The sequence below is a fragment of the Odocoileus virginianus genome, chromosome 12 (assembly GCF_023699985.2).
Source record: "Odocoileus virginianus isolate 20LAN1187 ecotype Illinois chromosome 12, Ovbor_1.2, whole genome shotgun sequence".
NCBI lineage: Eukaryota > Metazoa > Chordata > Mammalia > Artiodactyla > Cervidae > Odocoileus > Odocoileus virginianus.
Window position 1 is genome coordinate 30,797,547 of NC_069685.1, and position 72,089 is coordinate 30,869,635.

At 37.8% G+C, this 72,089-nt stretch overlaps 2 protein-coding genes across 2 annotated transcripts; both read left to right on the forward strand.

The window, feature by feature from the left end:
• Positions 1–15,894: 15,894 nt before the first annotated feature.
• LOC139037670 (uncharacterized) lies at positions 15,895–18,304 on the forward strand. The gene is made up of 3 exons (XM_070474654.1): positions 15,895–16,076; positions 16,161–16,728; positions 18,193–18,304. The coding sequence occupies exons 1-3, from the start codon at positions 15,895–15,897 to the stop codon at positions 18,202–18,204; spliced, it is 762 nt and encodes a 253-aa protein (XP_070330755.1). The 3' UTR covers positions 18,205–18,304.
• Positions 18,305–18,311: 7 nt separating this feature from the next.
• On the forward strand, positions 18,312–50,872 carry ANKRD50 (ankyrin repeat domain containing 50). The gene is made up of 4 exons (XM_020870225.2): positions 18,312–19,142; positions 42,017–42,246; positions 45,252–48,802; positions 50,371–50,872. The coding sequence occupies exons 1-3, from the start codon at positions 18,598–18,600 to the stop codon at positions 48,797–48,799; spliced, it is 4,323 nt and encodes a 1,440-aa protein (XP_020725884.1). The 5' UTR covers positions 18,312–18,597; the 3' UTR covers positions 48,800–48,802; positions 50,371–50,872.
• Positions 50,873–72,089: the final 21,217 nt, after the last annotated feature.

Genomic DNA, 72,089 nt, shown 5'->3' on the forward strand with positions numbered 1-72,089 from the left:
TCAATCGTGTCCAACTCTTTGTGACTCCATGGACTGCATCACGCTAGGCTTCCCTGTCCATCACCAACTCCAGGAGCTTACTCAAACTCATGTCCATAGAGTCAGCAATGCCATCCAACCATCTCAGCCTCTGTCATCCCCTTCTCCTCCCACCTTCAATCTTTCCCAGCATCAGGGTCTTTTCAAATGAGTCAGTTCTTCACATCAGGTGGCCAAAGTATTGGAGTTTCAGCTTCAACATCAGTCCTTCCAAGGAATATTCAGGACTGATTTCCTTTTAGGATTGACTGGTTGGATCTCCTTGCAGTCCAAGGGACTCTCAAGAGTCCTCTCCAACACCACAGTTCAAAAGCATCAATACTTTAGCACTCAGCTTTCTTTATAGTCCAACTCTCACATCCATACATGACTGCTGGAAAAACCATAGCTTTGACTAGACTGACCTTTTTTGGCAAAGTAATGTCTCTGCTTTTTAATATGCTGTCTAGGTTGGTCATAGTTTTTCTTCCAAGGAGCAAGTGTTTTTTAATTTCATAGCTGCAGTGACCACCTGCAGTGATTTTGGAGCCCAAGAAAATAAAGTCTCTCACTGTTTCCATTGTTTCCCCATTTATTTGCCATGAAGTGATGGGACTGGATACTGTGATCTTAGTTTTCTGAATGTTGAGTTTTAAGCCGACTTTTTCACTCTTCTCTTTCACTTTCATCAAGAGACTGTTTAGTTCTTCACTTTCTGCCATAAGAGTGGTGTCATCTGCATATCTGAGGTTATTGACATTTCTCCCGGCAATCTTGATTCCAGCTTGTGCTTCATCTAGTCCAGCATTTCTCATGATGCACTCTGCGTATAAGTTAAATAAGTAGGGTGACAATGTACAGCCTTGACATAATCCTTTACCGATTTGAAACCAGTCTGTTGTCCCATGTCCAGTGGTCTGGCATTTCCATCTCTTTAAGAATTTTCCACAGTTTGTTGTGATCCACACAGTCAAAGGCTTTGGTATAGTCAATAAAGCAGAAATAGATGTTTTTCTGGAACTGTCTTGCTTTTTTAATGATCCATCAGATGTTGGTAATTTGATCTCTGGTTCCTCCGCCTTTTCTAAATGCAGTTTGAACATCCGGAAGTTCACAGTTTATGCACTATTGAAGTCTGGCTTGGAGAATTTTGAGCATTACTTTGTTAGCATGTGAGATGAGTATTGTGGGGTAGTTCTAGCTCCTCGAAGTCACTCTCTAGTCCTAGCACACAACCCTGTCCTTCTCCACAGGCAACAATGGTGCATTAAATCCTTTTGACTCCAAGCTCTCTGTATCAAAAAAAAAAAAAGAAGACAAACTTTATCTGAAAATTGCCATCTATTGTTGGCAATATTGTTTAGTTATATTGTGAGGCTTCAACTGTGGTGTTTCATTTCTAGTTAGCGGATAATTTGTGGACATTGGTTCTGATGTAACCTCTCCCCATGGGCTTTTCAATAATCATTTCTGCTTCATCTGAGAGCAAACCTTGATTAAATATTTTCTTCTCTCCTAGCTCTTGCTCTTGTTATCAAATAACAGCACCTTGTTCCACTTGAATTTCAAGAACTGAGTGAGAATTTCCTTTATGTAACCTGTGTACCTACCTGAAAGTCTTGCTTTCATCTAATCAATTACAGATTATAGACTGAAATGCCAGGTTCTTACTTACGTAACATTTCTAAATTATTCTGAAAGCAAATAATGAATGTATACAAGCAAATACAAGGAAAAAAATTTTTATATTCATTTTAATTGGAAGTTAGCCAAATTAAACTACCATGTATTATAATACCTGTTAACATTATAAAGGTTATATTAAATAAGAAATATATCTTAAGAAGATATTGCTGATGTCAGTTCACAACCATGCATGCTCAGTCATGTCTGACTCTTTGTGACCCCAATGGGCTGTAGCCTGCCATGCTCCTCATCCATGGGATTTTCTAGGCAAGAGCACTGGAGTGGGTTACTATTTCTTCCTCTAGGGGATCTTCCCAACCCAGGGATTAAACCTGCATCTCTATATCTCTTGTACTGGCAGGCAAATTCTTTACCATTGAATAATTACATACTCAGTAACTATTCAGTAATTATTTTTGAAAAATGTTCACATTGATGTATCTTTCAACATACACCAGTTAATTTTTTGATAATTAACTAAAGCTAAACAAAGACTAAAATTAAGCAAAAATTCTACTTCACTGTCCTGTTAGAGGGAATTTCCTTCAACCACCATAACTAAAGAAGATATAAATAATTCCTTTTAACCTTCATAGTTTAAAAGAATTTAATTAGAGATAGAATAAGTTGATTAAAATAAGCAGGATATTTATAGAATTAGAATATTGTCTTTTGTTATATAATAATTTATATAAGTAATATTCCATTCAAGGTCAAACAATCATCCATCTCTATTCAACTCTGATATTCACATTTTCTGAGGATTAGCTCCTCAAATTCCTGTTACGTGGAATAAAAATATAATTTTTTATAACTACAAAAACTAACATTGAAAAATGTCAGTGCAGATGGACATATGCTTTTTATCTTTTGACTGTATTCCTGTTTATTCCTTTTAAGTGGCACATTGAATTTAGGGGAAGATGTTTAAAGCAGAGTTTCTTAGTTTCTTAATCTTGAGTCCTTGGACATAGAACGGCATTATTGCTTTAAAATTAATGCAGACTTTGTGTATATGTACATTTTTTTTTTCTTCTGGTGAAGAGCTTATGTTATTTGTCAAATTCTTAAAGATTTTTGTTCGCCGTACTTAAAAGAACATGACCATCCCATCAAAAGAGTCTTTCCCCACCCCCCTGAATCTGTCCTTGTGAATTTCTTTGACCTATAAAATATGGCAGAAGGGACACTGGGTGTTTTCCAGAGCATGGCCTCAGAGGTATTCCAGATCCTGCCTCAGCTCTCACAGAACTCCACGGACATTTTGCTGTGAAGAAGCAACGGAGAAATCACTTCATTCTTTGCAGCCAACCTAGCTGGTGACTCAAACATCAGAGTGAAATCAGCTGGATGCACCTAAATGAGGGAGTGATGACAATTTACTCCAGCTCTCTTGCCTGGAGAACCCCACGGACAGAGGAGCCTGGTGGGCTAGTCCATGGGCTCGCAGATTTGGCAGGCCTGAAGTAACACAGCACACACAGCACAGAGGAGATCAGCAGAGGATCCACCCGTTAGATCCAAGGAATTGTGAGAAACAATAAATCAGTGTGATTTTAAGCCACCATTTAGGTTAGGGTATGTGATGTAGCAAGAGATGACTGATACACTGAAAATCTAACACTCCACAAAAAACTGATTTAGAGGCAAAAAGCAAGTTCACCTACAAATCTTTTCACTTTACTACAGAGACTTTTTGACAAATGATAAAAAGGGGACTTCTAATCAGCATTTGATGATAATATTTCTCTTCTACTCTCTAAGTCAAAAGGACTTAGTATTGACTTTCAGAAAAATGTATTACCTTACAAAACTTTTGTAATAAAATATATTAAAATTAAATTTTATTAAATAAAAGTTAGATGTAGATTTAATTTCCTTTGAAGAAATCAAAGTTTCCAGGATTATTTTACCAATACAAGAATCCACAGACCTGGACTTCCCTGGTGGTCCAGTGATTAAGAATCTGCCTGCCAATGCAGGGGACATGGGTTTGATCTTTTATATGGGAAGATTCTAGGTGCCTCAGAGCAGCTAAAACCCATGCACCACAACTACTGATCCCATCCTCTAGAGACCTGAGCCACAACTATGGAGCCCGAGAGCTACAACTACTGAAACCCGAGCTCTGCAATAAGAGAAGCCACTGCAATGAGAAGCACATTCACCTCAATGAAGAGTAGCCCCTACTACTTGAAACTAGAGAAAGTCATCACGTAGCAATGAAGAACCAGTGCACCCAATTAAAAATAAATCAGTAGATTAATAAATTTTTTTTAAAAAGTTCACAGACCTAAATCCATATTCAGCTTCTCTGAATATTTGCTCTGCCCCAATTATTGCCTGATTTCTTTTTTTTTTCCTTGATTTTTCTTCCTTGGCATAGAGAAGTAAAAAATCCTTTGGGGTCCAACTGATCTACACCCATCTAGGAAAACTTGTTTTCTAGATGGAAAAGCAATCCACCTGCCCTCAGTTCAGTTCAGTTCAGTTGCTCATTCATGTCCGACTCTTTGTAACCCCATGGATAGCAGTATGCCAGGCCTTCCTGTCTTGGAGTTTACCAAATCACCAAATCCTGGAGTTTACTCACACTCATGTCCAATGTGTTGGTGATGCCATCAAACCATCTCATCCTCTGTTGTCCCCTTCTCCTCCTGCAGATTGAAAACCAAGATATACCTATGACATTGCTTTCTTCAGATACCTAGGAAAGAAAGTGAAAGTGAAGTCGCTCAGTCATGTCTGGCTCTTTGCGACCCCTTGTACAGCAGGCTCCTCTGTCCATGGGATTTTCTAGGCAAGAGTACTGGAGTGGGTTGCCATCTCCTTCTCCAGGGGTCTTCCTGACCCAGGGATCAAACCCAGGTCTCCCACATTGTAGACAGATGCTTTACCCTCTGAGCCACCAGGGAATGCAAGGTAACTAGGAAGCGGGTCTTATTAATTTTCATCTCAAATACTTGCAACATTGTTAGTAGAAGTTCCTGCCCTTCTTTAAGAAAACATATAGAATCTCCAATCTGAACTTTTAAAAATTATCTTAGGCAACGATTCTCCCTCTGAAAAATTTATCATTTTATATTCACTGTGCCTTGACTGAAAATAATCATATATTTAGACCATCTGTTCTATATCTTCTTTGACCTGTTTATTCCTAGTCTGAATACATGCATATAATATGAATTCAAATGTGGTCTAACTTAAATAGAAGGTGATCTCAATTCAGTTGTCACTGATGACTTACACATAATTGGAGCTGCTTTTCAATCTATCATTTATTCAATTGTCCAGTGACATCAAAACGCTTAACTTAGCTTTTCACATGTATTTTCATTAAAATAAAATTAAAAAAACCTTTCAGTTATGAACTCCCCACCTGTTTTTATATTCAATTTTCATCATTAATGTCTCTATTGATTTATTATCAGTGTAACAGAAATATTATAATTATAAGATAAATTTATAATATTATATTTTAAGATAAATTTATAATATATTATAATTTTATAATATTATAATTTTAAGATAAATTTAAGTAAAATTTCCTCCCTAAAGTTCAGAATCTTAAAATAAATAAAATAGAATTACTTGATGAATATTAAGTTGAAGCAAAATAATCTGATGCCAATAAAATGAAAGAAATTATTGACTCATGTCAAATTTTTTTCCCTAGGATTAAAAAAAGTCATGATGTTTTATTCCAAATTATTAGTCTTCTATCATTTTTCTCAGGAGGTGACATCCTTCCTAGCTTTATTGAACTTCTTCCCCAATCTGTACTGCATAATGAGCCATTTCAAGACAATCACCAACTTTGGTTTGCCCTCCTTGTCTGTTTTTTCATTCCTGCTCCAAGAATGCTGAGCATTCCTAGAAAAAGTCACAAAACTAAGCAGATACTGCTAATTGTCTTCCTAATAAACTGTCTCCACTTCTTACAATAGAACCCTGATTTTCTTCAGGGCAGCAATGTGTCTAGCTAACACAATTTCCCAGGCTACTTTCTACGGTTCGGGTAAATTAGATGTGTGCTGAGAATTACTGGAAAAGTTTTACCTTTCTGATACAGGTGCCATCCATTTCTTATTCCTTAATTCTTCCCTCATTTTCTTCCTGGCCCCAGTGGATATGAGAAGCTGGAGGTAGAATGCCATCTTGAGCCCAGGTAGGCTGAACAACAGTCCTGGTTTACCAGGGAGTAAGGAGGTTTCTCAGCTATGTAACTTTCAGTTTTAAAACCAAGACAAAATGGTCATCTTATCATGAGGGCAATGAAGTAAAAGATATTTAGGATAGCAGAGGGAAAGATAAAAGGGTTGAGTATTGCTGAGCTACTTACTATAAGCCATACCATCAGGCTTTTTATTACACAAGAGAAATAAGCCCTTATGTATCAAACCATTGAATGTGGGTTCTGTTACATGTGCTCAAACATGATCTCTAACTGCACTCACTACCTTGATACAATCTGGTCAGTTTGAATCGAATCACAGTCCGTATGAATGATGTCACCTCCAGTTGTGCAGTGAACAGCCTATGCAACTGTATATGGTGACCCCGACCCAAACTATACTTTGCTAAAGCTGTGAACCTCCTAATGTTCCAACCACGATTCAACCTTACAGACAATGCTGATACACTTCTCAAAATATCTCCAAACCATAGTCCCAGGATAAAATTGGTCACTACTCTTTCCATTTCATCTGGGTTCTTAATTCACCTTATTTGATTGAAAAATATTCAGTTTTACTATTAAATTTTTTAAAAACTTTAATTAAAATTTTTATTAAAATGTTGAATAAATTATTAATCAGCTTGTTCATCCAAAACTTAGATATATCTTCCATCTGTCTAAATTTCTTAATAATGTGTTCTTTGCGAAGTATAGTATCTCCTAAGAAAAAAAGAAACAGAAATGAAACAAAAGCTTTCATTACTTAAGGCCAAGTCTAAACCAAAATGTTTTACTCTTTTTAAATTTTGAAGTAGTCAATGTCTAGGCATTCAGAAATTAAATCAACATTATTGAGAGAATGTGCTTCTGATTCAGATCACCCCCTGACACACCAGCCCAATTATATGTAAAACCATGCTGGTAAATTGAGAGTACAGCTTCTGATTCTCATTTATTATAAGGCACTTGGCTGGAGCCAGATGTTTTTTGTTTGAAAGTATTATATGACTGTCTGGCAGGCTAGAACCGGAGATGTTCTTATTGAGCAAAGGCCTCTAATGTGATAAGAAATATGCAGTGGAGAGAAAAGACACTTGGAAATAAATACAAATGCTCATTCAGTCTACATAATTTTAAAAGTTCACTTAACTTCTATCTCACTTCTTTAATTATTTCTCAAAAGGATAGTGTATAGAAAACTGGGATGGTATGAATCATGTTTCAGTTCTTCAGAACTGTTTCAATCGTCCAAGAGACAAGATGAAGAGAGAGACAGAAAAGTAATGTAATAATGGCAGAACAATAGGATATTTCTTATTTTCATTGGGTAGTGTTTTAATTGTGTATTACTATATAACAAATGACTCTGGGGCTTGTCTCAGTGGCTCAGTGGTAAAGAATCTGCCTGCGATGCAGGAGACGTGGATTCCATCCCCAGGTCGGGAAGATCCCCTGGAGGAGGAAGCAGCAACTCACCCCAATATTCTTGCCTGGAGAAGCCCAAGGACAGAGGACCCTGGCAAGCTACAGTTCATGGGTTTGCAGTGCAACTTAGCCACTAATCAACAAGAAATGACTCCACAACTTAGAGGCTTAAAACAGCAATCATTTTGACAGCTCTTGTGGTTCTGTGGTTTGACTGGGCTCAGCTGACAGTGTCTCCATGGGGTACATTTGGGGTTCTTTGTGAGGCTGCAGTTAATGGTGGCTGGGGCTGGAGCCTTCAGGAGGACCAACTAGACGCTGGCCTGGCTGGGTCTCTCTGTCTCTCATCTGAACTCAAGGTCTCTCCATATGGCCTTCTTGTATGGTATCTCCACATGGTCCCTTCAGCAGGGTAGCCAGACTTCTTTAATAGTGATTCTTAAAGGTGAGCGTTCCAAAGTGTGACATAGAAGCTACCAGTCCTTTTCAGATCAAGGTCTGGAATGAATATAAAATCACTCCTGCCACATTTTATTGGTTAATGCAAGTCACAGGTCAGACCAGATACAATGCAAGACACCTGTTTAAGGGTATACATGTCATCAGGTATGGTTCCTTGGGGGTATCTCTGTTCTACCTAGTTTGGACTGGTAGTATTCACAGTTGGAAAAAGACATAAAAACATTGCTTTTCTTATTTCAGGAGAGTGGGGATCTAAACATGTGGCTTTCAGAAAATAATTTTGGATGGTAATTTCAGTATATTTCCAGTATAGCAATATCTCTGGAAGGGTATTTGCTATCTTTCATGGTTAAAAGACTTGGTATATGGTGCACCTCAACCAATTCAGTTCCAGATTTAGGATGCTAGTTACATTTTTCTGTCAGAAGAATTTCTAAAAACAGAGGGGGATTACTCAAAATCAAATGAAAATATAAGGAATAATATAAAGGAATGATCACATTTTAGGCTAACTGAGGAGTGCTAATAAGAAACATGTTGTTGTTCTTGTTCATTTGCTAAGTCATGTCTGACTCTTTGTGACCCCGTGGACTGCAGAACTCCAGGCTTCCCTGTCCTTCACTATCTCCCTGAGTTTGCCCAAGTTCATGTCCATTGAGTTGGTGATGCTATCCAACCATCTCATCTGCTGCTTCCCTCTTCTCCTTTTGTCTTCAATCTTTCCCAGCATCAGGGTCTTTTCCAATGAAAAGATCAACTATTTGTGTCAAGTGGCAAAGGTATTAGAGCTTCAGCTTCAGCATCAGTCCTTCCAATGAATATTCAGGACTGATTTCCTTTAGGTTTGACCTCCTTGCTGTCCAAGGGACCTTCAATAGCCTTCTCCAGCATCACAGTTCGAAAGCATCAGTTCTTTCATGCTCAGCCTTCTTAATGGTCCAACTCTCACATCCATACATGACTACTGGAAAAACCATAGATTTGACTCTATGGACCTTTGTTGGCAAAGTGATGTCTCTATCTGTCTAGGTTTGTCATAGCTTTTCTTCCAAGGAACAAGCGTCTTCTAATTTTATGGCTACAGTCACCATCCATAATGATTTTGGAGCCCAAGAATAGAAAAATCTGTCACTGCTTCCACTTTTTCCCCATCTATTTGCAAAAAATGATGGGACTGGAGGCCATGATCTTAGTTTTTTAAATGCTGAGTTTTAAGTCAGCTTTTTCACTCTCCTCTTTTACCCTCATCAAGAGTCTCTTTAATTCCTCTTCATATTCTTCCATTAGTGTGGTATCAGCTGCATATCTGACATTGTGATGTTTCTCCTAGAAATCTTTATTATTATTATTATTGTATTTTTTCTCCCCACGATCTTGATTCCAGCTTGTAACTTATCCATTCTGGCATTTCTCATTATGACTCCACATATAGGGGCTTCCCCAGTGGCTCAGCAGAAAAGAATTCACCGGCAATGCAGGAGCCACAGGAAATGTGGGTTTGATCCCTGGGTTGGAAAGGCCCCCTGGAGGAGTAAGTGGCAACCCACTCCAGTATTCTTGCCTGGAAAATCCCATGGACAAAGGAGTCTGGCAAGCTACGGTCCATAGGGTCACGAAGAGTCAAATATGACTGAAGCAACTTAACAATGGATGCACTCACTCTGCATGTAAATTAAACAAACAGAGTGACAAAATACAGCCTTGTCATACTCCTTTCCCAATTTTGAACCATTCAGCTGTTCCACATAAGGTTCCAACTGTTGCTTCTTGATCCACATACAGGTTTCTCGAGAGGCAAGTAAAATGGTCTGGTATTACCATCTCTTTAACAATTTTTCAGTTTGTTTTGATCCACACAGTCAAAGGCTTTAGCATAGTCAATGAAGCAGAAGTAGATGCTTTCCTGGAATTTCCTTGCTTTCTCTATGATCCAATGAGTGTTGGCAATTTGATCTCTGGTTCCTCTGCCTTTTCTAAACCCAGTTTGTACATCTGGAAGTTCTTGATTCAAGTACTGCTGAAGCCTAGCTTGAAGGATTTTAAGCATAACCTTACAAGCATGGGAAGTGAGCACAACTGTCCAGTAGTTTGAACATTCTTCAGCACTTTTGCCCACAAAAAGGCAAAGAAGAAATATAGACACCCAGATAAAACTGACTAGTAAGAAAATCATCAATTACCTTATGGAGGTTATTTGACATCTAGCCTAACAGAAAAACAAAACAAAACGAGCTTCTGAGAAGTTAACCTCCCTGCCATAGGCCTCTTGTGCTGCTGTGTGATACAACTGTCTCTGCTTCCATCTTCATCATCAAGATAAATGAGTTCCCTGGCAACGTGCATGGGATGGGAAGTGTGGGATTCCCAGGAGCCTCCGTGACCTTAGAAAAATGCCTTCCAAGATGAGGTACGCCCACAGACACTTCGTTCAGTTTCTTTTTATGCTTTCAAGTATATAATATTTATCTTCCAAATTAATACAACCTACCTCCCAGAGATTGCAAATACCATGGTATGTTGGCCTAGTGAGTGACAAGGCCTGGAAAAAGACAAAACAAGAGAGGCTTCTAGATGACCAGAAAGACTGAGGACAATAAATAAAACAATCTCTCTCATTTACCTAGGAACCTAAGTCAATAACTATGTGCAACAAATCAAGAAATTAATTGCACTTAGTATTTCACTGTAATTTGGTCAAAGAATGCATAGTGTACATAATAAAGTTATGGAAGTCATCTTTTAAAAATGACATTTAGCATTAGTTTCAGATCACTGTTATTATATCTAATTGTTGGTATTTTGGGGGGCTTCCCTTGTAGTTCAGTGGTACAAATCCACCTGCAAAGCAGGAGACACAGGTTCAATCCCTGGGTTGGGAAGATCCTCCGAGAAGGACCTTCTCAGAAGAAATGAGAAGGAAGACAAGAAAAGGGCAGCCCAATTCAGTACTCTTGCCTGGGAAATCCCATGGACAGAGAAGCCTGGCAGGCTACAGTCCCTGGGGTTTCAGAGAGTCGGATACAACTTAGTGACTAAACAACTGAACAATTGCTATTTTTACATATAAGGATGTAACATAGGAGTCAGGAAGGTAATTTTGCTGTATCAGTTTCCACTGTCTTCAGATATTCAAAATGAAGTTCAGAGATACTTCATGAATGATCTTTATTAGAAAGAAATATTTGATGAAAAGGTGATGGTGACTCTGTTTGGGTGTGGTCTTCTGGAAGAAAAAGTAGGAAAATGCAATTACGAGAATCCGTTGGAGGGACGTATTTTAGAGGATCTTAATTTGCTTCTTTAAATTCCTTCTTGTATTGGAGAGGTGCACAAGATGATGAATTTTGGATTCATTCTAGCATATGGACTGCAGGTGTAATTTTGGAGTCTATTGAGAGTTTTTGTTCTAAAAGCCTGTAGGATAAGGTGGAGCACTGTAACCAGCTACTCAATAACCACGGCTAGTGAGTCTGGATTTCCTTTGGCTGGGAATTCTGCAAAATGCATCTTATTTTGGAGTTTGTTTAATTCTTCGGGGGAAAGGCCTCTACCTTACACATTTTATAAGCACAAAACTATTTTTAGGCTTGTTTTCAAGAACAGGAACAAATAGAGCTGGCGACAGTAATTTGAACATGTAAGTCTTAAATAAGCATTCTTTTAAGAAGGGTATTTAAGAGGGCAGCCACAGCCGGATGTTCCTATCATTATGCTTACTCTGTCAATCAAAGACTTTCTCTAGTCTAGCACCACATCAAGTCCAATTAACATAACTAACGTAACTTGCGTATGTTTACGTAAACCAAGCACTGTTATTAATAGCAGTATTAAAATAACCTGGCATGGGTTTGGTAGACCTTCATATTTATTTCCAGCTTCTGCCATGGTCATGTTTAATAGTGTGTGAGATACATTAGCAATGAACAGAGTTCTTTAAATGTGTGGGGAAACCTGAAAGACAGCCAGCAATAACTTTTTCTGGACTCTTTCCAGATGCAAAGTAACTCACCCCTTCCTTTCAGGGATAGTGTGCAGGATACTAGCTGAAAAAACAAAATTCAGCTTGATAGGAGAGACTGCGTGTGTGCTCCGGTGCCTTCATTGTGTCTGACTCTTTGCGACCCCATGAACCGTAGCCAGGCTCCTCTGTCCGTGGGATTTCCCAGGTGACAATACTGTAGTGGGTAGCTATCCCCTCCTCTGTCAGGGGATCTTCCTGACACAGGGATTGAACCTGGGTCTCCTGCATCATAGACAGATTCTTTACCCTTTGAGCCACCAGGAAAGTGGTCTAACTCCTTCTCTTGGGGGCAATCAGTGAAACTTTCCAGCCTGCTGATCCTACCAGGTATTTGGTGTGCTAGTCAGGTGTGTCCTAGCCTGCTGCTGCCACCTTAGACGTTCATGAAACCACCAGGCTGCTGCTTCTGAGAATCAGTGGTAAATGTGGAAAAGTAAAGGTAAGGTATATCTGAAACTTGTGAAACAGAAACTGAGTCACCCTGTAATAGAGCATATATCAAGACTGAATGCTCCTGTTCAACGAAAGAGTTCTTTAGATTTGTGATAGAATCTGAAAGACTGCCAGTGATAAGTTCTTCTTTGTCACAGACTATTACGTATAAAATGGATAAACAACAAGAATATATTGTACTGCACAGGAAAATAGAGGCATTTTTATGTAATAACTTTATTTTATTTTTTTTCCATTTATTTTTATTAGTTGTGTAATAACTTTAAATGAAGTATAATCTATAAAAATGTTGAATGTTGTACACCTAAACTAAAATTACATTATTTAATATAACATTGCATAGCAACTCTATTTCAATCTAATAAAATGAATTACTCTGTAAACCAACCTGAGTGACCTACACTAATTAGAAGCCTAAAATGAGCCCTCTAAATTTTCACAGCCTTTCATTTAAAATCACTGAAACTTTAAAATCAAAGTATTTGTCTTCCTCAGCTTTTTAAAGAATTGTAAATACAAAGGCTGCAAATAGGAAGATACTGAAATTTTTCTCTACCAATCAAAGAAGAAATTAAACATATTACATGAGTATATAAACTTTGTAAAAGATCTAGTTTTCAAATTTAAAACTGGGCTTTGGAATAACTCATCTTGTGGGGAGAATCTTTTGATGGAGCTTCTGTTTTTAACTGGATAAAATTATATTTTATATCCAAATGGGTTAAAAACCAGAAGACCTATAATTTTGAAATATCTAAATTTAATTGAAACCATCAACATAAACAAAAGGAAAATTTATATAAGGAGTTTTGTTTTGAAAAAATATTTGTTGAGAGATGCTACTGTTAAGTTTTAAAAAAGACACACCTGTAAAAAGACTTGAGCTGAAAAATTTGTGCATTTCAATATAAAGAAATTAGAATATATTTCATAAGAATATATTTTTCAAAATCAGAATCTGCTTTGAACTTACTAGGTAGCTCAGTACTTATAGAGAAAATTTTCAACTAAAAACATTATGGTGTAGAGACTGTCATTCTCAGGGAAGTCAGACAGAGAAACAGAATCATCTCATGACATCCCTTATGCACAGAATATAAAAAGACATGATACAAATGAACTTACAAGACAGAAACAGATTCACAGACTTAGAGAATGAGCTTATGGTTAGGGGTGGGGAAGGATGGGGGAAGGGTTAGTTAGGGAGTTTGGGATGGACAGGTACATATTGCTACATTTAAAATGGATAACCAACAAGGACCTACTGTATAGCACTGATAACTCTGCTCAATGTCATGTGGCAGAGGAAGAGGAATGTTATGTAGAAGGGAGGGGGTTTGGAGAATGGATACATGTATATATATGGCTGACTCCCTTTGCTATCCACCTGACACTATCACGACATTGTCAATCAGCTATACTTCAATACGAAATAAAAATTAAAAAAATATTATGATCTATAAAGAAGCATTCATTGAAGATGGCAATGATATAATGTTACTGTATCCATGAAGAAAATTTCAGGCAATTTTATGAATAAATTAAAAAAAGGAAAATTGTATTTAACAAAATGTATTTTTTAGAAAAATACCAGTATTTGGTGGTGGAGAAAATATGCTAAGAAACTGGTTAAAGTATGTGAAAATGTACTGAGAGTAAGTACAAATGCTAAAAAAATGGCATTTAGGTAATTGACAAAAAGACATTTTGTAAAATCTGGTAGGTAAATACATATTTATGTTTTAATATATATTTTATTGTTATTTTTTGGAAAATAATGTTTAAATAGAACGATTTAGTAGCTCTACCAAATATCATTGAACCAAATTTTTGGTTAATAGATAAGTATACCTAAGAACTGCATAGTTTTGTTTTTATTAGTTCCTTCTCTTCTTAAAAAAATGTCCCAGTTGGGTCAATTAATAGGCCCACTAAGCCGTATATGAAAAGTGAAAGTGTTAGGTGCTCAGTTGTATTTGACTCTTGGTGACCCCACGGACAGTAGCCTGCCAGGTTCTTCTGTCCATGGAATTCTGCAGGCAAGAATACTGAAGTGGGTTACCATTCCCTTCCCCAGGGGATCTTCTGGACTCAGGGATCAAACCTGGGTCTGCTGCATTGTGGTGGATTCTTTACTCTGTGAGCCACCATATGGTTTGTTTGCAACAGTGGAGACTTCCAACTTTGGGTGACCAAGACAGTAATTTGGGCAAGAGGAGTTGGAAAGAGCTTAAAAAAATCATTGCTTCACATAAAAACCGGTAAAATAAATGGGTGTTCTGAAAACAAAGAATGGCTAGAGCAGTCCCATGTTACCTTTGCCTTGCAACAGCCTCCCAAACTTGAAGAAACCATGTTTGTTCATTTTTATAAGTTACCACTATGCCCAACACAATACCGTGTATGTAGAAAATCTCTATGTAAGTTGAGTGTGGAATAAAAGAACAGACACGCCTTACATGCAGAGAAACTTGCTACAAACCTACAAGGGTGTGGAGGGCATAGTCCTTTCTTTTCAGAAGTTTTTCTATTAGGGAAAGCAAAAAGTCATAAAAATTAAATGTGCAATAAATTTTAAAGGAAAAAAATTTTAAATGAGTCTGAAGATTATAGCTTCGTTATTGCTGAAGTTATTTAAAACAGAATTCCATGATGGTTAGTTATCTGAAAAAAAAAAAAAACAGGCTCAGTAAACGAAAAGTTTGTGTAACTTCTCTATTGGACAGAAATTATTTTAATTAATATATTAACAAATAGTTTAATGGAAATGATTATACAATGTACATATTTGGTATTTAAAATTTCCTCTAAACATACAATTTTACAACCATGCAACTGGAGTCAACTTTTCCAATGGCAATAATGTATGACCAGTTAAGTGGTAATTAAAACGGTTTAAGCAAAATGCACATCAAAGTTGTATCTTTTTAAAAATCAATTTTTATCACTAATTCTGGAGAATTTATACTCTGCTTCTGTTCTCGGAAAAAAGCCTCAGAATTTGCAACAAATGCATTAAAATTAAAGATCAACAAAACTCAGCTGCCATAGATAGCTTGAGAATAAACACAATGGAAGAGTAAGCGTAAGTACAGTCCATTTTTCTAATTAAGAGTGATAGCTATACTTCGAAATTCCTAAAAACAGACGGGAGACTGGTTCAGCATGTCAGATAGAAGCACATTTAAATTAATGGAGGCTGGGAGGAGAGCTGATGGTTTTAGCATAAATAATAAAAAAGATACTACATTTCCTAATCTATCAGTTGACAGTACGTTCCCAGCAGAAATTTGGAATCTCATCCAGGTTCACGTGAATGCAAACTGGCTCATCTAGTTCAAAAGTAACTGCTGTGGTCAGGTCCTCCAGGGTAGTTCATCTTATTCTGCATTCTGCCCTCGATCGCGGTCTTTTTCTCCCATAGTGGCCTCTGAGAGTAATCAATCTGTCCAGAAGGGAAGCTGCCTGAGATCCAATAGTGATAGCCTTCAACTAGATCTGATGGAGGCCATGTCCTTTTCATGAGGCAAGTGGGAACATCGCCCCATACCCATACTATTTTTAGTTTTCACAACCTCCTTCCCGGTCCTTACTTGTTTCTTTTAGTCCCAGACCGAGAAAGTTAAACCATCACCGGAATTCAATAGGTTGAATGGGGACCCGGATGACTGAAGAAAAGGACCGGCCTGGAGTGCCCTTTGGGGACAAAAAGGTTAAGGGAGTGGCATGGGGCAACTCTCCTAGCTCAAGTGCCCCTCCTAGCAGCGGCCCCAAAAGCCAGCGAGTCCCTCAGACTGGAAGACAAAGGAAGGCTCAGGGCCGAGTGGTGACGGGGTGGGTGGGGGCAGCGACTCGCGTGAGCTCGGGGACGTGAGAACGCAGCCCCCGCCCCCTTCTCCGCCCCCATCCTCGAGAAAGGCGGAGCCGCCAGTCAGCCCTCCGAGAGGTCTCCCCGCGGTGCAAAGCAGCTGGTCCCAAGCGGCTGCACACGCCCAGGCACCGGCGGCGACGGGACGGTACAGTGGGGGAGGGGCGAGGCAGGGGGCGGAGCCGGCGGCCGAAGAAAGGCCGGGCGGCCGGGAGGGGCGGGGCCTGGGCAGAGAGGGCGGGGCCGCGGGGCGGGGCGGAGCCGGCCGGTCCCGGGCTGCCTGAGACAGTCACAGCCCTGACGGCGGCGGCGGCGGCGGCGGCAGCGACGGCGGTTGGCCAGTGGGGGTTGGGAGGAGCACGGCGGAGCTGCTGGGGCAGCTGGAACTGGCAGTTGCCGGCGGCCAAGAGGAGGATCTGGAGCCGGGAGCGTTCTCCGGGCCGGGCGGAGGAGGCGGCTGCAGTGGGAGTTCAGGGAACGCTGGCGGCGGTGGCTTCTCAGCAAAGCAAGTGTCTGAGACTGAGACTCCGCAGCGGCGGCGGCGGCGGCGGCAGCCGGGACCGAGGTAACCGAGGGGCGGCGTCGGCAGCAGCGGTGGAAACGAGGCCCCACCTTCAGGTCGGAATCTCGGGGGCTGTGGCTGGGCTCGGACTTCACCCACCCACCCACCCTTTTCAGCCCTGGGCTCCAGACCCGACTTCTCGCGTCGTTCCGCCGCGGGCCGGGCGGGGGCGGGAGCAGCGCCCGGGGTTGGGGGCGCGGAGCTGGACACCGACCCGAGGCGACCCCACATCTAGGACTGGCGAGGACGTCGGGCACCCCTTCCCCCTTCAGAGGACACACCCCGATCTCGGGGCGGGGCGGGTGTCTAAGTGTCTAGGCGTTCCCAGCCTTCTGGAAGGAAGACCTCAGTGTGCAGGCTGCACCTCGGTCCGTGGCCTCTCCGAGGTGGCCCTCCTGTGGCTCCTTGGGGCCACTGAACCCGAAGGAGGTTCCTGTCGCTGGAAATCCCGGAGTTTCTTTTGTCTATCAGCTGAAACTAGAGGCCGGAACTGTAGGCAAACACCCACCAGCCCAAGCCATCTATTCCTTATCCCTTTCCTGCCTGGAAGGAATTCTCCCCGGCAGCCTTTTCTCCGGCCACAGTAGTAAATTTCATGCCTCACCTCCTCTCCGAAACCTTCCTCTGGCGCAGAGGAACGAAGGATTCGTGTAGTACCTTGTGTTTGAATTTTTATCATTCATGTAAGCTCACCCCTTTCCCCTTTTTTCTTTTTAACCCGTTCCCATCCAGCCGCAACCCTGATACTCATCCGCTAGATTTTGCAAACTATCAACAAAGGATCGTGGCCAGTCAAGTCAGCAGAGCCCTTTGAGTGGCTGGTCTGTGCAAGTTGATAGAGCTTCCTTAACTGGCGCTATTTGGCCAAGCTTGTCGGAAAGACCTTTTTGGCTAGAGTTAAGGATGATACTGCATGTGCCTAAAGTCTTTATTTCTCCTTTCTACAGTGAGGTTGTAAAAATCCAGGGTAACTTGATTCAAGTGTAGCTGTTTGGGAAGCCTAACTATAGAGGAAGAGAAGTACAGAAAGGAAAATATAATTATGATTTTGGTGTAGTTATCCAACTTTTTGAAAGTGCCAGAGATGAAGTGTATGAGTTTTTGAGATTACTGTAACTGGATAATTGTATTCTTTGACAAATAAGCTTTTTAGCATGTGATATTTTGCACGAAGATATTTTTGTTTTATTTAGTTGCTAGTGGGAATTATTGATTACCTGGACATCTTAAACGCAGAAACTTGTGAACAGGTTCATTAAGAATCTCTCTTGAAAAATGCATTTTATGAATGCTTTGAATTAAGAAGGTGTTAACAGTGGTTTGCCATTTTTGCCACATAAGAGACAGTAATCTGAAGCAGTTCACTCTCTGGCAGTTGTCCAGATACCTAAAACCTGTAGGGTCTAGTACTTTGACTATCCTTCAACAAGAAGTATAGCACTAAGAATCTACTGTATAAATGTAATCCCTTTGATAGCATTTAACTGTAATGGACACGTTTTTCTGCATCTAATTTTCAGATACAGAGTTAACGCTGGAAATCTGGAGAAGCATTTTATACAAATTGAAAGATTGGGCTTTCTCTTCAGTTTTCCAGATGTATTGTCTCATCTGCATACTTGAAATATCCACAATCACATAAACTCCAGATGTAACCATGGAGTTACGCGACCCATCAAGATATAGGAAAAGTGTGGCCAAGGTTCGGAACCAGGCAGTTTTCCACCAGTTCAACAATTAATATAAACATATATTCTCTGCTGATTATCAGGAATAAAGAGCCAAATAAAGTCATGCACATTCTGTTGGCAGATGGACTCTGTGGCTGTTCAATTTTACTGTAACTGGTTACTCTGCCATTCAAAGTCAACTTAATATGCAAGTTCCGTCCAAATGGATGTAAAGATCTGTGTTGATGTACCCAGATGCTAGCAAATGTTGACGATAAGAAACCTATTATGACTAATCCTTGGGAAGAGAAAGTCTGCAAAATGGCTCAAACGAGTTTACTGCAGGGGAAGCAGTTTTACTGTAGGGAGTGGGTTTTCCACAAGCTTCAGCATTGCCTCCAGGAGAAGACTAACTGCTGCAACAGTGCTGTCAACACACCACCCCTTGTAATGAATTCTGGGAATAACGCTAGTGTTGTCTCTGGGAAAGGAGCTGCCTGGGGTGTGTTACTGGTAGGAGGGCCTGGTAGTGGCAAGACAGCCTTATGCACTGAACTCTTGTGGCCAAGCTCACCTACAAGCTTGCAGAGAGGTTTACATCGCCAGGCTTTGGCCTTTCATTTCTGCAAAGCGCAGGACTCTGACACTTTGTGTGTTGGAGGGTTTATTAGAGGTCTGGTTGCTCAGATCTGCCGTAGTGGACTACTCCAAGGATATGAGGACAAACTAAGGGATCCAGCAGTTCAAAGCCTCCTACAACCCGGGGAATGTGAGAGAAACCCAGCGGAAGCATTTAAAAGGTAACAAGTCATGGTCATGGTGTTCTGTTTCTTTGCAAAAATTAAAGTTTTGTTTTTTTGCTGTTTTGTATTGTTTCTTAATTTTGCCAGTACTTTTACTCTGTGTATTTGGGGATAATCTGTGGTTGTGAAACACTTGTATACTTTGAATGAAAGAAACAAAATTTAAGCTTTGTATTGTAGGGATATTAATTAAAAGTATATCTTTTACTTGTTTAATAACAGAGTGTGAAGCACTGAAGAAACCTAGAGAGGTGTGGTATTTTTGCAGACTTTTTAACACATGAGTGCCATCCAGTAAAACTCAGGGCAAATCTGTTTTCTTCTGCTGTTAGCCATCAAAATCTGTTATATCATTCTGAAATTAATGAGCACATCTGTTAGGCAAATACCTATATGACAAATTTGAGATGCCAAGCTTGATGGACAGTGTTCAATATGGAATAATCAATAATGCAAACCTGAATATTAAACTCTACTTTTTAAGAGATGTAAGTGTGCATAAACGAATCTTTTCCTCTTGACTTACTACTTTTTCTGGAGGTGCTGTCACTCGTTGAAGAGCTGAATTTTCGTTTCCGATAAGTAATTTCATGAATTGTGGATTTATTGAAATCTTAGAAAATGTTTTGAAAAGCTTAGTCTAAGTTGAACTTAGTCTAAAGTATGTAATTATGTAGTTTGATTGAAATTAGTTATGTAAATTTTTAATATTTTAAAATATTTAAAATCAAGTCTGATAACTGTATATTTTTGATATATTCTGATCACGAGCAAATCTTTCTCTATAGTAGCAGAGATTTTCTTTAAAAAGATCCTTCTACTCAGATCATTTTTCTATATTTTTCCCTCCCGGGTGAATTTTAGTTACTAATTGAAGGTGAATAAGAAGCAGATACAGCTGTGTGTAAAAACCACATCAATATTGATTTTCTGATGGACAGAAGGATCTAATCATTCTGTACTTGGGGAGGGAGAGTCTAGTATTTCTACTTGTACCATTCTGGTACTCTTATAGTTTTCTACTGGGTCTTTCAAAAACTTGGGTCACTTTCTTTTTCACTTAAGTAATGAATCAGTGGGCTTCCAAGTGGCTCAGTGGTAAAGAATCTGCCTGCCATTGCAGGAAACACCAGAGACACAGGTTCGATCCCTGGGCCAGGAGGGGGAGGAGGAAATGAAGGAGGAAATGGCAACCTACCCCAGTATTGTTGCCTGGAGAGTCCCATGGACAGAGGAGCTTGGCAGGCTGCAGTCCATGCGGTTGCAAAGAGTCAGACATGACTGAGACAGCGTGCTCAATGATGATTGAGTCTTTAAATAAACTAGGTAACCCCTTGGTATTGGAAAAGCTGTTTTTGATAATTCATAGAGCTACATGTTTTTTTGAGACTGTGAAGCAGTAATATAAACATCGTCAAATGCAGACATACTTAACAGTTTAAAAGATAGTTTTACATAGTCTATGGCATTAGATGATCTAGGCCTCTGCTTTTGGACAAATAGTTAAGATTTTATTGTGGCTTTTACTGGTGTTTGATTGACTTGTTAAATAAATCCTTTAGAGAATTTTAATAGGCATATATTTTATTTCGGCAGGGATAGATGTAATTCAGCAAGTAGACAATGGAACAAAAAGTCATTATTTTCAAAGAGTTAAACAATATTTTGAGGGAGACAGAGATGGATGTAGTTAATCATAACATGATGGGAGGTAAAATACAAAGAAAAGTAATTATTTTTTTCATTTTTAACAAAAACAATCTCCCAAACCAGATTGTGTATTGTTACTTTCTTAACATCTAACACTTGCTAATCAATACTGGTGACTTCATATATTTATGTGTGAAATAATTTAATAGTAATGGTAATTTGATATAGTTCTTCACAGATCCATAAAATTGGGGAAATTTCAGAGTGGTTCAGTAACTGATGCTTTTTTTATCTACTTTTCTTCAGTTTTACTTCCTAATTTTTTATCCTTGTTTTTTTACCCTTAATGATACAGGATATAATATGCAGTGCTGCAAACTAACTTCTTACATGGAGTCACATAGCTTAAGTAGTAACTTGTTAGTTACCAGTTTTTTGAGATCGCGTTCTTTTCGTGATTAAAAAAGACTGAAAATAACTTCATGTTTAGTTAAATATTGCTACTTTCTTTTTTTTTCTGACATAGTAGAATATACTCTTGATTCTGAGATTTAGTTGTCAAGAAATTTCTTCTGATATCCATTCATTCATTCTTACAGCAAATGTTTATTGAGAGCTTTTTATGTTTTAAGCACAGTTCAGCTATAGATATTTATTGAGAACTGTCTGTGTTAGGTAGAATTCAGCTATAGATAAATTAGTGAATAGAACAGACAAAATACACTGTCTTCATGGAGTTTTAAGTTCTTAATGCTAACATTTATCTTATTTCTATAAAAAAATAATACTTTGGGTAAATACTTGCTATTGTGTAGATGCAGCACACACACGTTTTAACACTGATGGAACTGGATCATCCATTAAAAGGAATGATGAAGACACATTAATTTCTTATTTTTGTTCTTTTCCATTTTTCTTTCTTCACGGGTTAAAATGCAAAGCTGTTGTTACTACACTTAGAATATATATATATTTCTTCTGTTTCTATTGATGGAACTAAGATGACAACCATCACATTTTTACTTGTTCCCGTTTCAGGCTTATACGGGAAAACTTTGCATTTTGTGTTGAATTGACTTTTCTAGAGTTAGCGGTAGAGATAGTTTCCTAGTAGTCCTGTAACTGTAAAACAAATTCCAGTTGTTTTTGACCAAAGGATCAAGTTAAGGAATGAGGGAGGGGTTAGTGGTTTTAGATCCTGTGATTGGTTCAGAAGCACAATGAAAGATAGTTATTTTTTCAACCACCCCCCATCCCCAAGGCTAGGGTCTTTTTGGAGAGAGAGATGGATGTGGAGTGGAAGTACAAAGCTTTGTTCCTAGTAGATATTATTATTTCTGGTTAACAATCTGCAAGGCCAGATGTGAACTTTCTGTGTGATGTCAATTTTCCAAGTTGGGTAAAAAGATTTTGTTCTTTGTGATGTTGACAGTAGTAGTAGTGTTAGTCGCTCAGTCATGTCCAACTCTTTGCGACCCCATGGACTGTAGCCTGCCAGGCTCCTTTGTCCATGTGATTCTCCAGGCAAGAATACTGGAGTGGGTTGCCATTCCCTTCTCCAGGGGATCTTCCCGACCCCGAGGGTCAAATCCGGGTCTTCTGCATCATAGGCAAATTCTTTACCATCTGAGCTACAGGTAAAGTTGATAGGAATTATTAAACATCTTCAGTGGTAACCTCAAATTAAGTATAAAGGGAATAAAGTTGTGATGAAGAATTAAGGATGAACAACTCTAAACTTTGAGAGTGTAGCACAAAAATTTTATGAAAAGTGGTGAAAGGTAACAATGGCTTGTTAGAAAAAGATTGGGAGCTAGAAGACTGGACTCTGACATTTGTTCCTTATGTTGAATAGGAATCCTTGAATAGTGGAATTTTCTTTCTAATCTTTCTGTCTCCTTAAACATTTTATACTTCTTCCCTCATAGCTCTTCAGATTCTTAACTATCTTTTGTAATTACTTATGCATACATGTTTTGTTATCTCCTCTATTAGGCATATGTTTCTTCATAACATTATTCGTGACTGATTAATATTTTATGTTTATGACAGCACTTTGAACAGCATTTTGCATATCGTAAGTGTTGTTATGAGTATCGTTTGAGTGAGTGAATACTGCTACTTACCTATCTAGAATATGTTTGAACCTGATTGAAGGACAGCTGAAGCTCTCGCATAAGAAAGGAAATTGAAATGTTACATCATTTAGGTGAGTGTTATATGCAGACCAGGCTGATATAGTGATTATTAATTTATTAACCTGATGTCTGCTCTCTAGCATGTATGACTGGCATTGGTTCAGATAGTTTTACATGGCCAGATGTCTATCTTCTGTCTCAACTGACTCCAGGTATTTTTGGCAGACTAAACAAAGGGGCAAAGGACAGAATGGGACTGGGGTGTGTTCTTCCTTCTTACCCTCAGTTGTGGGGTATTTTCAGGACAAAATAGTTCCTTTCCACTATCTGTTTTGTATATCTAAGACTACTTAAGATAAGTGCTCTTAACTACTATGATATCTACATATTTACAGAAAGATGTTTAAACCTAAGAGCTTCTGAATCCACTTTTAATCTATCTTTAGCCTTAGATGATGTATGTTAGTAATTTTTTTCATTATTAGTGCTTTCTTCTATTCAGAATCCTCTGTCTGACTATATTCTTTGATGGTGCTTTCTCTGGGTTCTCTCTGGCTGTTTGTTCAACAAAGCCCCTTTAGGTCATCTCCATTTGTTTGAACACTCCTTCAATAATGTACTTACATGGCTACCAATGCTTATGTCTAACATGATAGCAATCCAGTCTACATCAACAACCTTTCTCTTCATTCTGATAAACATATATCTTTTCACTGGAGTGTCCCTCACCGACTTACCTCTGTTCAACCCATTATCTCTTTTTTAGCATTTCTATTCATTGACACTGATTTATTTCTTAAACAAAACATCAGCACCTGCTGTGTGCCAGATGTGTGCTAATATGCAGATAACAGGACTGAAGTGGTGAACCAAACAGGACACTGAGAAGTGGGGAGAAATACATTGCACAAATAATCACAAAAATTAAAAAATGCAGCTTTGCTAAGTGCTAAGAAGGAGGGACACAGGCCAGTAAGAAAACATACAATATAAGGCTTGATTGTTATCTAAGTTGCTCCATAATTACTCTTATTTTCTAAACCCTTTCTATTTAAAAGTATGATTTTGAGATCAACAATATTGGCATATCCTGGGAGGTTATTATTAAAGCAGAATCTTAAATTACTGAAGTGAATCTGCCTTTAAAAAAGATTTCTAAGTGAATTCTGTGCGCATTGAAGTTTGAGAAGCACTGCTCAGTGTAGATACTAGAGTTTTCTTTTGACTTTTTTCTGTTATCTTTTTCTATTCCATGGTATCTCATCTTTGTCTTGGAATGGTTCTTGAATTCTTTTATCCTAATCTAGAATTTTTGTTCATCACCTCCTCGGTGCTCTACTTAACCTTAGCATCTCTATATTGTGATTCCTTTTGGTAATGGCCAATTAGCCAAAGTAAAACAGTGCTTTCTTTAGGTCATTCCTCTGAGCCTGTGATAATGTAAACAACAAATTTAAATTTGTCTACTTGACTTTAAAAGTTCTTTACAATTTGGTTCTGTTCCATCTAAAGTATGTATTATGTTTCCAGACTTCACCAGAACACATTAAGCGCATTTATTCTTTCAGGAAATATTTTTAAGCTTATGACAATGTTAAAGTTGATAAGAGATATGAGTAAGAATATTCTCATTTTTCTTATTGTTTAGTAAGAACCTTAATATACTTAGAAAGAATATGGACCTTTGTTTGTTATATGTTGCAGATTTTTTTAGTTTTAACTTTGTTTTTAGCAATTTTGCTTAAATGGTTTCTATACAATGAAATGATTTGATTTTATAAAGTAAAATAAGTAAACACTCTTCTTGCCTTAAAAAAACCTTTGAAGTGTATTCTGATTGGCTGCCTGTCTTTATTCTCTAGTTGTTTTAGTGCTTTCTTTGTGTTAGTGTGTTAGTCTCTCAGTTGTGTCTGACTGTTTACAACCCCATGGACTGTGGCCCACCAGGCTCCTGTCAATGGCATTTCCCAGGCAAGGATGCTAGAATAGGTTGCCATTTCCTTCTCCAGGGGATCTTCCCCACTCAGGGATCAAACCCTGGTCTCCTGCATTGCAGGCAGATTCTTTAGTGTCTGAGCCACCGGGAAAGTTCTGTCTTTGACTATACTATATATAATTGTTTTAAATTTCAAACCAGCTTCTCTTTCATGTTATCTTAATTTCAGAAATATCCCTATTATCATTTTCTCTTCTACAACACCTGTATTGTAACTCAGTGCTGTGCTCAGATGCTTAGTCGTGTCTAACTCTGCGAACCCATGGACTGTAGCCCACCAGGCTCCTCTGTCACTGGATTCTCCAGGCAAGAATCCAGGAGTGGGTTGCCATTTCCAGGGATCTCCTGACCCAAGGGTGGAACCCACTTCTCTCAGTCTCCTGCATTGGCAGGCGGATTCTTTACCACAGGTGGCACCCAGGAAGCCCAGTGTAGCTAAATAATCTTTGATAATAATGTAGAATTTGAAAACGTTCATGTAATTACTTAATGAAAATAAGAGTTAATTATATCTTATTTGTAGTTATTTTGAAAAACGATTTGAAATGTTTCAAGAACTTGTAATCTTTTTACAGTTGTGACTCCAGAAGTGAATATGTAGATACTGCTGTGGATTGAATTATTTGCTTTTGTTTTTCTCTCTATGTATCCTTGGTCTTTTCCACATGATATTGAAGTGCTTCTACTAGAGAAGTGTCCTCTGCCTTTTGATTTTGGCTCAGCCATGTGATATGGGGGATGTTAGTAGACGTGATCCAGACAGAGACTCGGCAGGCACACGAGTGACTGGGCTTCTCCTCTTTGAGGCTCATCACTTTGAGAAGGATATGTTCTGGCCAGGTAGTTGGTCCCAAGAGGATGAGGGGGATGTGGTGCAATCCTGACCCAACTCAAAGCTTGACTCTTAAGTCTGGAATACAACAAATGCACAGACACAGGACAAAGTATAAATGATTGTTATTTTAAGCTCCTGAGTTTTGAGGTGGTTGTGGTATACCAGTCTTGTGGAAAAAACTAACAATCCAAAAATTAAGGAAATGATATTTCAAATAGGAAATCATTAATTTTCATAAAAAATCTGAGAGTCCTCATTGATCCCCCTGTTTCACTCCTCCCCTTCCCTGATTCTGTCAGCTACTTTTGTTCTCTTTCCAAGATAAATACCTCAATTTTCCTTCATCTCCATTGCTGCTACTCCCATATCCCTTGCAGTGATGCCCTAACTGGGTTCTTGTTGCTGTTGTTATCCCTTTTATCTTCACAGATTAGTTAAGGGTATCAGATCTTGTTACTTCTCTACTTAAAACCTGCAGATAGCTTCTCATCACCTTCATAATAAATTCTAAGCTTTACATGGTCTGGCCCTTGCCTAGCCATTGACTTTGACCTGTACTGTTCTCAGCCTTGTTCCTTATTCCTCATCGCCGTTGTCCTTATTATTGTTCTATAATAGGTCACGTTCTGGCCAACAGGTATCTGTACAGCTCCCTGCTCTGATATCACTTAGGTGTACCAGCTTTAATGTTTCTTCCTTGGAGAGCTGCCTTTGTCCATTGAGTCTCCCTAGGCAATCATTTTCTTAAATCGCATCATCCCACTTTGCTTTCTTTTTGTCTTAATTTTCAGTGTCTGTCATGACTGGGAATTATTTTGTGCATACTTTGACTTTCTAGCTAGCCTCTGGAATAGGCAAAGTACTTGTCTGTCTTGTGCCTTTATATCTCTAGGGCTTAGAATATAGCAGAGACTCATTACTTCTTGCATTAATAATTTTGTCACATTGATAATTTTCTCTAAACATATTCAGCTTGGAAATACTCTGTTTTCCTGTGGAATAATCTATACATATAGATAAAATAATTGTAGATGAAAAGTATTTAAAATCAGCATTTTGATGACTTTATTAGTGTCTTACAATTCATGTTGAAATTAATTTTTATCAAATGGAAACTTACTAACAACATCAGATTTATGTTATGTATGTGAGTCACATGTCACCTCTTGCCTCTCTTCTACAAATCCATAGTTTCATCTTGAAACTCTTATCATTCTTTCAGACATTATCATTTAAAATTCATATTCACTTAGAAAGGAGAAAAAACCTTTGCAGTTTAAATCTCAGTTAATATGTTTGTTAAGTTGCTACCTTAGAGAGAGAAGCAACTTGCAAAATGGTGGACTTCACAGGAATTGTAAGGTAAACAATAATGGCACTAAAGGGGAAGAAATTGTAGAAAATAAATTATAGACGGAATGATAGATTTCTTCCATCCCCAAAGCTTCAGTTATACAGGAAAATTAATAAACTAGAAAGACAAACATGGATGCACCTACTCATTTTGCCACATTTACTCTAAATCTGAGTTTTCTGTTTCTTTAAAAAAAAAAATCCACATTTGAAGCCACCAAGGTATCCCATTCTAATTCTGATCTAGGTGACCCCCTAGGTGTCCCATCTGTGAATTTACTTGTTATGCATATGTAGTTTGACTAGTTTATATACATGGGGAGATACATATGTATTTATACATACTTGTTACATGCTTTAGTTCTGTACATTTTTAATTCCACATCAGCAATTCTCAAACTTTTTTATTCTAGGTCCCCTTTATACCCTTAAAAATTATTGAGTACCACAAAGAATTTGTTTATGTGGGTTATGTCTGGGTATCAATATTTGTTTATTTGAAATTTAAACTAATACTTAATATATATTAACATATTTAATAGTAATAAATCTTATACATTAACATAATATTTTAATGAAAGAATACCTGAATTGCCCAAGACAAAAGGGAAAAAAAACACATAGCAGCATTGTTTTACATTGTTTTGCAAATCTTTTTAATATTAGTCTTAATAAAAGATAGCTGGACTATCATGCTTACGTTTCTGCATGCAGACTCTGGAAAAGTCCATTTATCCTTGAGAAAGAACAAGAGTGAAAAAGGCAGATAACATCTTAGTTTTATTGTAACCCTGATTAGGGACTTCTAGGGATCCCATAGTACACTTTGAAAAACATTGTTCTGTATAAATAGTACTGTGTTGCTAGTACTATCCTGCAGTATTTTCTTTGTAATATTGTTGTTTGTTTGTTTAGCCGTGTTGTTGCATGTGGATCTACATGGTTCACTTACTATACAGTGTGCATGCATGCGTGCCCCGTCACTTCAGTCTTGTCCGGCTCTTCATAGCCCAGCAGGCTCCTCTGTCCATGCGACTCTCCAGGCGAGAACACTGGAGTGGGCTGCTGTGCCCTCCTGCAGGGCATCTTTCCCCCCCAGGGGTCGAACCTGTGTCTTTCAGGTCTCCTGAGTTGGCAGGCAGGTTCTTTACCACTAGCACCACCTGGCAAACCCACTATCCAGTATATAATTTCATTCTTTATACTATAATTCATTTATTGTCATGTTGATACTCATTTAAGATGTATTCAACTTTTTAACTTTACAAAACAGTTAAGAACATTCTCGGATATCTAGTGTGCATATATTAAGAATAAAGAAATGAAGGGTGATTCCAAGTTGAATTAAATACTCAAGTTTTAACTGAAATTTTGGATCTTAAGGTGTGTATATCCATCTTCAATTCGGAGACAGTACCAACTACTCTTTAAAATTTCTTCAGTTTATACTCTTCTGAGAGTCTGTAATTTGAGTTTCCATTACTCTACTAGATCTCCAACACTTGCCGTATTGTCAGAGTTCTTTCTGTTTTAGAAGGTGAATGTGAAATGGTATCTTATTATTTTAAATATCCTTGATCCTGTGCCTTGTCATTCTGCTTGTGCAATTTTTGTTTTGAAATGTACAAAATGAATATAATATCAGTCTTTTTATGATTTCCTTTATAGTTTGGCCTTTTGGGGTCTTAAAATTTAAAAACTCACTTTCTACTTGATTGCTCTAGTAGTACTTGTTGAACAGCTCATCTTTCACTGTTGATTTTAATACTACTGCAGTCAGATCACATAGACATAAACACACATGCGTGTATTTCTGAGTTCTCTATTCAACTTTGGTTTAGTCATTCTTTTGTTGTTTTATCAAATATGTATTAGATAGCAGGAATGTACCAGGTGCGTTCTTAATACTGGGTTATATTAGTTAAAATGTTGCAAGTATCATTTGTATTTATTGAGTTTATATTTTGAGGGTTGGTTGGGGTGGGTAGTTGGTAGAAAAGTGAAAAGTTAAGAAGACCGTGTATAATATATAGCATATCACTAGATAATAGGTGGTATGTGAAAAATCAAAACAGAGTAAGGATGATAGGAGTGATGTGCTGAGTAGGTTGGGGGCCAAAGAGTTGCTATTTATATAGGGAAAGTTAGAATATTCTGTAGGAAGTATTCAGACTGAGGAAATTCCAAGTGCAGAGTCCTGTGGTGGGAACTGGCTTAGAATTATCCAAGAAAAACAAAGGGAAACTAAGAGACAAGTAGAGATGTAGTTAGGACAGAATATATGGACTTGGAGGCCATGATAAGGGTATTCACTTTTACTTTGAGGAGATGAGAAGACATTAAGTCTTTGAAACAGAGTAGTAAAGCATCATATGACGTACGGTTTTAAAGGGTCACGCTAGCTACTGTGCTAAGAACTGGGGTGGTAAACATGCCAGCAAGGAAACCAGTTTGTGGCTAGTGCAGCAGTTAAGGTTGAGAGACAGTACTTGGACTTTGGTGAAGTGGTGGAGGTAGTGAGAAGTGTTTAAATAATTTTTTATCTAAGAAGCAAGGTCAGTAGTTGGGAATGGACTTTGAGAAGAGGAAAGTGTAAAATAGTCCTCTAGGCAAGTGGGGCATGGATGGTTTAGTGCTTCTCCAAGTGTGGTGTAGGACCCTGCAAGGTCAATTAAAAAAAAAAAACACTAACACATAACACAGTATTTGTTTTTTCACTCTCACTCTCTTTTGAGGGTATGGTGAGGGCCACATGAGAGATTGAGTGCACAAATATTCTGACTGAGATTTTTATTAGGATTGCATTGAATTTTAGATTAATTTGTGGAAATTGACCTGTTTGCAATGGTGAACCCCCTAATCCATGGATATGGTACATCTCAACTTATTTAGATTGTTTTTTTCTTTTTTTTTTTTTTTTCCAGTTTTCCTCAGCAGTGTATTATAGTTTCCACTATATAGGCCAGTACATCTTGGATTGGATTTTTCAAGTATTTGATTTTTTTTTGATACTATTATAAATTATATTATTTGTAAATACTATTTTATGTGTTTTTTAAAACGTTAGCATGTAGGGATTCAAGTGATTTTTATATATTGACATTGTCACAAAGCAGTCTTGTGCAGTCCACTCATTGTTATTCTCTAATCACTTTCACTTTTGAAATATATTTCCAATCGGTACAGAGTTAGAGGTGTAGAAGGTGTGTGTGTTGTGTGTGTGTATGTGTGTGTGCACGCACATGGGCGCATTTCCTTCAGCATTTTAAAAATACCTTTGGCATGTCTTATACATCTTCATTTCTGTTGGAAGGTTTCTTGAAGACATGTTTTTGCTCCTTTGATAATGCCTTCTCTCTCTTTGTTTTGGTTTCCTTTTAAGATTTCCTGTATTTGTGGTTTTTTCTTTGTTTTTTGGTAGTTTGACTTTGTCTTGTGTAAGTGTGGTTTCTTGGTAGTTTTCCTGTTTTTGGATTTACTGTGTTTCCTAAATCTGTGGATTAATTTTTTTCATTAGTTTTAGAAAAGTTTCATCTGTTTACTTCGAGCTGATTCTTTTTCTTTGCAGACCACAATTGTGTGTAAGTTGTATCTTTCGAATGCATTCGTCATGTATTTTCCACACTACTCTGTTCTAGCCTTCTTTTCTCATGTTTGGGTATTTTCTTTTGGCCTTTATTTTGAATTTGTTAATCTCATCTTCCATTGTTATCAGGATGGTGTTGAATATACCCAAAGAATTTCTAACATCAAATACATAGTTTTTTAGTTCTAAAGTGGAATTTTAATTCTTTGTTTTTATAGATTCTGAGTTTTTTTGGCTGAAATTCTTCATCTTTTATCCATTTTTTCCCCAATCTGTTTTCTTTAACATTTTAATTATGGTTAGTTTAGTCTATGCTAACAATAGTATCTAGATTGGAATCTGTATTTATTGTTTCTTTTCCCTCTAAATTACCAGTCACATATTTCTGCCCTCTTTCTGTCTGATAATTTTTGATTGTATGTCAGACAGTGTGTCAAATGCTGTCGAGTTCCAGACAATATCTTTCATTGGAGGAGGTTTTCTTTTTTCTCATTTGGGCAGAGAGAGTGAGGAGCTGCTCTAAGTAGAGCTTGAGCTGGGCTGGGGCTCCTTTGAAGTCTTACTGAGACTGCTAGTTTCTTTCTTTCATTTTGGTGTGGACCTTCTCAGCTTCTGATTGAGAGCTCCAAAAGGACTGTTGATAATTCACTTCTTCTCGAAGAAGTATTCATTTAGTTTTTTGACTTCCTGCTCTTTATACCTTCAAATTCTAACAAATGTCTTGAAGAGGGTGGCTTTTGTGTTTAAAGCAAGTTTCCTCCCTTTGATAGAATTTTGTCTTTAGCATACAGACTGTGGGGGACTTTTAGACACAGTCATCCTAGTTCCCCAACTTTTAAAGTACAACCCAGAATTTAGCAGAGATACCTTGGAGAAAATCAGCCTGTTGTTAGGGACACTTCAGATTTAACTCTGCTCTCTGAAAGAGAAATGTCTGACCTGTAAAAGTTGGGGTGATTTTATTTCTTTGGCAGTAGCCCAAGTCTGATTCTTAATCCATACCTAAAATCACTACATGCCTCAAATCAGCAAATGACCCCTTAGAAGAAATCAGCAGGTGGTTTCTTTTTGTTTTGTTCCTTTTGGATGAATTCCTGTCCTCTGGAGTTCTAATTCATTTTGCTGTCTTGCTTCAACAACCTTCTCATGTCTTTAAAAATGTAAATTTTGTAATGGATAACATTATTTTCTAGCTGTTGCAGTGGGAATTTTGGGCTGCTGCCACCTACTGCATTTTATCTGGCAGTGAAAGTCCCTATGAGGAAAATTTCTCTGGTTCTCTCCCGTTTTACTTGATTTGTGCCTTTGCTTGTTAAGTAACTTCTTTTTAAAATAAGTAAAATAATCTTTTATTTGTCTGAACATCACAGATTGGTTTTCTTTAAATTCTTTGGCAGTTTTATAAGTTACTTTCATTTGGACATGAACCCATATTCTGATTGTTCCATTTGCTGCTTTCTTTCAAAGCGCTAAGAATTTCATAATTTTTTCACTCTCCTTTTTGAATCACCATTTCTACCTCTGTTCTTGCTCTAATTGCTGATCGCCCCCACGACTCCCTACCATCAGTACAGTCTAGGATGATGGTCAATAATTGAGATATGAAGCTCCTACTCCAAGTCCGTACAAGTGATTTTGTAGATTTAGCCACTGACCCATGATCTTTTTAGGTTCAGTTCCTGTCTCCATGGAGGCTGATTTTTTGCCCTCCCTGCTGCTTCTTAAAAGCCGTAGCCCTAGGCGGTAGTCTGTGCTTTTTGTTTCCTTCTTTCATTATTCATAGGGAGAGCCCCTCTTCCAGCCCCTAGTTTCAAACAGTCTGAGTTCTATTAGTAGAGGCAGCAGAACTTGTCACAGTTTTCACTTCCACCATCTAATCTCCGGGCTGCCATTGCAGACTTGTTTGACAGGCTGAATGAAGTTTTAGGCTCATTTAGGCTTATAGCATTTTGCTTCTTTTCTGTTTCTGATACTTTGAAATGTTTATTTTATTTTTGACTCTGGTATTTTCCTTTTTTCTTCTTCTTTTAATATTTCATAATTCCCTGCTGTATTTTAGTTAATGGAGAAACAGTTCATGAAGTCCCAACAATATCCTGGTCAATGTCTAGAGAGAAATTTCACCCTATATTTTGGCTGAAGTCCTGCCCTGATTTAATTTATCAATTATACTCGTTAGATTTTTTAATAACTATATAATATGTGATCCCTGACTGGTTTGAGGTATCAGTTATACCCTATTCCACATTTTCACATGATTTATTGGAGGGTAATTTCATTTCTAAAAGGAGATAGGGAAACAACCTAAGTGTGCATCGCTTTAGATAAATGGATAAAGAAGTTGTCACACACACACACACACACACACACACACACACAATTCAGCCATAAGAAACATTTGTGGCAACATGAATGGATCATGAGGCATTATGCCGAATGAAATAACTCAGACATAGGAAGACAAATATTGTATGTTTTCACTTATATTCAGAATCTAAAAACCAAACTCATTGAAATACAAATGATTAGATTTGTAGTTCCCAGAAGCAGGGGTTAGAAGTTGGGGGCATTAGATGAAAGTGGTCAGAAGGTACAGACTTCCAGTTATAAGATAAATAGGTCCTGGGAGTGTACGTGCAGCAGGGTGACTATAGTTGGCAATAATGTATATTTGAAAGATGCTAGGAGAATAGATCTTAAAGTTCTCATCATAAGCAAAAAACATTATAACTGTGAGATAATGGGTGTTAACTAATCTTACTGTGGTAACATTTTGCAGTATGTACATACATGTGTTATAGTCCTTAAACTTAAAAATGTAGTATGTCAAGTATATATCTTAATGAAACTGGAGAAAAAGAAAAGAACCTGGGTCTGTTTTCCTAAGACAAGATATATTAAGTAAGAATTATTAGTGATTTAGTTTTTCTATTTCTCATGTTTTTAAAGCGTTTATTTTAAAGCATAGCCTTTTGAAAGAATTTAATATTTCATTAATAAAATGACAGGCTGGTATGTCGGTATTGTACTTCCAGATGATTTTGGAAAGGTGCTAGGTATATAGGATTAACCTTCTTGGTAAACTTAAAATGTATAATATTTTGATGACAGATTTCACCAGGTAGTACTAAAATTTTATTTATTTAATTTTTTAGAGATTTGGCTATGTTGGGTCTTCGTTGTTGCATGGGGGCTTTCTCTCTTTGCAGCGAGTGGGGGCTGCTCCTGGTTGCAGTGTTTCAGCTTCTCTTTGTGGTGGCTTCCGTTGTGGAGCAGAGGCTCTAGGGTGAGTGGGCTTCAGTCCTTGTGGCCTGAGGGCTCTAGAGCACGGGCCCAGTCGTTGTGGTGCACAGGCCTCGTTGCCTTGTGGCATGTGGGATCTTCTTGGACCAGGGCTCAGACTGGTGTCCCCTGCATTGGCAGGAGGATGCTTAGCCATGGGATCGCGAGAAAAGCCTAGTAGTAAGATCTTAGACTTCAGAATTCAAAATAGGTAATCTAGTAATACTGTGTATAATTTTTTAGGTTGGAAAAAACTTTCTTTCTCAATTATCTTTGCAACACTGCGAAAAATCAGCTTCCTATATTTACAGTGGTTTGTTTTTAGATTTAATGTGTCATTATGGTATTCTGCAAATACCATACTTTTTTTTTTTAACTTGTAAACTTCATTTTTTAGAGCATTTTTAGGTTCACTGCTTTCTTCTTATGTGGAAAGTGCAGAGAGTTTCTGTTTATCCCCATACCTCCACACACACAGTCTCCTCCACTATGAACATCCTGCATCACAGTGGTGTGTTTGTTATAATTGATGAATCTGCATTGACATATCATTATCATCTAAAGTCCATAGTTGACATTAGGGTTCACTCTTGGTATTGTATATCCAGTTGGTTTTAAGAAATGTATAATGACATGTATATACCATTACAGTATAGTTCTATATGGTAAAACTACACGATATTTCACTGCTCTAAAAATCCTCTGTGCTCTGTCTACTCATCACTGCCTCCCTGAACTTTGCCACCCTGTGAGCGTTCTTTTTCCAGTTTTGCCATTTCCAGAATGTTTGATAGAAATCATATTGACTTTTTTCACTCTAATAAATTTTTAGATTCAGTTCAGTTCAGTCGCTCAGTTGTGTCCGACTCTTTGCAACCCCATCAATCGCAGCACGCCAGGCCTCCCTGTCCATTACCAACTCTCGGAGTCCACCCAAACCCACGTCCATCAAGTCGGTGATGCCATCCAACCATCTTATCCTCTTTCGTCCCCTTCTCCTCCCGCCGTCAGTCTTTCCCAGCATCAGGGTCTTTTCCAAAGAGTCACATTCCTGCATCAGGTGGCCAAAGTATTGGAGTTTCAGCTTCAACATCAGTCCTTCCAATGAACACCCAGGACTGATCTCCTTTAGGATGGACTAGTTGGATCTCCTTGCAGCCAAAGGGACTCTCAATAGTCTTCTCCAACACCACAGTTCAAAAGCATCAGTTCTTCAGCACTCAGCTTTCTTTATAGTCCAACTCTCACATCCATACTTGACTCCTGGAAAAACCATAGGCTTGACTAGATGGACCTTTCTTGGCAAAGTAATGTCTCTGCATTTTAATATGCTATCTAGGTTGGTCATAGCTTTTCTTCCAATGAGTAAGAGTCTTTTAATTTCAAGGTTGCAGTCACCATCTGCAGTGATTTTGGAGCCCTCCAAAACATAAAAGTCTCTCACTGTTTCCCCATCTATTTGCCATGAAGTGATGGGACCGGATGCCATGATCTTACTTTTCTGAATGTTGAGCTTTAAGTCAACTTTTTCATTCTCCTCTTTCACTTTCATGAAGAGGCACTTCAGTTCTTCACATTCTGCCATAAGGGTGGTGTCATCTGCATATCTGAGGTTATTGATATTTCTCCCGGCAATGTTGATTCCAGCTTGTGCTTCCTCCAGCCCAGCGTTTCTCATGATGTACTCTGCATATAAGTTAAATAAGCAGGGTGACAATGTATGTACTCCTTTTCCTATTTGGAACCAGTCTGTTGTTCCATGTCCAGTTCTAACTGTTGCTTCATGACCTGCATATAGGTTTCTCAAGAGGCAGGTCAGGTGGTCTGGTATTCCATCTCTCAGAATTATCCACAGTTTATTGTGATCCACACAGTCAAAGGCTTTGGTATAATCAATAAAGGAGAAATAGATGTTTTTCTGGAACTCTTTTGCTTTTTTGATGATCCAGCAGATGTGGTCAATTTGATCTCTGGTTCCTCTGCCTTTTCTAAAACCAGCTTGAACATCTGGAAGTTCTCAGTTCAAGTATTGCTGAAGCCTGGCTTGGAGAATTTTGAGCATTACTTTACTAGGGTGTGAGATGAGTGCAGTTTTGCAGTAGTTTGAGCATTCTTTGGCATTGCCTTTCTTAGGGATTGGAATGAAAACTGACCTTTGCCAGTCCTGTGGCCACTGCTGAGTTTTCCAAAATTGCTGGCATATTGAGTGCAGCACTTTCACAGCATCATCTTTTAGGATTTGAAATAGCTCAACTGGAATTCTATCACCTCCACTAGCTTTGTTCGTAGTGATGCTTCCTAAGACCCACTTGACTTCACATTCCAGGATGTCTGGCTCTAGGTGAGTGATCACACCATTGTGATGATCTGGGTCATGAAGGTCTTTTTTGTACAGTTCTGTGTATTCTTGCCACCTCTTCTTAATATCTTCTGCTTCTGTTAAGTCCATACCATTTCTGTCCTTTATTGAGCCCATCTTTCCATGAAATGTTCCCTTGGTATCTCTAATTTTCTTGAAGAGATCTCTAGTCTTTCCCATTCTATTGTTTTCCTCTATTTCTTTGCACTGATCACTGAAGAAGGCTCTCTTATCTCTCCTTGCTATTCTTTGGAACTCTGCATTCAAATGGGTATATCTTTCCTTTTCTCCTTTGCTTTTCACTTCTCTTCCTTCCCCAGCTATTTGTAAGGCCTCCTGAGACAGCCATTTTGCTTTTTTGCATTTCTTTTCCATGGGGATGGTCTTGATCCCTGTCTACTGTACAAACCTTCGTCCATAGTTCATCAGGCACTCTGTCTGTCAGATGTAGCCCCTTAAATCTATTTGTCACTTCCCCTGTATAATTGTAAGGGATTTGATTTAGGTCATACTTGAATGGTCTAGTGGTTTCCCCTACTTTCTTTAATTTAATTCTGAATTTGGCAATAAGGAGCTCATGATCTGAGCCACATTTAGCTCCCGATCTTGTTTTTGCTGGCTGTATAGAGCTTCTCCATCTTTGGCTGCAAAGAATACAATCAATCTGATTTCAGTGTTGACCATCTGGTGATGTCCATGTGTAGAGTCTTCTCTTGTGTTGTTGGAAGAGGGTGTTTGCTGTGACCAGTGCGTTCTCTTGGCAAAACTCTATTACCATTTGCCCTGCTTCATTCTGTACTCCAAGGCCAAATTTGCCTTTTACTCCAGGTGTTTCTTGACTTCCTGCTTTTGTATTCCAGTCCCCTCTAATTAAAGGGACATCTTTTTGGGGTGTTAGTTCTAAAAGGTCTTGTAGGTCTTCATAGAACCATTCAACTTGAGCTTCTTCAGTGTTACTGGTCGGGGCATAGACTTGGATTACTGTGATATTGAATGGTTTGCCTTGGAAATGAATAGAGATCATTCTGTCATTTTTGAAACTACCTCCAAGTACTGCATTTTTGACACTTTTGTTGTCTGTGATGGCTACTGTGTTTCTTCTGAGGGATTCTTGCCCACAGTAGTAGATAGGATGGTCATCTGAGTTAAATACACCCATTCCAGTCCATTTTAGTTTGCTGATTTCTAAAATGTTGACGTTTACTCTTGCCATCTTGACCACTTCCAGTTTGCCTTGATTCATGGACCTAACATTCCAGGTTCCTATGCAACACTGCTCTTTACAGCATCGGACCTTGCTTCTATCACCAGTCCCATCCACACTGGGTGCTGTTTGTGCTCTGGCTCCGTCTCTTCGTTCTCTGGAGTTAGTTCTCCACTCGTCTCCAGCAGCATGTTGGGCACCTACTGACCTGGGGAGTTCATCTCTCAGCGTCTTATCTTTTTGCCTCATCATGTCCTGATAGCTCGTTTCCTTTTCGGAGCTGATGATATTTCATGTTCTGGATGTTTATTAACAGATATTTGTTAACTGATTATTAACATTCACAGAAGGACATCTTGGTTGCTTCCAAATTTTGGCAATTAGGAATAAAGCTGTAATATACATCTGTGTGCAGGGGTTTACATGGACATAAATTTTCAGTTCATTTGGGTAAATACCAGGGGACACAATTGCTGGTTTGTATGAGAGTATATTTAGTTTTCTATGAAACTGCCACTGTCTTGCAGACTTGCTGTACCATTTTGCATTCCCACCAGCAATGAATGAGAGTTCCTGTTGCTCCACATCCTTGCCAGTATTTGCTGTTGTCAGTGTTTGGATTTTGGCCATTCTAAAATATATGTAGCAGTGCTTTTCATTTTAATTTGCAGTTCCTTGATGACATGATGTTGGACTTCTTTTCATATGCTTACTTGCCACTGTATAGCTTCTTTGGTGAGCTGTCAGTTCAGGTCTTTTGCCTACTTTTAATTCAGGCTGCTTTCCAGTGTCTAGGAGCATCTGCCCAGGTAAGCAGATGTATCTCCTATACCTGCCTACAGAGCCTGTGTCACCTTCAGTTTGGGGCTAGTTGGTTGCCCTCTGACCTAAGCTCTCATGGGTTTAAGAAAAGTCTTGAACTTGCAGCTTCTCGGGCTTACTTGGTTGTAAGGGTGGAAGAAAGACCTTTAGTGTAAGACTGGAAGGTGTAAGTATTTGTCTACACCTGAGAGAGCAAGCCAGAGAAGGAGATGAAACCCCACGTTCAACAGTGAAAACCTTAAGAAACTATTGTATATGTGGTGTCTATTAGTATATTCCTTAATACTTGTAACAGCTTTTTAAAGTTAGTTAGCCTCCTGAGAAAGGGGCAGTAGGTAAATTCACTGTGTTAAAAACTAAAAAAGAGTGAATTTCATTTCAGAATCGCCCTGATGGTCTTTCAGCTGCCTTTTGAGCTGGAAACGAGAAGGCCAGCTACAGAAGCGTGGTGCTGCCAGTGCTTACACTCAAGATAGAATTGCAAGTGGGAAAGCTGCTCAAGAACTATAAATTAAACTCAGCAATGTTAAGAATATTATACTTAATTTCCAAATTTTAAAAATGTAGCTAAGAAATATGGGACATTTAATAACATACATATACAAAGTAAAAACCCTGTCGCCTGCTGGTGCTTTTAAAGATGGTGGTATTCTTTATCTGAATGTGACAACTTAGTACTATTACATTATCTCATTTTGAAGATTATAAGTATACACATATATATTCATAAACAGAGGAAGATCTGTTTTAGACTATCTAAAGTACTCTGGGCTTTGTGTGTACATACTTTGATGGACTGTCGTTTTAGAAGATGATAAAACGTAACCTGGTAGAAAAGGTGGATCTGTGTCTAACTTCGTGGTGTAGGTATCCCCATATGGTGCTTTGTTGAAATAAATGAAAGGAAACTGAAGATGGGAATTCTGAGTCTCGTAAAATTTCTATCTAGTGTTTTGAAGTAACAGTTTTCCTATTAATTGTCATTCACTCATGAAGCAGACTTTATTGAGTGTTGATGATGTGCTAATAATGGTTTTGAATGCTGGGCCTCTGGCAGCACAGGAGAGGCGTTGTCCGGTGGGGGGCAGCATGGAAGTGGAGGAGCTTCGCTCCAGCCTTACAGTGAAACCAGTACACAAGGAATGCAGTAAGTTCCTTTGAGAATATGATCAACAATGCATGGAAAACAGGATCAGGTGTTAGGGCGATGGCAGTACATGACGAAGACTATTTAAGATATGGTGATCAGGGAAATGGAGAGGGAAATGGCAACCCACTCCAGTGTTCTTGCCTGGAGAATCCCAGGGACAGAGGAGCCTGGTGGGCTGCTGTCTGTGGGGTCGCACAGAGTCGGACACGGCTGCAGTGACTTAGCAGCAGCAGCAGGAGATCAGGGAAAGCCTCTTCAGGAATAAACTTTGTGTTGAAACCTGAAGGAAGAGCAGTTCTGCCTGGGGGAGCTTTCTAATCAGAGGGAGTACCAAGTACATAGACCCTGACTGGAGGAAAGCTTGGTGTTAGAACTGAAAGGATAGCAGTGTGGCTGGAACAAAAGGGAGATCTCAGGAATGAGCCCTAGGATTTTAAGAAACTAGGGGGGATGGGATACCACTAATTGACATGGAGAGATGAGTGGGGAGGAACTTAGTTAGGGAGTAAATTGAAAGAGAATACTTTTTAAAACATATTAAATCTGAGATGCCTGTAGGACATCCACAAGGAGATGGCAGCTTTGAGTTTAGGGGTGAGGGCAAGGCTAGGAAAAATTGCTCAACATTTTTAAGGCCCTAGATTGACTTATGGTTTTAACATGACTGAGTGAGTCCTGGGAAACAGTCAAATGGCAAGAAAGTAAAACTATAAGAGACCTGTAAACCCCAACCTCAAGATAAACATAGAAGTTAATGTCAAATGGAGGTGCAGACAAAACTGACAGAACATTTTTATATGCATACCATAACATTATCACGAACACAAAGGCTCTCATTTGGAACTATGGAGACAGGAGACTTAGACTGGAAGTGTCCCTGGACCCAGTTAAGCAGAAAGGAAGAATAAAGAGGGCAGGGAAGAATGAGTCACACAGATGAGCTGTATGTGAGAATTAGACATTTGAGGATTGTGAGGAGGCGGTTGTGATGAGAAAGGCTGCCTTATGTACATCCCCACAGCTTCTCATCTTATTTGGCTGGAGAGAGTTACGAAAGCACAAAAAAGTTGTTCATGCCCATAACTCTTGATTCATAAGGAGATTTCTTAGAAACCTAAACACTGGATACACTAGCCTGCAAAGGAAAGAAGTTCTCTTATTGTTAAGAGCTGTCACAAGATGTATACAAATATATCTCAAAAACAGTAGGGAGAAGGGGTCTGCAAAAGAAAGCTAGCGTGGCTGGAGCAACCTTGTGAAAGGTTTACTCTGCCACCGTAGGAACTCTGGAGGGAGTGGGTGAAGACGTACGTTGTTATGGTTCCCGGGTGAAAGACGTGACAGTAGTTTTTGGAATACAGTGATAATACAGACCAAGGTGGGATTGAGATATTTTTATAAATAAATATTGACAAGACTTAGTGATAAATTGGATCTTGGTTGCTACTGGGATTGAAAGATTAAGAAGAGAGTTGTAGAAAGGGTCATCTGTAAATTTCTGGTGTTCATATGGAGTTTGATGGAGTTTGTCCTCTTCACCATTGTATCTTTTAGTACTTCATGGAGCAAATGGAATGCTCCTATACATATTTCTTGAAAATGAATGAGTATTATTTTAGTTAGGAAAAAGTTGCATCCATCTTCAGTATAAACAGTCTGAGTAGGAGATGTGTTCTGCTGTGGGATTAAACCTAATAATTTATTCTTTACATTGAAGTTTGAGCATACATCAAATGGGACCCAGGCTGCAGTCTATCTTTGAAAAGTCTTTTCAAATAAGATTTGTGTGTGACAAACTAGATCAAGTGCAGCCTGTTTCTGAGAGACATGATGATAAAATCTTCTATAAAGAAACTTTGATTTTTTTTTTATATTATGGCAGTGATCCCAGTTTTTTTTCTTTACATTTTAGCTTTGTTATAAACATTTCAAGCTTTTATTATTGATAAAAAATCAGAAAAGGAATATTGAAGTTTTGTGTTCTCAAGTTCCTACTGCCTTCCTGAAGTGTGTGTGTGTTAGTTGCTCAGTCGTGTCCGACTCTGTGCAACGCCATGGACTGTCGCCCACCAGGCCCCTCCATCCATGGGATTCTCCAGGCAAAAGTACTGGAGTGGGGTGCCATTTCTTTCTCCAAAAGGAACTATAAAGGGAAAGAAAGTGAAGTCCCTCAGTCGTGTCTGACTCTTTGCGACACCATGGACTGCAGCCTACCGGGCTCCTCCATCCATGGAATTTTCCAGGCAAGACTACACTGAATCACTAATTCACCCACACCCTCATACACTTTATTGTGGAAATTGTTGATTTTGAAAAAGTGAACTATTTAGGACCAGTATTCTTATTAAGGTATGGAATTGAAACTTGTACGGTATTTTTATTCTAAAACTTCATCTTTCTTCAAACAATATTTATAACCTGTAGTTCTAGTGTTCAGATAATAAATCTTAATATAGCCAATAAGTCTGAAAGTGTTTGTATGGATGTGGTTTACAGGTGTGTCCTGCTCCCTCTTTTGGGGATGAAGCCGCCGCAGCAAAGCCTCTATCTTCTCGTGGATTCTGTGGACGAAGGGTGTAACGTTACTGAGGGTGAACAGATGTCCACCAGCTTATCTGGGACTGTGGCAGAGCTTTTGGCTGGTCACCACGAGTTCTTTCCACCGTGGCTATTGCTTCTCTGTTCTGCCCGAAAACAGAGCAAAGCTGTTACTAAAATGTTTACTGGTAAGTGTAATTCCTACCATCTGCAAATGTTTTTCATTGATGAACTTAAGACTTGTATTTCTTTCTCAGAGGAGAGTACTCAGTTGAAAATTTGATCCTTGCTTCTGCTGTTCTCTGTTGTTCTGTTCTGTTAGTGATTTTCAACTTTTTAAAGTGGTATTAAAAACAGGCCATAAAATATTTTAAGTTAATTTAATAGTAACTTTCTTTTTTCAAGATTCTTTATCTAATAACTTCCTTAGCAAAGGTGAGGGCTACATATTTTATGCTGATGTTTCCTAATCGACTTATATTTCTTCTAACTAGACCGAGCATCCTGAGAGTATGGAATATGCCTCCTTAAAAATCAATGGCAGTTTGTCTACGATGTTTTTCCTGGTTTTAGAGGAGAGCCTTTTAGGATACCTCTTAAAGTAGATCCTTTATTTTTTTAAACCCTTTTCCAATGTGTGAGAAAGCAATCTATGTAATGTTTAAAAGTACATGATCAGGTTTTTTTTTCTTTTCTTGTTTCCTGACTTTACCTTTTTTTTTCTTTTTTTTAACTACCACAGTAAAGTGTTTACTCCTATTAAATTATGCAAAATACTTTTTTTTTGTGCTGTGGGAATGAAAAGGAGCATGAAACAAGGACCACTCACAGGATTTAGAGTGTAATTGGGAAGATAATAATTAAGTTATTGGTTAATTAGCTATATCACTTTAAAATAGTTCTGTACATCTTACATAAGGGTGAAATCTTACTAATTTGCTAAAATGGCTTCCTTTAACCAGATTTATTCCCTCTCTTTTTGATTGCCTTGCTAGTAATACCTTTTGATGTGGTTTCCATTATGCTATTCTGTTTTGTTGTTATTGGAAATTGAGTTGATAAAAGTCAGGGAATGTATAGGATGAACTTAGATATCTCTTAGTATGTCAGGTACAGGTAAAGTTGAAGCCCCTTTTGGTCTATGTCATCCCATTTCTTTCCCTTCTTCATTTGAGACCACCAGTGTTATTAGTTTATTTTTGTCCTTTTATCTCATATTTTTCATTCTGTCTATTTTTGTATTTCACATAAGTGAAACACTGCATGCACCATCCTAGCTCTTCCCATTCACTGGCTGTGTGACCTTATGCAGCTTCTAATACAGTCTGTGCCTCAGTGCCCTCATCTATGCATTGATGGTTATTACATGTTTCTATTACTTTCCCCATAGGGTATTTTTGTGTGTGAGTCTAAATGTCAAGTTACACGTAAAGCACTTAGAACAATGCCTAAGTACATAATAAGTGCTTCATAAATGTATCACTACTATTGTTATCATTTCACCATATAAAAAAAATCAAAAAACAATATATCAAAAACAATGTTTTCGAGCCTTGTTTCTATTACTACTTTTAAACCCAGTTCATTGCTTTTAACTGCTGTATATTATTCCTTCCCATGAATAAATCTCTAGTTTTTCCATTATCCTATTTATGGACATTATTTCAGTTTTTCATTATTATAAGAAATGCTTCGTGAATGTGCTTAAACACACCTTCTTGCATACACGCTATAAGTTTATACTATAAAAATATATGTAGAATTACTAGGGAATAGAGTGTGTACATTTTGAGCTTTAATTTTGACAAACTGCTGTCTAGTGTGCTTGAAATAATTTATATTCCTGCCAGGAAAACATGAAATTTCCCGTTCTCTCTGTTTGTCAGTTAACGTTCGCTATTTTCAGATCTGTTTTTTCTGCTGTAGGGGCTTGTGCTTGATGTTCCCTCTGACTGATTCCCAAATCCAACTTTTATTTATCTGCAGCTTTTAGTGATTCTTATGTAGACTTTAATACAGACTCTGTAAAAAGTTTTGCCCCAAGTGTTGACTCACTCTAGCTATTTGTCTTTAGTGATGCTAGAATAGTCTTTCAGAATACAAATCTGCTCACATTATTGTCTTGGTTCTCACTGACTTCTGATCACAAAATCCAAGTCTCATTTCTTCACATAGTACCTGGAATATAGTAGGTTTTATATATATGTGTGTGTGTGTGTGTGTGTGTGTGTGTGTTTGTATGTGTATTCATATTTGTTTTATTCAATTGAGTGAGAGTATTTTACTCAGGATTAATTGACAATCACTGATCTTTGCTGCATTTCTAGATTTATTCCTCTTAAGAAAGAGTTCATTCACTCAGCAGTTTTTTCTTCTGGAAGGTGAATTACACAATTGTCTAGTAAATCCATATCTATAAAACAAGATATCATCTCCCTTCCAAAAATGAGATTATGATTCCTTTTAAAGAACTTAAAGTGAGTTTTGAATAGCTGTTAACTAGTATGTTTTTAGGTTGGTTTGAATTTTATTAAGCTGCTTTATTTTTACAGTGCTGAAGTTTTGTTAATGTGGTTTAACCAAGTTGTATCTTCAGATTGGAACTGTTTTTGACAATCTAAGATTTAATTATTTAAATTTGGTAACATGTAAAATAATGTAATTTAAAGGTGGTGACAAGTGCTATTCTAGTTGTATGCAAATATTCAATTCCATAACTAAGACTAGTGCACATTCGGCTATGTGGATAGAAATATGTAAATTTTTCATATGGAAAAGATCAGCATATAAAAACAAATCTTATTTATGTCTTCTGCAACTTTCTTTCCTAATCATTTGAGAGGGATCAAAAAAACTTCCAAAAGTGTTTGGATATAGCTAAAGACGTCTAATGCTATAATGATGAGTTTAGTTGAAGTTGAGAGGAACACTGAACCACTAAACAAATAAATAGTTCCCTTTGTAGATAGTAAAATGAAATCATTTATCTGCCATTAGCGTGTTTTCCCAGAAGGAAAAAAAAAACCAAATCTGATTATTATATTTCTAGGTATTCATTGACTTGTTTATTAGTATTAATTGACTTACTATTAATTTATTTGATTATTAATTTATCACATGTTGAACACATTCTCTTTGAAATATGGCAACTTTGATAATCATTTTCAATTGACACCTACTTTTTTGTCCTTAGGTTTTCGAAAAATAAGTTTAGATGATCTTCGGAAGGCATATATCGTTAAGGATGTTCAGCAGTACATCCTTCATCGTTTAGATCAAGAAGAAGCTTTGCGACAACACCTCACAAAAGAAACTGCAGAGATGTTAAATCAACTGCACATTAAAAGCAGCGGATGCTTTCTTTATCTAGAACGAGTTCTCGATGGAGTTGTAGAAAATTTTATTATGTTGAGAGAGATTCGTGACATACCAGGAACTCTAAATGGTCTGTATCTCTGGCTGTGTCAAAGACTTTTTGTAAGAAAACAGTTTGCAAAGGTTCAGCCTATCTTGAATGTGATTCTTGCAGCCTGCCGGCCTCTGACCATAACAGAATTATATCATGCAGTATGGACAAAAAATATGTCATTAACCTTGGAAGATTTTCAACGCAAGTTAGATGTCCTCTCCAAACTTCTTGTTGATGGACTTGGAGATACTAAAATACTATTTCACTACAGTTTTGCAGAGTGGCTCCTGGATGTGAAACACTGCACTCAAAAGTATTTATGCAATGCAGCAGAAGGACACCGAATGTTGGCTATGAGTTATACCTGTCAAGCCAAGAATTTAACACCATTGGAAGCACAAGAATTTGCGCTGCACTTAATTAATTCGAACTTACAGTTAGAGACAGCTGAGTTGGCTCTGTGGATGATATGGAATGGCACACCTGTCAGAGACTCCCTGTCTACTTTAATACCCAAGGAACAAGAAGTGCTGCAGCTGTTGGTGAAAGCTGGCGCTCATGTCAACAGCGAAGATGATCGCACATCATGCATCGTTCGGCAGGCCTTAGAAAGAGAGGATTCCATTCGGACATTACTAGACAATGGAGCTTCAGTAAATCAGTGTGATTCTAATGGGAGAACATTACTGGCTAATGCGGCTTACAGTGGCAACCTTGATGTGGTGAATTTACTGGTCTCTAGGGGAGCAGACTTGGAAATAGAAGATGCTCACGGACACACGCCACTCACCCTGGCTGCTCGACAAGGACATACCAAGGTGGTTAATTGTCTGATTGGTTGTGGAGCAAATATTAATCACACCGATCAGGATGGCTGGACAGCATTGAGATCCGCGGCTTGGGGTGGTCACACTGAGGTTGTGTCTGCACTGCTTTATGCTGGCGTAAAAGTGGACTGTGCAGATGCCGACAGCCGAACAGCTCTGAGAGCAGCAGCCTGGGGAGGACATGAGGATATTGTGCTGAACTTGCTCCAGCATGGTGCTGAAGTCAACAAAGCTGACAACGAAGGCCGAACTGCTTTGATTGCGGCTGCCTATATGGGACATAGAGAGATCGTGGAACACCTGCTGGATCACGGAGCGGAAGTGAATCATGAGGATGTTGACGGCAGGACTGCACTCTCTGTGGCTGCACTTTGTGTTCCTGCAAGTAAAGGACATGCATCGGTCGTTAGCCTTCTGATTGATCGAGGTGCTGAAGTGGATCACTGCGATAAAGATGGCATGACGCCCCTCCTGGTGGCTGCCTATGAAGGACATGTCGATGTGGTTGACTTGCTTCTAGAGGGGGGAGCTGATGTCGACCACACGGATAACAATGGGCGTACACCCCTCCTAGCTGCTGCTTCTATGGGTCATGCCTCAGTTGTAAACACGCTTTTGTTTTGGGGTGCTGCTGTGGACAGCATTGACAGTGAAGGGAGAACAGTGCTTAGCATAGCTTCAGCCCAGGGAAACGTTGAAGTAGTCCGTACTCTGTTGGACCGGGGCTTAGATGAAAATCACAGAGATGATGCTGGATGGACACCTTTGCACATGGCAGCTTTTGAAGGCCACAGATTAATATGTGAAGCACTTATTGAACAAGGTGCTAGAACAAATGAGATCGACAACGATGGGCGGATACCTTTCATATTAGCGTCACAAGAGGGTCATTATGACTGTGTTCAAATATTACTGGAGAATAAATCCAACATTGATCAGAGAGGTTATGATGGAAGAAATGCTCTGCGGGTTGCTGCGTTAGAAGGACACCGGGACATTGTTGAATTGCTTTTTAGCCACGGAGCTGATGTTAACTACAAAGATGCTGATGGCAGGCCGACACTTTATATTTTGGCCTTAGAAAATCAGCTTACAATGGCTGAGTATTTTTTGGAAAATGGTGCAAACGTGGAAGCAAGTGATGCTGAAGGCAGGACAGCACTTCATGTCTCGTGCTGGCAAGGCCACTTGGAGATGGTGCAGGTTCTGATCACCTACCATGCTGATGTCAATGCTGCTGACAATGAGAAGCGCTCCGCACTGCAGTCTGCAGCCTGGCAGGGCCACGTAAAAGTGGTGCAGCTTCTCATTGAGCATGGCGCCGTGGTGGACCACACATGTAATCAGGGCGCCACCGCGCTCTGCATTGCGGCCCAGGAAGGACACATTGACGTTGTGCAGGTTTTATTAGAGCATGGTGCCGATCCAAACCATGCTGATCAATTTGGACGCACTGCTATGCGAGTTGCAGCCAAAAATGGACACTCTCAGATAATTAAATTATTAGAAAAATATGGTGCATCCAGTTTGAATGGCTGTTCTCCATCTCCTGTTCACACGATGGAGCAAAAACCTCTACAGTCAGTGTCTTCGAAGATGCAGTCCCTAACAATTAAATCAAACAGCTCAGGCAGCACTGGTGGCGGGGAAGTGCAGCCTTCGTTGCGCAGTTTACCAAATGGGCCAGCTCATGCATTCAGTTCTCCTTCAGAATCGCCTGATTCAACAGTTGATCGGCAAAAGTCATCATTGTCAAATAATTCCTTGAAAAGCTCAAAAAATTCATCTTTGAGAACTACTTCATCTACAGCAACGGCTCAAACAGTGCCAATTGACAGCTTCCACAGCTTGTCATTTACAGAACAAATTCAGCAGCACTCGTTGCCACGCAGTAGAAGTCGCCAGTCGATTGTCTCCCCATCTTCCACAACACAGTCCTTGGGCCAGAGCCATCATTCACCGAGTAGTGAGTTTGAGTGGAGTCAAGTCAAGCCCAGCTTGAAGTCAACGAAGACGAATAAAGGGGGGAAATCAGAAAATTCCAACAAATCTGGGTCAGCTGGGAAAAAAGCTAAACAAAATAATTCTTCACAGCCGAAGGTCTTAGAATATGAAATGACACAGTTTGATAAAAGAGGACCCACAGCCAAATCTGGGACCAGTGCACCATCTAAGCAGATGCCAGCAGATTCACAGTGTAAAATCATGATTCCTTCAGCTCAGCCAGAAATAGGCCGATCTCAGCAGCAGTTCCTTATTCACCAACAAAGTGGGGAACAGAAGAAGAGAAACGGAATAATGACAAATCCAAATTATCATCTGCAGAGCAACCAGGTTTTTCTCGGTAGGGTTTCAGTCCCACGGACAATACAAGACAGAGGGCATCAGGAAGTGTTAGAAGGATACCCTTCCTCGGAGACGGAATTAAGCCTTAAACAAGCTCTGAAGCTTCAGATTGAGGGTTCTGACCCTAGCTTCAACTATAAAAAGGAAACACCATTATAAAAGGTAACATTTCATCAACATAAAGAATAAACATCCAAAGTATGGTTCCCTCCATATATTGTTCCCTTAGAATGCTCTTTTCCCTAATCCACATGGCCTGTTCCTTCACCTCATCACTATCTGTGTCCTCTTCTCAGCAAGACCCTCCCCTCGTTACCCTTTGGAATTTGAATTCCCCCACCTCCACCACTTCCTTTCCCCCTTTTCTGCTTCACACTAGCCATGGTACTTATTTCTTAACATGGTTTATATACTTTATTGTGTTTATTATTTGTCCCCTCTCATCTGAAATGTCAGCCTTGTGAGGGTAGGCATTTTTAATCTCTCTTGTTTACCACTGTATTCCGTGTACTTGGAATACTGCTTGGACCCATGTAGTTTCTCGGGTAAAAATGTTTTGTATGAGTGAATGAATGAATATGCTATTTATGGATCTCAGATTAAAGATTCCTTCCTATACAATCATTTTCCCCACCTTAAAAGTTCTTTTATGATAACAGAGGTGGGGCTATTTCCCTTTCGGGTTTGAATAAAGTAGTGTATGTAATGCTCAGTAGGTAGGTAGTGAATGTTAATTTCCTTCCATTTTTCACCCTGGAAGAAATAAAAAATTTAATCATAAAAGGTAATTTTTGTTATGACAAATCTCTTAAGAATCTTTCAAGTGAAATGTACACATATCAAAAGTAGATAAATGGATATATTTAGGGTATTCAGGGCCCAATATTTAGGTGTGAGAATTGTTTTAAACCTCAAAGTTATATTTATTAAATAAAAACTTTCTCCTTTCTACTACAGTGGATACTATTCTAATTATAGAGGGGAGGTTAATGGGAAAATTGATTTATAGTTTTATATTATGGATACTTTTTCAGAAATACATTTCTCATATTTGAGATAAATTCAAGATTTCATTAGGCATTTTTGCTAAATTATACACAAGTATGTTTGTACATGTGTTTAATTATACACAAGTATTTCCTATACATTCTAATAATAAACATCCTTCAAATTGAATATATGGAGGACTGGTGAAATCTCATTCAAACATAAGTTGTATGAAAGTAGTTCATTCATTCTCCAATGTGATTTATTTTAAAAATATTTAGTTCTGATGGTACAGCCCTCTAACTCTCATGATATCTTTTGTAAATATTAAGTGTGGGTATATATTTTACAATAAAACATATGAATTAAGGTGAGCACTTGTGGAATATTTAAGTAATTTATATTTAGTGAATCTCTAATAGGTCTCCTTTTGTGCTTTACATAGTAAATATGTATGTGTATATATATATATATATATATATACACACACACACATATATATATATATTCTTAAGTGAAAGTGAAGGTCGCTCAGTTGTGCCTGACTCTTTGCGACCCCATGGACTATACACTCCTTGGAATTCTCCAGGCCAGAATACTGGAGTGGGTAGCCTTTCCCTTCTCCAGGGGATCTTCCCAACCTAGGGATCGAACCCTTTCTTATGTAGAGTTTGAAAACTATATGTAGTTATATTTAAAAAGTATAATGTAGAAATTAATTTTTTTTTTAACTTTTGTATTAGTTTCCTATTCTGTGAAACAGAAGACATTGTGATTGGAGTGATTCTTCAGCTACTGGATGGAAACATAAAATGCCTGTTGATTTGCTGAAAAAAAAAAGAAGAATGTGATACCTGCAGTACAGTTACCTTAAATACTGTCACGTGCCTAAGTAGTAAGGCTGCCTTCTCAATGTAACCCTCTGTGCTTAAAAAATTTCATTTTGTGTGCTTTGTATTCACTACCCAAGAGTAAGCACTTTTTTTTTTTTCTAAATGCAGATATATACTGCAGTTCCCTGATAAAAGATGAAAAATATTTTGAGTATTTTAAGTTAATATTTGATAAGTGTGCATGTGCCATGATCAAATATATATGAAAAGGCAGTGTTCCTTGTATTTATTTTTTTCTTTCTGTGGCAAATGAAACTTAAGCATACTGTTTCAGTCACACTTACCTTGTTGTAATGTATAGTTTGTTTTCCTGTATCCTTAAAAATGTCACTCAATAAAATAAACCATGCAACTCTTTTATGTTCACTACACCTTCAGCATTGGTTAAAAATGTGTTTCTATTTAATGCTACATCAAGGTGAAAAAATAGTTTCATGAAAGATTTTCGAAAAGTCTAGTATTTTAGGGAGCTGCTCTAAGCAGTTTAAATTTGGACTTCTCAGTGTAATCCTCCTAATCTTCAGCTAAAGGTGTGGGAAAAAAAAGGAAAAAACCCATACACAGACTATAGGCAGAACAAAGTTCTGTTTCATTCACTGGGATGCAGTTTCACCTTCCTCTCACTTGTCATTCCACATCCAAGAAGACAGATGATCATTCCTGAGGCATGAAAATTCTCAGGGACAGAGCCAGGCCTCAGTGGCATGTGTATAGAGGGAGATGCACCTGTCTATCTGAGGGTAGATTTTTGATCCCTGAACAATTCACTGACTACCCTTCTTTCTTCCATCCAGTTATGTAAAACATTTACCACTGTAGATTGTGATGCCGGCTTCTCTCTGTTCTTTCTATTTTGTAAATCACTGCATGTCTGAAATAGCCCCCCACTCAGAATCAATTGGATCAATTTTAATGATTAGTTGGATGAATATTCTTGATGAATATGTGTTTTCCTTCACAGATGACACCACTAACCTATCGGCCATAGTACAGATGTATTTTTTTATTGCTATTTGCTAAACAGTAGTAATGGATTTGCACTTTTCTGTCCACATACTCTTTCCTGTTTTACTCTTTGGACAATCACTTCTAGAATGATAGATGCCAGGGTTAGGGGTGAAGTCTGTAACCAAGGAAAACAAAGTCAGCTGTTCAGATGAGCATGTGACCCACTGCCTTGACCTCCTGGATGGACACTTAAACCAGTTGAGCTAGATTGGTGTATGCATGTCTGGAGAGGTTCAAATTTGTTTAGAAACCAAGGTTGCAGGTTTGATCTTTACAAAAGCCCTGGGATCTTACAAAACCCAGAAATTCTATTCTTTCCATGTGCTGTTGATGAAGAGGAATAGGAAAGAGAATTTGGAGATTCAGCACAAAACCATTGCAGCTACTGGAAAAAAATCTTTAGAAAATGTCTTAGTATCTGAGGTCAGTAATGTCATCTTCATATATGAAGGACACATGCATGATGCATTGTTCACAGAAACAGAAATATGTAGTTGGTTGTGATAAATGTTTCACTTGATCTTCCTGTAAGGCTTTTGTTTTTGCTTCTGTTTTTTAAAGTCAGCGAAACTTGGGTGTTTATATCATCGGTAAGTCATAATCAGAATAGGAGATAAGTTCAATCTATATTAAGGTGACATGGCAATATTTATAACTCGAATGTGAATGTTTCAAGTGTTGAATTTTTGTCCCTATGGGACATTTATTAAATACACTTAATAGGACTCTTGCAAAGTAGCCTTAAAAGTGTTAATGATTCTGTTAATAACTATGAACACATCCTATTATTAGAACCAACTCTACTCATATCTCAAATACAGTACATTTACGTAATTTAGAAGAGAAAGCTCTAATTTCTTATTAGGTGTATTTTTCTTTAGAAAGAGAATCTTGAAAGCTGCCAGTTTTTCTATTAAACCTTGAATTATTGGAATTGTATTTATTTAATTTTATTGTTTTTACAAAAATGCACCTTGTGGCCAGCGGGCAAAGATATGACTCGTGACACAAGGGATTTCTGTTTTCTGAAGAGCTCAGTGTTTTCATATCCGTACTCTATTCACTTGAAACAGTTGGTAGGAAGAGAACCTGTTGGAAAAATACGCTTTTCGGAAGTAAATATTCCTCCGGATGTTTTTACATGAACTAAGTTTTGGAATAGAACAGCAATGGCTTTCACTTGGGGTAAGGCTAACACGCGGGTCGAAGAAGCCCTGCTTTGCTTATTGGTTTCTGTGGGGATTTATCTAATACCATGACTGAAAATAGCTTCTGCTCCATTGAGAGTAAACATAGTCCCATAAATAGAAAACTCCTAAATAACTATTTTTTAAACATTAAATTTTGTAAATCGCCTGCTGCCACAATACAGCCGTGGTCTGTGTGCTTTTAAACAGCTCTATACCCCTCCATTTGTGTTCCTTTCCTAAAAGTCATGAGTTGATAGCAGAGGAAGTGAGTTTTAAAAAAAATAAAGTAATGAAAACTAAAATGTCCATGTGCGTAGGAAAGGTTTTGGAAGGAAAATGGAGCAGAACTCAGTGTGTTCTGCAGAATACAGCCAGTTATGTTGTGTCCCTCACCCTCACCCCCCATGCCCACCAGAATCCTCACCAAAAGTAGTTCACTGCTCAAAAAAACAGGAGTAAGTACTTTTTCCAATATTGTTTGCCTATGCAAATACTTGTTTTACTTTAATGTCCTCCATTACACTTTGCAGCAAATGTAGTTGCAGACAAATGCTTTTTCTTTTTGAATTTTTCCCTTGGTTTGGGGGTATGTAAATAGCCTAAAAATGTACATTGAATTTCACATTGTAAAAGTTTTATTTTATTCCTTGTATTATATTAAGCAGAAATCCATATGTAAATGAAAGTGCATAATAAATATATTTGCTTTACAGAGAATACCTTGTTTTAATTTTATCCTTGAATCCGCAGAAGGTGCATGACATGCTTACAGTAGAAACAACTGTCTCTTAACTTCTTTTAAGTACTGAGGAGATGAATTTGGAAACATTTTACAAAGAAAAAATGAGATAGAAAAACTTTCAAAGGAAGGTAGAAATTAAAAAGATCTAGCCTTAGTATCTTCCTAAAGCTTTTATAAGGACTTAATATTCTCTACCCTTCTCCCAATAACATACTGTATCTCTCACTACTCAGGTTTCCCACCTCTGAAATCACAGTAATCCAGTAAATTGTATGCATGTATGCTCCCTGATCCTCAGAACACTGTGGGCATCTTAAATTTGGTATATTGGGGGTTTTGTTACAAAACTTGTCATTCATTTTTAAAATAAGTTTCTATCCTTCACTCAGTAAACTTAAGTCACTTCTTTATGACTTTCTGCTTCCTCTAGCAGAACACAGCATGTGTGTGTGTGTGTGTGTGTGTGTGTGTGTGTGTGTGTACTCCAAATAGTTTGTAAAGTCAGCAAGGCATGTTCTGATAGGTAATTCTACAGTAATTACAGGGTTCTATTGTAATTATCTTACATTCTTTATAAAGTTGTTAGAATAGTAAAAGTCTTACTCTAAAATTTTTTAATTTTTAACAGAAATGGCCCTATACATAGAATAATTTTAAACTGGCTGACTAAGTAAACGCACATGGAATTTTCTAGCTGGCGGTCCAAGGAAATACACTGGGAACTTGGCAATGACTAATGTTTTTGCTCCTTTGCCTAACAGTTGGAGGCAATCCAACTAATAGTAGTGAGCTACACACCAAAGGCATAGATTCCCGAATTTCTGGGAAAATTTTATTCATCATGCAAATATTACTACTAACACATCTTTAAGATAGGATCTCTGTGTTGGCATAAACCAACAGGACATTGTAAAGCAGTTATCTTCCAATTAAAAAATAAAACAGCACAATGCGTGCAAACACAAAAAGATAGGGTCACTGCCTGTCTTGCTAATACAGCAAAACATCCTAAAATATGTCCCAAAAGAACTGATGCTACATTTTTAATGAGTGTCTGTTACTCCTATTTTGTTTGTAAACAAACGTATACAGAAAAATACACAGGTTCTAAGTAACTGTCCTATACATTTTTATAAAAACTGAACATACCTGTTGAACCATCACCCTGATCAAGAAGTTGACCACTTCCTGGACATAACCTCCAACAAAGAAAACCACTATTCTTCGCCATATATTGGTGTTGACTACTTGTTTAAATTTCATAGAAATAGAATCAAACAATGTCTTTTTGTGTGCTATTTTCTTCCCCTTAATGTTATGTTTCTAAAACTTAAACACTCTGTATATATAACAGTGGTTTGCCCCTTTTCAATGCTATATATTACTGTCTTTTCAAACTTATATAACATTGCATTGTGTGAATTTACTATACTTTCAAAAATCCATTTTATTACTAATAGGCATTAGGATTGTTTTGGCTTTGGGCTCTTAGAAATTCTGCAGGCAGTAACATTTTTGTGGATATTTTTGATGTCCCATCTGTAAGCATTGCTTTCAGAGTGAAATTACTGGGTCTTATGTGTATGATTAGCTTTAATAGATAATGTCACACAATTTTCCTAAGTGGTTGTATCCATTTTTATGCACTCCAGCCATATCAATAGTCTCTTATTGTTCTTCATCTTTGTCAAAACTTAGTATTGTTTAGTTTTTTCTTTTGTGGTCATTGTGTTTGGTTGTATACTAGTATTGCATTTGAGGTTTGAGTTTGCATTCCTCAGATGATTAAAGAAAGTAGACACTTCTACATATGAATTTCATTCATTTGTATATGTTGTCTTGTGAAGTTGTCATTCAGTCACTCATTTGTGTACGACTGTGTGACTCCATAGACTGCAGCATGCCAGACTTCCCTGTCCTTCACTATCTCCTGGAGTTTGCTCAAACTCATCCTTAAGTCAATGATGCCGTCCAACCATCTCACCCTCTGTCACCACCTTCTCCTCCTGCCCTCAATCTTTCCCATCATTAGGATCTTTTCCAGTGAGTCAATTCTTCACATCAGGTGGCCAAAACATTGGAGCTTCAGCTTCAGCATCAGTCCTTCCAATGAATATTCAGGCTGATGTCCTTTCGGATTGACTGGTTTGATCTTGCTGTCTGCGGGATTCTCAGAAGTCTTCTCCAGCACCACAGTTTGAAAGCATCAGTTCTTCAGTGCTCAGCCTTCTTTATGGTCCAACTCTCACATCCGTACATGACTACTGGAAAAACCATAGCTTCGACTAGATGGACCTTTGACGGCAAACTGATGTCTCTGCCCTTTAATACACTGTCTAGGTTTGTTGTAGCTTTTCTTCCAAAGAGCAAGTGTCTTTTAATTTCACAGCTGCAGTCACCATCTGCAGTGATTTTGGAGCCCAAGAATATAATGTCTTTGTTTCCATTTTACCCCCGTCTATTTACTATTTATTGATGAGACTGGATGCCATGATCTTAGTTTTTTGAATGTTGAGTTTTAAGCCAGCTTTTTCACTCTCCTTGTTCACCTTCATTCAGAGGCTCTTTAGTTCCTCTTTACGTTCTGCCTAAGGGTGGTGTCATCTGCTTTACTGAGGTTATTGGTATTTCTTCCGGCAATTTTGATTCCAGCTTGTGCTTCATCCAGCCCAGTGTTTCTCATGACGTACTCTGCTTATAAGTTAACTAAGCAGGGTAACAATTACAAACGAGGCACTCCTTTCCCAGTTTTGAACCAATCTGTTGTTCCATGTCCCATTCTAAATGTTGCTTCTTGACCTGCAGCAGGTTTCTCGTGAAGAACTTTGCTGTTCTTCCTCCTTGCTTTTCTTGGTCCCGAGAAATTTTTTGTATAATATACACAATGCAAATAACTGATTCTGTGCTTTGCCCTTTCACTCATAATGGCACAATTTAATAGAGGTTCTTGTTTAATATTTTTTAGAAGTTATGCTTTTTGTGTCCTGTTGTATAAGTATTTGCCTGGTTCAAAGTCATGATGATAGTCTCCTATGTTTCTTTCTAATAAGTTTTTGTTTTACCTTGATGAAAGATCAAATTAACCCAGCATCATCTATTTCTCTCCCTGTATTTTAGTATCACTTCATCATAAATCAGATATTCTTACATGGCTGGATCTTTCTGTTCATCCTTGAGCCAATATCAGACACACTTCATTACTATGACTTTATAAGTTTTAATAAACAGTAGTGTGACTCTTCACACTCATTTCTTCAAGACTGCCTTGGCTCTTCTTAGTGTTTTGCATCTTCATAGAACTTTTTTTTTTCTTTTTTTTTTCCTCTTTATTTTTTTTTTCCATTTATTTTTATTAGTTGGAGGCTAATTACTTTACATCATTACAGTAGTTTTTGTCATACATTGAAATGAATTAGCCATGGATTTACATGTATTCCCCATCCCGGTCCCCCCTTCCACCTCCCTCTCCACCTGAAAAATTGGCTTCTCAGTTGTCATTTTAAAAAGAAACTTGCGGAGATTTTGACTGAGATTGCATTGAATCTGCAGATCAATTTGGAGTTGGATGAATTGATTTGTTTACACATTTAGTCTTCCAACCAATGAACCTGTGTATCTTTCATTTGTTTAGATCTTTATTTGCTGTAACGTCTCTCAGTTTTCTGTGCAGACGTGTGTGCATCTATTATTCTTAGGTAATTTGTTGCTTCTTGATGCTGCCTCAAATGGTATTTTTTCTATTTATTGCTATATATAGAAATAGTTTATTTCAGTATATTGATGATGTATTCATAAGTCTTACTGAATTTTTTTATGTGGGGTGTAACCTACATACAATAAAATTCATCCTTTCTTAAGGATAGTTTGATGAGTTTTGACATACATATACAATATCAACACCATCACAATTGAGATATAGAATATGTCCATGATCTCAAAAAGTTCCTTTTTACATGCCCTTTGGAAATCAACTTTCTCCTTTCACCTACCAGCCTCTGACAACCACTGGTCTGATTTCTTAAGTTTCGCCTTTTTAGAAATATAAATAAAATCACATAGGTGCAATTGTGCCTGGCTTGTTTCACTTATCATAAAGGTTTGCAATTCATCCATGTTGTAGTGTGTAGCCTGGCTCTTAATGTTGAGTAGCCTGGCTTTTAACGCTTTTTATTCCCCTGTAAGGCTATACCACATTTTCTTTTTATTGTTCATTCACTGGTTGACAGATTTTTGAGTTGTTTTTTTCCATCTGTTAGCTATTATGAATAATGCTCTTATGAGTATCTGCATTTAGATATTTGTGTCAAGATATGATTTAATTATGGGCTTCCCTGGTAGCTCAGATGGTAAAGCATCTGCCTACAATGCGGGAGACCGGGGTTCGATCCCTGGGTTGGGAAGATCCCCTGGAGAAGTAAATGGCAACCCACTCCAGTATTCTTGCCTGGAAAATCCCATGGACTAAGGATCCTGGTAGGCTACAGTCCACGGGGTCCCAAAGAGTTGGACACGACTGAGTGACTTCACTTCACATGGTTTAACTGGTCTTGGGTAAATATCTAGGAGTGGTATTGCTGAGTTGCAAGGTAAGTATACCTTTGCATTTATAATAAATTAATAAAATCTTTACAAGTTGGCTATTCCATTTTACATTCTCATCAGCAATGGATGAGATTTCTAGTTTTCCCACATTTTCACCCACACTTGGAATTGTCAATCTTTTTGACTAAAGTTTTTATTGAGATGACTGTAGAGTCATATGCAATTGTAAAAAAATAATAGATATCCTATGTAACCTTTCTCTAATTTCCTCCCACCGTAGAATCTTGAGAAACTGCAGACTAATACCACAAGCAAGATATTATCATTGATAGTGATATCCACTAATCATTCAAATTTCTCCCATTTTACTTGTGCTCACTTGATTTCCCCAGGTTTTCATGTTCTCATGTGTGTGCCTGTAAGCCCAGGCATGTGGACATTTAGTTCTATTCAATTTTATCACTGGTAATAGTTTCCCTGGTGGCTCAGATGATAAAGAGTCTGCCTGCAATGGAGGAGACCCAGGTTAGTTCCCTGTGTCTGGACGATCCCCTGGAGAAGGGAATGGCTACTCACTCCAGTATTCTTGCCTGGAGAATCCCATGGACAGAGGAGCCTGGTGTGTTACAGTCCATGGAGTTTCAAAGAGTCGGATACAACTGAGCAACTAACACTAATTTTCATAGGTTCTTGTATCCCGTATAACAGTCAAAATACAAAACAGTTTCGTGCCTCCCTTGTGTGACCTGCTTTCTTCCAAGCCCCTCCATTCTAATTCCTGGCAACCACTAATCTAAGCTCCATTTTCATAATTTTATTATTTTTAAATTGCTATATAAACAGAATCAGAGTATATAATGTTTAGGGATTGTCTTTTTTTCACTCAGCAGAATTCCCTTGAGGTTTATCTAAGTTGTGTATGTCAGTAGATTTTCTTTTTACTACTGAATAATATTTCATGGTATCTACATCTCACAATTTGGCATGTGAGCTGTTTCTTCTAGTTGTGAGTTGTTATAAATAAAGCTGCTATTAATATTTGTGTATAGATTCTTTGCAGAGATAGAGTATCATTTCTCTGGAATAAATGCCCAGACTTCCATTGTCGGGTCACATGGTAATTGCATGTTTGATATTATAAGAAACAGCCAAACTTCCAGAGTAACTAGTGGTGGTGGTTTAGACACCAAGTCATGTTCGATTCTTGTGACCTCGTTAACTACAGCACATCAGGCTCTCTGTCCATGGGATTTTCCAGGCAAGAATCCTGGAGTGGGTAGCCATTTCCTTCTCCAGGGGATCTTCTTGACCCAGGGATCGAACCCTGGTCTCCTGCATTGCAGGCAGATTCTTTACCAATGGAGGTACCAGGGAAGCCCCCAAAGTAACTATATCATTTTACATTTTCATCAGCAATGTGAGTGCTTCAGTTCCTCACATCCTTGCCAGCATTTGGTATTGTCACTGTTTTTCTCTTTCAACCATTTTGATAAGTATATAGGAGTAACTCATGTTTCAGTTTGAATTTTCCTAATAACTAATGATGTGGAACATCTCTTCATGTGTCTATTTGCCATCTGAATATTCTGTTCAGTGAAATGTTTGTGTCGATTGCCTATTTTCCAATTGGATTTTGGGTGTTTTTTTTTTTTTTTTTTAATGTAGCGTTTTGAGCTTTTCATTTGTTCTAGATACTAATCCTTTGTCAGGTACATGGTTTGCAAATATTTTCTGTCTGTAGCTTGTATGCATTTTCTTCATATGCTCTCTTGTAGAGCAGAAGTTGTAAATTTTGATGTATTTCAGTTTATCATTTTTTAAATTATAGTTTGTGCTTTTTTTTTTGTCAACTCTAAGAACCCTTTTCTTAGTTTGAGACCCTAAAGATTTTTGTCCTTTTTTTCTAAATGTTTTACAATTTTTACATTTCATATTCAGGTTTAGGTTAGGTTCTTTTTTTTTTTCACCTATGAAATCCCAGTACTTCAGCAGTTTTGTTGAAAAGTTATTCTTTCTTCACCACTTTTGCACCTTTGTCAAAAATCAGTTCTGCATCTTTGTGTGGGTCTATCTGTGGGTTCTCTGTCTTTTGATCTTTGTAAATCTTACTCTGCCAATACTGCTCAATCTTGATTGTGGTAGATTTTCAGTAAACCTTAATATGAAATAGCATGATTCCTCCAATATTACCTTTTCCAGAATTTCTAGGGCCTGTGCCTCCTAGGAAATTTTAGCTAGACTAGAGCTAAATAGATTTTGGAGTATTATTTTATGGTTCCATGTTATTCCAACTATTGGTTACTATTTATAGCTCTTAATTTTGTTTCTTAATGATTGCTCTAGGGTCTACTGTACATATCTTTACCTTATCACTGTGTTTCTTCACATAAGATTACACTTTACATATAACATATTTCCATTTTCTCTTTCCCATCCTCTTATTATTATCATAGTTTTCTATCTAAACATGATGTAAATCTCACAACATATTCTTAAATATTTTCCCTCTAGACATTCAATTATTTTTAAAGATCTTTTTAAAAATGAAGCCTTTATTTTACTCCCCTCCTGCCTTTATTTCATTTCTGGTGGTGGTGTTAGTCACTCAGTCATGTCCAGCTCTTTGTGACCCCATGGACTGTAGTCCACCAGGCTTCTCTGTTGATAGAATTCTCCAGGCAAGAATACTGGAGTGGGCAGCCATTCCTTTCTCCAGGGGATCTTCGCAACCCAAGGATCGAATTCAGATCTCCCACATTTCAGGCAGATTCTTTACCATCTGAGCCACCAGGGAAGCCCTTTTTCATATCTAGCACTCTTCATTTCTCTGTTTTCAGATCCAGTTTCCTTTCTTTTGCCATCTCTCTTATGATCAAGAAATCCTTTAACAATTCTTATAGCCCATATTTTCTGGCAGTGATTTCTTTCAACTTTTGTTTGCTTGAAAAGTTATTATTTCACTTTTATTCAATTTTTTAAAACATTTTTTCTGAGTATTTACACCTGTGGTGTTGTTTTTTTATGTTCCTCCATTGTTCTCTGGATTCCAAAGTTTCTAGTGAGATCAACGCTGTCATTCTTTGTATTTAATCCCACCTCTGACCTCCGCTACTGTTCTCCCCCACCCCCCACAACCTCTGGCTGCCGTCAAGATTTCCTTTTTGTGTATTACTTTTAGTGGGCTTTCTAGGTGGCACTAATGGTAAAGAACCTGCTCTCCAATGCAGAAGACATAAGAGACATGGGTTCGATCACTAGGGTGGGAAGATTGCTTAGGAGAATGTCTCTAGATGTGTTTTCCTTTCTTGTTACTTGGAACTTTCTGAGATTTTTGCATATATGATTTGATTTTCTTCATTACTTTTGGAAAATTCTTGACTATACCACCTTCAAATTAGTTCTTTTCCCCCTTCTCTCTTCTCCTTTTGAGGCTTCAATTTTATATACATATTAGACTGTTTGATATTGTCCCAGAGTTGGATGCTCTATTCTGTGAGTTTATTTTCACTAATTTTTTTTTCTGTACGTTTATAGTTTGGATAATTTCTGTTGAACCATCTCAAGTTCATTAACTTTCTTGTGCAGTGTACAGTCTGCCTATAATCTTATTGAAAGAATTGTTCACTTCTAATTATAGTTTTTATTTCAGGAGGATCTTACAGGTTTTTAAATATTAAATGTGAAATTTCAACTTGTTACTTGGCTTGGATATTTCATATTATATACTCATTTAGTTTCACAATAAAGGTAAGCATTAGTATCATCATCATTTTACGAGTGAGACACCCAAGTTTTGTACTGAAGTTTAAGTAATTCGCCTAAGAGCATATAGTAAATGAGTCAAAAAGCTAGGAGTGAACATCAGCAGTCTAGCTTTAGTACCTATATGACTAACCACTGTTTGACTCTCTTGCTGTGACTGAAAAGTAGCTCTATCTTTATGTATTATGAAATGTCCAAATGCTAACTGAAAGGACACTCTAGACCTAAGATTTTTAACAACTACCAAAAACACTTGATAAATGCATCATTATAGCAAATGGAGTATTGTATGTTAGTTTTCTCAGTGTATTAGGCTAAAATTCTTAATAAATAATTGTTTAATAACTTGCATGCTGCAATCTATTTAAAATGTCCTAAAGGTTCCATTCAGTTATCCAATTATCTTAACATAATGAGTCTAATTTTAACTCCTATAAAAATACTTATATTTAAATGTGCTATTTAATAATGTACTATGTTAAAGACAATAACATACTTTGTGGGGGGAAAGTGTAAGGAGTGTTTATAGACTTAGTGAAAATCCCATTTGTCATAACAGTTATGAGGAGTTAGAGGTGTATATAACACTAAAAGATTCTTAGATTTTGGCTATTATCACCGCTCTGTAGTAAAGATAAGCCATGCCCAGACATTATAAGAATTATCACCTGGAAATAAATGGCATAGCAAGAAGTTCCTTATATTAAGGTAGAACACTGGCTGAGGGTGTGACTCTCTCCTAGACCAATATTGTGAAACTTGTGTGACTCTGGGCACCACCGATAGTGCAAAACACCCTCCTCCCTGTGAGCTACACAAACCTCATCAGTCTTGCTTTTGTAAGAGGGAAGGGAGATGCTGGGAGTCATGTCTGTTCATATCCTTGGTGGACATTTTGTCAGTTTGTGCCTCCACCTATTTGGTAGTGCTTGAAGAATTATACCCATGTATTTATGAAGACTATAAGGGCTTCCCTAATAGCTCAGCTGGTAAAGAATCCACCTGCAATGCAGGAAATGCCAGTTCAATTTCTGGGTTGGGAAGGTCCCCTGGAGGAGGGCATGGCAACCCACTCCAGTATTCTTGCCTGGGGAGTTCCATGGACTGAGGAGCCTGGCGGGCTACAGTCGGTGGGGTCACAAAGAGTCAGACATGACTGAACGACTCAGCACAGCACAGATGAAGAATATACAGGAACATGTTGAGATCAGCCAGAGCTCAGTTTGAGATTCAAGCCAGAGATCAGCCTTCTGCCGTTGCCTAATGACAGATCACTTGCCTGTGATGCTGCACTGAAAGGACTCTTCTTTGGTATTAATTCCCAGAGTAACATTTGGGCCTTTCATAATTTCCTAAGAAAGAAGACTCTGGTCATTGTGCTTTGAGATGTTTTCCTCCTGGAGCCTAACTGTATATGATGCAGATGCCTTCTCGGTCAAGGCTTACAGGTTCCTGGGAGGAAAAAAGCCATTCTCTGCAGTGCAGACCTCAGTCCTTCCCACGGGCAGTGATGAGAGTACAGTGTGGGCCTTGAGCCAGGAGTGACACCCGAGAACCTTAATGCGAGAAGATGGGCAAGTGTGGGCAACGTCTCTCGCTAGCCTGCCCATTGTCTCTCTTGTACTGTGCCCCTTAGGAATGTTTGAAGAAACAGCTCTTGGTTTCTATTTTTAAAATATGTCAGTGGCTTAAGGGTAAAATATAGTATTAAAGAAAAAAACAATTTGAAGGTAAACATTTTTAAACTGAAGTGAGCAGTAATATAGATTGAAGTAAAGAGTCAGGATTTAAAGCAGTTAACCCTGTGTAGGTAGATTCTTCTACCTAAACTATTTTAAATTGCTCTAGTTAAACAGTATAAAGGGCTTCCATCATAGCTCAGATGGTAAAGAATCAGCTTGCAATGCAGGAGATGAGGGTTCGATTCCTGGGTTGGGAAGATCCCTTGGAGAAGGGAATGCAGTCCACTCCAGTATTCTTGCCTGGAGAATTCCATGGACTGAGAGGCTTTGCGAGCTACAGTCCATGGGGTCACAAAGAGTCAGATGTGACAGAGCTATTAACACAACAACACAACGAACAATATAAAACATATATTTTTAGGAAAAAAAACCAACTTCTCAGTCAATGTTGAAAATGAGGCAATGAAGAGTTAATGAGAATATAAAATAAAACACGTTAAGCAAGAAATGTGTAATCACTCATAAAGTCATATAGAAGCTTTATCAAAGTATTTTCTCCTTTTTTGGTAGTGACCCTATTCAAATCTTGAGTAATGAGTTACTCACAGTACTTTATAATATATCAAAGAGAATTTGACTTCCTTGCAATAAAACTGCTATTTATATTTCAGTCAAATACACTCTTCATTTAAGAATGAAGATTCGAAGGTGATCCAGAATTTCCAGTGGATAAAAAATAATTTTTAAATAAGTCTGGAAATGCACATATGGATTGGTTTAAAAACTGTCACATTTTTTCAATTAATTGGTTATTAGTTGGGAACATTATCTCTGCAATGAAAGTTGTTATAGTCCTGCTTAAAACAATACTTTTTAATGTAAAATTTATCTTGGATCAAAGGCTTTCCAAACCCAGCTGGCCATCAGAATCACTTTAGCAACAGTATTTTCTGGATTTCAGCCTTGCTTGTGAAGCACTGCCTTGGGTCATCTAGTTCAGCTTCCTTCTTTAACAGAATGACTCAGAAAACTTGGTCTCAGTCATATGACAAATCTTCTTAAGCCAAGCTGAATAGTTTCCCATCCCCGCCCCAACTTCTAAGATTTTTTTGTTCCCCTTTTCATGTTGATTGTTCTGACATACTTCCATTTCCACAGGGAATCCACTGGGAACTTTGATAATTCCAAAGGACAGTGGATCATATTTCCTTTCTCAACCTGTTATGAACAGAGATGCTCCTGTTTTCCTGTCAGAGATCAATATAGAAAACAGCAGTGTATAACCCAATTGTTTGCAATCTTTTTTTTAATCCAATTTTTCAAGTGAAGACAGACAATCATGCTATATGAAAATACAGCCGTGACACATTTGAAACACATTCTAAACCTTGAATGAGCATAGACTAAACAATATTATTGAGTTTCCTACTATCTACAATCATATCTAACTATCTAAAAAGTTTATGTTTCTGTATGAACAGATCGATCAAAGAATTAGAGCAAACATTTGCTCAAATGCAAGCAAGCTTTCTATTTTGCTTGCAAAAATGGTTCAGAGTTCCTTTGTATTCTTTATCTGAATTCTTCCAATGATAACATATTACATAGCCATAGTATACTTACTAAAACCAGGAAGTTGATACTGGGACAGTTATAAAAAGCTCTAGAACCTCTTTGTATTTCACAAGTTTTTCATACACTCTTCATGTTTTAATAGTTTTATGAAACTTTATCATACACATAGATTCATATAACCACCACCACAATCAGCATACAGAACTGTTTCATCACCCCCCCATCACTCCCCCACCTAAAACTGTTACCTACTCTCCTTTTATAACCACACTTTTCCCACAAACCAAGCCCCTAGTTGCTACAATGACAAAAGAATTCATAAACAATTTCAATTTAAAAACTCAATGTCATTGATTAGATGTATATATTAATTAATGAAATTATCTAGCTTTGTGTTGAAAAAAGCCAGTGACTACTTTTAGTGTAATCATGAAATGTAAGGCAGCAATTTCCCTTTTCTCTTCTGAATATTATGCAAAAGTTACAAGATGAATACTAACAAAATCTGCATGCTTCATTTTCAGTGAAATTAGAAGACAGATAATTCAGACTCCTTTAAAAGGTAAGGTCTGTCATGACAGGTGAGACTGCCTCCAATTGTTTTGTAATGAACAGCAGCAAATATTGTTTCAGGGAAAGTAGATAGCAGGATGGTCCAATGACAACAGATCCCAGATAACAAACAACAACAATAATAACAAAAAACAGCAAAAGTGCACTTTCTTAAGGTAAGGGATCAAACGGAGGCAATCAACTTATATCTGCTGTATACCCAGAGAGGTAATGTTTAATGTTAATTAAAAAAATTTAGAAACCTGGATGCAATTAGTCATTTCCTTTGTTGTTGTTGTTCAGTTGCTAATTCCTCTCTGACTCTTTGAGACCCCATGCACTGCAGCACACCAGAGTTCCTGTCCTTCACAATCTCCTGGAGTCTGCTCAAATTCATGTCCACTGAGTCAGTGATGCCATCCAACCATGTCATGTTCTGTTGCCCCCTTCTCCTCTTTCCCAGCATCAGGGTCTTTTTCAATGAGTTGGCTCTTTGCATCAGGTGGCCAAAGTATTGGAGTTTCAGGTTCAGCTTCAGCATCAGTCCTTCCAATGAATACTCAGGGTTGATTTCCTTTAGAATTGACTGGCTTGATCTCCTGGCAGTCCAAGGGAGTCTCAAGAATCTTCTACAGCACCACAATTTGAAAGCATCAATTCTTTGGTGCTTCAGCCTTCTTTAATGACGCCAGAAAGATTTTTTAAAATCTAAGCATCTGATTTCCATAGAATAAATTTAGCTATCTTGGGAAAGAAAACAAAAAGGAGACAAGAATAGATGGTTTTACAGAGGAATTCTATCTGATACTAAGCAGAAAAGTCTAATGTTTTTAAAACTGTTCTAAAATGCTATTTAAAAATACTTCCATACACTTTACATGTAGTCTTCACACTACATGTTTCCAATATACATGAATTTCAGTTATTACAGTTTAGTTAAGTAACACAAGTTCCTCAATAGCAGGGTTAAACTTTCAGTCACCATGATGTATTAACTATGAGAAATTATATAGGTAGAAACTTCGTGGATAGGACTTTAGTTCACAAAGCAACATGTACATAACAGATATGCATTTTGGTTAGTGACCAGAATATCCTCTCTTTCAAAGTCTGTTGGTAGTTGGTCAGTTGGTCACTATCTGTTACTCATTTCATACACAGACAGCAACACATGCGATTGTGTTGCTTCCTTATCTCCCAGTGATAAACCTATGAGACATTTTTCAAAACTGGATTATGGAAAGAAGAAATTTTTGAAAAAGGTTTAAGTGTGGCAAAGTCACACCATGGGAAGTGATGATGCTAGAGTGGATTGGATGTAATTAGAAGATGTGAAAATGGCAACATTGAAGCAAAGATAGGATGAGATCTAGATCTGCATGATGTTATGGAACATACCATGTTGAAAATGTTTGATAATGATACAAACCAAGCTAAACTCTCTTTAACATCCTTTGATCTAAAAGGTACTAGGGACTTCCCTGGTGGTCCAGTGGTTAAGATTCTGTGCTTCCACTGTAGGGGGCATGGGTTTGATCCTGGTTGGGGAACTAAGATCCCAAATTCCACTCCTTGACACCAAAAAAAAAAAAAAAAATTGGAATAAAATGTACTAAGCACACAGAAAGCCACTATGATTTAAACAGCATTTGCATCTACTTTTAAGTGGAGACTGTATAGAAAATTCCAAACAGTTTAGCTAGGATTCAAACTAAAAAGCTAGAATTAGTTGCTGCATTGAAAGAAAACAGGGATCATGAGGAGACTGAAGAAAGACCTTTCACAGTCAGTAAAGGCTTATTTTGGTCATTCTCAGAAGTCAGTGTGAATTTACTTATGTGAAGTTATCTGGTGAAACTGTTAACACAAATATTTACACTGCTGTGAAACTTGCACCCAGATTCCAAGAATTATGACCATCACTGTGTAAGGTTTCAGTATGCATGATAATTTTTACAGTTTCACACTGCAGCATAAAGTGAGGACTGCATGTATAAACTTATCCCAAATCATGGCAAAGCTTATGCAAAAAAGAAATTAACAGACCAATAAACTGATCTCACTTATGAATTTTTGATGCAAAAGACCTTAAGTAAATATTAGCAATCAGAAACCTGCACCACATTAAAAAATATTTTATTATAACCAGTAGAGTTATTCCAGGAATCTGAGCAAGACTTAATATCCATAAAGTTATTAACTTAGTAGTTCTTTTCATTACATATCTAAAAAGAAAAGCATGTATATTTCACGGCTACTGAAAAGGCAGATGACTCATGACAACAATAGTTCTTTAGAAGAACACTACAAAAATAGAATAAAATTTGTTTCTTAGTATACAAGTCAGCTTTATGCTCAATAAATATGAGTTACTTTGCCATTAAAGTCAGAATAAGTCAATAAAATTCACTATCACCACCATTATAAAAGTTATTCTGATGTTAGTAGCCAACACAATTAGAAAAATAAAAAAGAAAGGGTTGAGTTTAAAGAAAGGAAAGCTATTACTGTGTGCAGACAATGTCATATGCTTGGAAATACTCAAGTGAATCAACTGGAAAATCTACCACAGACAATTAGAGATTTCAATAAAGCAATGAGGGACACAATTAATACATACTTTCAGTAGCTTTCACACAAACAAAAAATAACCAAGAGGAACAAATAATGAAAGAAGTGCAATAAATGGCATTTTTTGATCTTTCAGAATGGCTGAAATCCCCCAATTTGATATTTTAAAAATCTTTTTAAGTCCATGATAAAGTAGGCATGCTCCTGTATCACAGATAGGCATAAACCTGTGGCAGTCCCTACAGAAAGCAGTTTCCTAGATAAGAAAACTGCAAGCTTTTTTACTCTTTGATCCAGCAATCCTACTTCTATCTGCAGATATGCCTATACATGTTTGAAATGATGAAGGTACAAGTTTATTCATTGAAGAAGCACGGTTTGAATAATAGAGTTGGCAGACAAAAATGAAAGCAAAGAAATGAACACTGAAATGAAAAAGTTTGGAAAACATGTCCATCGGTAGAATAAATAATAAATTATTGCCTATCCATACAATGAACACTGCAACTAAGAATGAGGCAGTTCTATATACTAACATAATACTAAGGAATCGCCAAGATATTTTGTCCTGTGAGGAAAAAACTTCGTGCTGAAAACGTGCCTGCTTTGTTGTTTGGCCTCTAAGTCATGTCCAGCTTTTTTGCAACCCCATGGGCTGTCAGCCGCCAGGCCCCTCTGTCCATGGGATTTCCCAGGCAACAATATTGGAGGGGGTTGACATTTCTCCAGGGGATCTTCCCAACTCAGAGATCGAACTGGCATTTCCCTCTTGGCAGAAGGATTCTTTACCACTGTGACATCTAGGAAGCCCTATAATACTTTTTAGTTATTTACCAAGTGAGCTTATTCCCAATTCAAAAAGAAAAGCCAAGGAAATAAAAGAAATATGTTTAACTTATTCTTTAGGTCAATATTTTAAAATATTATTCATTCACCATAAGACCATCTCTTCTCTTTCCTGCAAGTAAGTAGGCTCCATTTGCCAAGTTGTACGTCAGAAGGACCCATGCCATGATGACTCATTAGGACATCACTTCAGTGTACCCTGTTGCAACCCCGTGAATTAGCTAAGGATGTGTTTCCTGCCTGGGCTTCAGGCCTGGAGAAAGGTGTGAACTTTTCAAGTTGGCCTTAATTTCAAATCCAGAATCTACTATTTCCTAGCAGTATGACTGCAGGCAAATTACTTAACCTCTCTTAGCTTCCATTTCCTTTTCCCAAAAAGAAGATAATAATACCTTCACTAGAAGGTTGGAAAGATTAAAGGAGTTAATATGTAAAACCCTTGCTAAGGCACCAAACAAATGTGAATTGCTTTTTCCTTTTTTTTCCCCATAGGACTTGCCAAATTTAACAAATGATATTCTAAATTAACTGGCTTGAATCAAATAACTATCCCTACTGCATTCATTAAAAACTTTTATTGTGACTGATGATGACTGAGTGTGAATAGTTCTGATTTAACCCTTAGCCATATCAGATTTTTGCTTTTCCTGGTATGTGACTAAGACTAGAGATATAGCCTATGCATGTTCAATCTTGGTAACTAATTGAAATAAACAGCATATTCCTTCATGAAATGTTGACTGATTGCTAGTTTATGGATTTTGTAGGACAAGTTAATTCCATCAAAATAGCTAAATGGACTTTTGTATGCAGACTCTTTTTCCCCCTGACTAATCAGGATTAATTGTAGTGTATACAGCTGTGGACTTTGATTTAGTGACTACGGCAGCACAAAATGTTATACCTCATAAATGTCATGTTAATAATGAAGGTAAAATAGAGATAAATAAGAAATAGACAAAAGCAGATTAAAAGCCAAAGTGGCATTAGCAATAAGCTTTCTCTTCAAAGACTAATAAATATTCTGAAATATTCTACTTTGGAAAATGAAACCTCAGGTTAGGTCCTTCAGTGGGAACCTGTGATTTATTTGGGAATCCCCATGAACAGATTGCTGAGACTTGTAGAGACTAGTGATGAAACTTACAGCTGTTAGGTTGAGATTTGCAGATGAGACATAGGTAAACACTTCTTCAAAATGATGGCTCTTGCTCCCCCAATTAAATTTCTGAAGTATTTTGAAATTTCAAGTCATAAGTGAATAGTTACCTTTGAGAACAATCTCTAAGGAAAATAGTACTGCAAGATTTGTGTTTGGTTTAGCACAGTACCACAATTTGAAAAAGCCAAAGGGCAATGCAGGTTGTAATATAGACCAAATGAACAAACTTAAGATTTCTCTTTCTTTTCCTCATCTTGCCTTTGTTGGATGAACGCACTTTCTCAAGTTCCGAGAAAAAAAAAAAAGTCTTTAGAACCACATTGACTGATAATAAGATCATAAATGTCCCACTTATTGTCCCTAAAAAAAATTATTTAAAAATAGGATATATAGAAAGCAGAAAGGACCAGGGTTATTATTTTCAATTTTATTTGCAGTAAAAGCTTCATTTTTTTTCCCATGAAAAGAGCCTTCCCTTGATGTGCATTTACCATTCTTATTAGCCTTTTATAGGGAACTTGTGCCTGCAGTGAAGGTGAATTCTTTATTCAAATTACAAACAGAAAAGCCAGAGTAAGAGAGGGGAAAAAACGTCACAGTAAAAATCATGTACGAAGCATGAATTCTCTTCCAGAGTAGATAGTTGTAAGCATCACTTGTATTTGTATTCTCTTTCTATCTGAAAGCAAAAACCACCATCCACCTTCCCAGATTAAAATGTTAACCCTTTGGAATCACTGGGAGGAAAATTAAACAGTACCTATCAGTTTTTTACAGCAAGGAACTGAGCATTTTTCTTTTCCTTCTTCATTGCAACAAGTTTTAATATTTTTCCCAATCAAAGGTGAGTTCTTTTGAAGACACAGGGTGAGTTGGTTATCCCAGGAATTTGAGGAGCTAATTGGCAGGAGATGGCACCCTTGCTGCTCCCATGATTGTGTGGAGTTAACCCTGTAATGACTTCAGGGGATGGAACCATCTGGTTTTACAGTTCATTACGCTTTCACTCCTAGGAGCAACACATTCTATAAAGAGTTGCTCTTTGCTTGCTGAGCAGTTGAGAACAGAAACTAACAATGGGATTAAATTCATTCTGCTGCCCTGTAGGTTTCCATCCTCAGGATGCCCTCAATTTGAAGAATAGTAACATCAGTTTAGGAGTTGGGGAAATGAGAACAGCAGGCGAACACATGGGTGTTAAAGCAATCAGAGGACAAATTTGCAAAGAAATAGCCTACTTTGGACAAGGCCAATAGTCAAAGCCTGAAACACAGCCTCTGCCCAGTGAACATCAGATTCACAATGGATAGTTAGAGGACAGGCAACACTTGGGAAGTGACCGGAACGAAGAGAAGATCTTTTCCTTGGGAATTCATGAATTTTGGCTAAAGGCTAATTTAGTGGTTTTCTTTCTTCTTTAAAAAAAGAAATATCTTGTAAGTTATGGAGTTTCCGGGTACTCTTCCTCAGCTTAGGAGTTATGGAGCGTATACTGTTTACCAAGTGTTTGTATGTCTGGCTTTGTGCTAAATGGATTGGATGCAGTTAACTTTGCATTCAATCCTTACAAAATTTTATGAATACATTTCACTACCCACATTTTATGAATTAAGGAAATAGTTTTAAAAAGGTTTAGTAATGTGTTCATTGTCAACAAAATAAGTAAAAAGACAGAGCCAAGAGTTTGTATGTCACTGTTGAATATTAAATTTAAATTGAAGGAAAAGCTGAAGAAATAGGTGACAATTTAGTGTCCATGGACAACAGTCAAGCAAACCAAGATTGTAAAATGTGGGGGGAAAAAGTACAGGGTGACTTAATTGTGGTCTTTCCCAGTTTGCTCAGATGGTAAAGAATCTACCTACAATGCATAGTATCTCCAAATTCATAAAATCCACAAGGAAATGTTCTGTAGTTATTCCATAACTTTACATAGA

Bases quoted from the DNA above. Each gene is read 5' to 3' on its own strand.
- LOC139037670 (XM_070474654.1), top strand. From the start codon at position 15,895: ATGGGGACCCGGATGACTGAAGAAAAGGACCGGCCTGGAGTGCCCTTT. The intron at 16,077-16,160 runs GTGGGTGGGGGC...TCCTCGAGAAAG, and splicing joins CAGGGCCGAGTGGTGACGGG to GCGGAGCCGCCAGTCAGCCC.
- ANKRD50 (XM_020870225.2), top strand. From the start codon at position 18,598: ATGCTAGCAAATGTTGACGATAAGAAACCTATTATGACTAATCCTTGG. The intron at 19,143-42,016 runs GTAACAAGTCAT...TGTGGTTTACAG, and splicing joins CCAGCGGAAGCATTTAAAAG to GTGTGTCCTGCTCCCTCTTT. The intron at 42,247-45,251 runs GTAAGTGTAATT...TTTTGTCCTTAG, and splicing joins TGTTACTAAAATGTTTACTG to GTTTTCGAAAAATAAGTTTA.